Source organism: Uloborus diversus, chromosome 5 (assembly GCF_026930045.1).
Source record: "Uloborus diversus isolate 005 chromosome 5, Udiv.v.3.1, whole genome shotgun sequence".
In the NCBI taxonomy this organism is placed as follows: Eukaryota; Metazoa; Arthropoda; class Arachnida; order Araneae; family Uloboridae; genus Uloborus; species Uloborus diversus.
Window position 1 is genome coordinate 15,102,758 of NC_072735.1, and position 52,451 is coordinate 15,155,208.

The window sequence follows — 52,451 nt, forward strand, 5'->3', positions numbered from 1 at the left end:
AATCAGATAAAAAAACATGATCAAAGCACTTCAGAACACAATATATATAAAAAACAACATAAAAACCAAAACAAAAAACATCACGAATATACGCTTCAAAAATACCAGAAACTAGAAAGTTTTTGTACACAAAGAACAATTACTAGAAAGTATTTAAAATGCTTAAATTGACAAATTACTATAACAGCTCACCAATGAAATATGTACCAATAGAAATGAAAGCTATTTTCCAACATGCATTTCATCGAACAAAAACTTTTCTCATACTCTGCTAAAAAAGAGCAAAGCCAGTCAAATTGCGATGTTTAAAGCGGAAAACATCCCCAAAATCAATAACTATTTCAGCCAAAAAAGCGCTTAGTTACTCAAATTTCAATGTATGAAAAGTAGAAATGTCTCAACAGAACATCCTAAACATAAACAATACAAAAATACAATAATTTATTTGCTATCCAGACATGTTTTCAAAATACCTATTATATCTATACATATAATAAAATAAGATGTTTGTGTGTGTGTATGTGTGTGTGTGTGTGTGTGTGTGTGTGGCGCGCATCCCGGGAAAACGGTAAGGCCTAGAAAGATGAAATTTGGTATACAGGTGTAGTTTTTGCTGAAGTTGTGCACCTCAGGCTTCGATTTTTGATATTTTAATTAGAAAAAAAGTTATTTAATGTTTTATGTGATTTTTAGCACTTTTTAGTACTTTTAACCTCATAGGCCCCGAACCAATCGCGCCAGACAAATATTTTTGGTACTATAGTGTCGGAAATTTAATAATAAATATGATGAACAAAAAAATTTTGAAGATAGAGCAATTTTTGTATTTTTTATGAATTTTTGAAAAAACCTTTAATTTGCATGTTTTTCTAGGTTTTATTTTTTCTAATATCATCCTGCGAGAAGTATCAAAGCCTCATTTCTGAAATTTAAGTTGGTAATAGTAAAAACATTTCGCCCTCTTCAGAAGAAAAAAGTTCTTAAAAATATGCAATAGTTTTTTTTAAATAATTTTTTTAATGCTGAACACATCATGTCCTTTCACGCATCAGTCGAAAAAAGCGTTCTTCAATCTTTTATGCCTGTGACGTCACTACTTGGGTTTTGATTCGATATTTACGATGGAATCTTAATCGCAAGCAATGTTAATCTTTTTTTTTTACTATATAGCTTACTTCTACATTTTCTGACGTGATGACCACGTGTTTTTTCGGCAGCGCTTGCTTTTTTTCTTTCCTTTTTTTTTGTTTTATTTAGGGATTGCATTTATTTCTTTTTCCATCCCCCCCCCCCCAAGCTGGACCTTTCGCTGTATCTATATTACGTTACATTTCATAGTTGTGCGCATTAATTCAATAAAAACAGCGAGATTTTTTTTATCTTTGTCAAACGCTACTTTTTGCACACTATGGGGAATTTGAGCTTTTTTTTTTGCTCTACTTAAATAAAAAAAAAGCGGTTTTTTGAGTGTTCTTTGTTTTTATTAGGAAATGGGTGAGGAGGTCAAAATAAATAGAGATGGATAAGAAAATGTAGAGATAGATTGTAAAGGTAGATAGCCGCCGAAGACGGCAATCTTGGCGTAAAAATGTGAATGGCACAAAAAAAGATAGAGATGGATTGATTAATACTGCTGCCAAATTTATTTAAACAACCGCCGAAGGCGGCAAACTTGAAGTAAAAAGGTAAATGACAAGTTAGCCAAACAGCTGCCGTAGGTGGCTGCTTGCACAGTGGATGTCAATGCCCCCCTCCCTCCCCCACATACACCATGACTTTGAAAAAACAATGCTTTCACATAAAAGTGGAAGTGCTTTTTGTTATTTTTCGACAAAATTTGCATGAAGAGTACGTCGTTTGTGTCTCCCCTCCCCCTCCTTTAAAAATATTCCAAACGATGAAACTGGAGACAGATCTAGAAAATATTTTATTCAAATTATTAATGATATAGATAGATATAGATTGATTGACACCGCCACGAAATTTATTTAAGCAGCCGCCCAAGGCGGCAACATTGGCGTAAAAAAACGAATGATAATACTGATTTATAGAGAAAAACATTGATTAATGTCGTTGCTTAATTGTTTAAGCAGCCGCCGAAGGCGGCACCCCTGGCGTAAAAAGGCGAATGGCGTAAAAAGGCGGACCAGCTGGTCGCCGCAGGCGGCTAGTTTTACATAAAATAACACCTTTATATTTTTATAAAATACTGGAGTCAACTTATTTTTAGAAATTCAGTACCTAAAGGAGGAACGTTAATAGAATATGTCTAAATAATTTGTGGCATCGATAAGAATTAACTTTTAGAACAAAATAACCGAACTATTTTTGTAAAATTAATTTACATACAGTAAAAATAGAGTTAAAAACTACGAGAACCCATCAAGGATTTGTAAAAACAAAGAATTTCGGAAGTGAGAGTTTTTTTTTTAAATTCTAAAATAAAGAACTTACCATTTTATGGTATAAATCCTTACACTCAATCTAAAACAAAACATCATATGACAATGGCACGTTACAGATACACACCACGTTGGAGTTAACTTTTAATTAACGTTCAAGTTTGAAGAAACTGGCATTTTCTAATGTTTTTACTTCAAAACACAACTACTGAATTTAAACTAACACAAAATAAGCTTTCCTGTAAGGTATATTGCACGAAACAACACGTATCTCTCCTGCGTGAAACCGTGTAGACAACCCAAGTAAACAAGTTTGAACAGATCTAAGATTGCCTTCGGGTTGCCTAACACAGGTTAGTTTCGCCAGGGATGCCATGCTTAAAAAATTATTGCCTCATTGGCGAGAAAAATGTTTCAATTTTGTGCAAGAAATCGGATGTCGCCAAATGGGGGGGGGGGGGGGGGGGTATATCACATCTGTACCTTTTTCCTGATTTTAAGATCAGCTTGGGATTTGAAAAGCTTGAAGCAATGACCCACTGGTTTTGCCATGTGTGCAGAAATTTAGCACATTTTAATAATCTTAAATAACTGGATCATGTCCCCTCTTATTTCCCATTGCTCAAGAATGCCATATTAAGCATTCTAATCCTGGAATAAGTAGCTAAATTAGAAAGTTCATTTACGAATCTCCGTAGCCCTCCTTTGAACCCTTTCCAATAAATTGATATTTTTCTTAAGATAATCAGAACAAAACTAAACAGCGCATTCTAAATGAGGTCTTATCCAACATCTGTACAAATCTAAGGAACTTCTTTAGAATCTTGTTAAGTTAACCTTGTAAAAACCCACCTTTTTTTTTTGGCTTAGCTACTTGCTACATACATTGCACTGCTGATTCAACTTAAAATCCTGACTGATAAAGACACCCAGATCAACAACTGTTTCTTCTTTGCTTAAGATAGATCCTGGTAAATAATAGCTTGCATGCTAATTTCCAAGACCTAAATGAAGCACTTGACATTTTCAAACATTGAACCTCATGCCCCCACTTAGAAATTTGATCTAAATCCTGTTGAGAAGCTTTTTCACTTGTTCTTCATTGTCAACAACCCCTATAAATTTGACATCATTTGGCAAAAAATAAATATTACTCCAAAGCCCTACACTAATATCATTAATGAAAATAATAAAAAACAATAGCCCCCAAAACTGAACCTTGTTTAACCCCACTTAAAACAGCAGAGAAAAAGTTTCCCTAACACCTACTCTTTGTTTCCTCCCAATAAGCCAATTTCTAACCCAAACTCAAGTTTTCCCTTCAAATCCAATACATGCCAGTTTGCTTAGCAAAGCAACGTATGGCACTTTATTGAAAGCTTTTTGAAAATAAATTTAAACAGCATATAAACAATGTTTTGCTATCTGAAGCCCTGCTAATCTTGTCATAGAAGTGCAATAAATAAGTTACATAGGATCTCCCCTTTCTAAAACTATACAGTGAGCCTGACAACAGATTATCTTCCAGAAAGTTTGTTATCTTTATTTTTTATAGAGTTTCGAAAATTAGACTCACATGTCTATGGTTACTTGCTTTCTCTTTGATCCTTTCTTAAAGAGTAGCATGATGTTTACTAGCTTCTAGTCTTATGGCACTTTCCCCAAGCTATACGAAGCATTGAAAATTTTTAAGATAACCTCTTTTAATTCGTCTGCCCACTCAACTAAGATTTTTAGATAAATATCAGTTCTTGATAAGATCTCCCTAGAGCTTTAGATGTTTTAATGCGTTTCAAATAATATAATGCACCCTCCTCAGAAACCACAAAATCCTTAAGCTGTAAATTGGATTATGTCTTACTCACTGATGAAATAGTTTCTGTTAAAAACTTTAGTTATTAAGTTATCACGTAATTGAGAATATCATGTAAATGTTGATAAATACTGTTCTTATTTTGAAACATAATTGCAAAAAATAAATAAATAAATAAAATATATATATATATTACCACTTTGCGAAAAATAACTGTTAAAAAGGAGTTCTTGTAGGTTATCAGGTAAAGATTTTACATTTATTCCAGCTGCATCTGTAAAAGCCCCTCCAAATCCAAGAATGAACTGATATTGCTTAGAAGGATCAACTGTAATGTTAACAGTTTCTAGAAATAAATGAAAAAATAAAATTAAATAGATGAATGAATGATAAATCAAAATAAATAGATAATTGAAAAAACAATACAGTTAAACCTGTAAAGTTGACCACCCTTGTAAGTTGACCACCTGTCTAAGTTGACCGTTATTTTCAGGCATAGAATTAGATCTTATCATAGAAATCAACCTTTGTAAGTTGACCACTAAACTAGTGTACCCCAAGTGGTCAACTTACACAGGTTTCACTGTACCATTATAAGGGTTAAAAAATTAAAACACATCATACCTTAAGATATGAAAGAGAAAATGAACTAAGTAACAACAAACAAATAAAATAAAAAACACGTCAGTTCATTTTATTGTTACTATCAGTTTCTTAAATAATTGAAAGCAAAGCTAAAAGTAAATATTGCAATGGGAAGGTAAAAATGAGACATTTGAAGGAACGCATTTTGAATTCCATACTAACAGTTGGGAAATGGTTGGAATTTGACTTTTTTTGTGCTTTATTTTTAGCTAGAACCAAGTAAGAAAGCTTGTACAATAAAGCTAAATCACAATAGATGATAAAAGTGCAAAGAAAAAAAAAAGAGAGAAATTTGCAGTTACTGCCTCTTACCTTCCCATGGCAGAACACATTTGAAAACTTCAATTAGAAAATGATGGAATCTAACCAGTGGCAAATCCAGGAGGCGGCTATGAGGATGCAGCTGACCGCATACCAGAATTAAACTTTTTTTTTAGTCTTTTATTAAAATGTTTATCCGTCTTAATATAAAACAAATAATATAATTTCATTCACCCATCTTATCTTTATCTAAAACCGTTGGGGACTATGTTCCATTTAAGAGAAAAGGTGTTAGTACCAAAATTTGGCCCATGCGGTTCTCCAGGGAGACTAAAGAAGCTCTTAATTATAAGCAAGCCACTTTTCGTAAGTTTAAAGAAACTGGTCAGAGTGCGGAGAGGCTCCAGTATGGTAAGGCAAGGCGAAATTTTAAGTATTTGGTACGGATTCAGAAAAGGGAATTGGAGCAAAGGCTGGCAGATGACATTGATGGGAACCCTAAGAGGTTTTTTGCTTACGCTAATTCTGGGAAAGCTCGAAACAGTCAAATTGGGCCTTTGGTTGATGAGTATGGAAATTTAATCCAAAACGATAGGGATATTGCAAATGTTCTGAATAACTTTTTTTCCAGTGTGTTTAACGATAACTGTATCTCAACAGTTGACACTAACAAGACACAAGCTATTATACAGCTTGAGGATTTTGTATTTTCCAGGGAGGAGGTTTTATTTCATTTGAAAAAGATTAAAGCAACTAAAGCTCCGGGACCAGATAATATTTATCCAAAAATTTTAGTTGAATGTGCAGAGGAATTAGTGGATGTTATTTTGAATATTTTCAATGCTTCTTATAACTCGGGGACGGTGCCAGAGGACTGGAAGCTGGCTAACATAACGCCACTCTTCGCGAAGGGGTCTAAAGGTCTTGCTGGGAATTATAGACCTGTAAGTTTGACTTCGGTGATTTGTAAGACTTTCGAAACTTTGATCAAAATTAAGATCATGATGTTCTTAGAGACTAATTGTCTGTTGACTAGTTTGCAGTATGGTTTCAGGAAAGGTAAATCCTGTACTACTAATTTATTGCATTTCTACGACAAGGTTACCTCAGCTTTAGATAACAAAAAATGTGTGGATGTTGTTTATATTGACTTTCAAAAAGCTTTTGACAAGGTACCGCATGTTGCTCTTCTCAGCAAGTTAGCTGACATTGGAATAGGAGGAAAAACTTTACTTTGGGTTAGAAATTGGCTTACTGGTAGGAAGCAAAGAGTAGTTGTGAGAGGAAATCATTCTAATTGGAGTGATGTTTTAAGTGGGGTTCCTCAGGGATCAGTTTTAGGGCCTCTTTTGTTTATTATATTTATGAATGACATCAATGAAAATATTTCTGGAAGCATGAATTGTTTTGCTGACGATGTAAAAGTTATGGGGATTGTCGAAAATGAAGAACAAGTAAAACAGCTGCAAGAGGATTTAGATCATATTACTAAGTGGGCAGATAAATGGGGTATGGCAGTTAATGTAGGGAAATGTCAAGTGCTACACTTAGGTCATGGAAATAAGCGTATGAGATATCGTTTACAGGGTTCAGTGATAAATCAGGCAGAAAATGTTATGGATCTGGGTGTCTTTATAAATCAGGACTTCAAGTTTAGTCAACAGTGCAGTATTGCTAGTAACAAAGCCAACAAAATGCTTGGGTTCATCAATAGATCTATTTCAAACAAATCTAAGAAAGTTCTTCTGCCTTTATACAGGAGTTTAGTAAGACCTCATTTGGAGTATGCTGTTCAGTTTTGGTCGCCTTATCTGAAGAAAGATATTTTTGTATTGGAAAGGGTTCAAAGAAGGGTAACTAAATTAGTAAGGGGACTCTCAGATTTAGACTATGATACCAGACTTAATAGGCTTAATATGTATAGCCTGGAGCAAAGGAGAGTCAGAGGGGACATGATTCAATTATTTAAATTTATCAAAATGAAAGATGTAAATGGATTAAATTTTTGCGGGGAAAGCAGGACAAGGGGTCATTGTTTTAAGCTATTTAAATCTCAGGCTAACTTGGAAATCAGGAAAAACTACTACTTTAGCAGGGTCGTGGGCACTTGGAATAGCTTACCGGAAGAGGCGGTAATGAGCAAGGGAGTGGATAGCTTTAAGAGGGCCATTGATCTTCATTGGGGACTAATTAATTGACTAGGACCAGCCTAGCTGGGCCCAGAGCCTGTTGCTGGTCGTCACATTTGTATTTGTATTTGTATCATTTAATTCATTTTCACTCTTCGGTTGATATACGAATTTGCGATAGTAATGGGGATGTAAGTTTTCTGAAATTTCCCATTGAATTTCAGAAATTTTACCCTACCTGTTCCAAAAAGTTCTTTATTTACTCTCTAAAAGAAAGAAGCGCAAAAAAAAAAAAAAAGTGCAGACCTCATAATTATAGTACTTGTTTTCCTTTCTTTCTCTCTCTCTTTAAATGGCAGGTTTAGTATTAAATGTTAAACATTTTTGTCTCTTTTCTCGCTGTTTTTAACCTTACTTTACCAGTTTTCAGCATTTTTTTTCATCTATTTCGTTTACACCATCACCTACAATTACTATGTGCATTTTAGTTTTTTTTTCATCATCCTTAACAAGAATTGACAGTTTTGCCATCAAATTGCATATCAATGGTGTCTATAATGCAATATTTTGATTTTTAAAACACACCGACGTTAAAATTTGAACAGGAAATATCAAATGTAAGATAATTTCATGTGTGACTCAGAAAGTTTAATTAATTATTAACGCCCCTAGGTATCAGATAATGATGAAATACGCCTTCAGTTACGTTTACATTAATGAACTTTGGTGATGACAAGGAGACACAAAATTTTAATAACCTCAACCGCCCCCAGAACAAAATCCTGAATTCATCACTGAATCTAACAAACATAATTTAAAATTAGTATTTTAATTTAAATTCATCATGCAGTTAGCACAGCCATTTTGAACAAACATACATTTTTAAGGAAACTAATTTAATGATATTTACTCAATAATCAATGGAAGAATTTGGCTAAACTGTACGCCATCATTTAACTTTATGCTATATTGATTTACTGTCAACAAAGCCCTTAAATGTCCCAAGTAAGACTAAAAAGTATTTTTCTAGAACAGACCTGATCCAATATAGCTTACATAGGGACACTACTAACTTTACTTTAGAAAAGGTGGAGGGAGAATTCTCAATTTACTGAATGAAATTCCAAGTTTTACCAAGTGATGAAATACGAACTTACACATGGGCTATGCCGACAGCAGGGCCGGACTAATACTCCGTCAGTCCGTACTCCGGCACGGAGTTAAAAATTTGAGGGGCGCAAAATTGCCAAATCAAAATAAGAAAAAAATTTGCAACCGAGCGGCTAAAAAGAAAAACTAAGTTCTCTAGAAAAAAATTCTGGCGTAATCTACAAATGAAGAGGGCGCATCGCGGTATCTCTTCATCTATCTATTCTATAATCGCAGTCTGCACAAGTTTGAATTAAAAGGTGTTAGTTCTTGTCTAACTTAGGAGAAGGGGAGCGAGGCAAACATCCCAGTTTTTCAGAAAACGGGCCGAGAACATGTATACTATTAAGATAAACCAGTTAAGAGCCACTGAGATGAACTTTTCAAACTGGAAAAAAAAAAAAAAAAAAAACTGTTATAGAACTAATTATCGCGAAAATGACGATATCGGTGATTTCGCAAGCTGAAAATTTCACGAATTTTATGTAAACAGAACCGAAAGTTAAAAAATCCGACGCAAAAGATATTCCGCGAGGTTTAAATTTTTGATAACGACGGGGTTGCGAAAATTGCAAAATAATTAAAACCGCGCGAAAATAAGTGTTTTTGCAGTATTCAGAGCATTAGAGAAACTCATAGCAACCTTTAGATTAAAAAATATATAACTTTATAAATAAACAAGATAGTGTCTAGGAAGCTGATGTTCTTCTGTTTCTACTTTTCTTACTTTGATTTTTTTTTCTTACTATGACAATCTCACAGCTAATTGGTGAAAAATGTATGAACCACCGAAATATGGATCAAACAGATGAAAAGTCAAAGTAGAGAAAGAGAGTGGGATTTAAATGATAGTAATAAAAAGTTGCGTCAGAAGTTGTAAAATGGTTGAAGGAAAAAAAAAAGAGGGTAAAACAAGAAATCTGCAGGAGATTAAAGAGGTACGATAATTAAAATAAAACAAAGTAAAAAAAAAAAGTTATCACAAAAAAAGTCTAAAATAAAATGAAGTAAAACAAGAAATAAAGAAATAAACAAAAACACCTCAGACCAAAACAATGAAATATTTTATTGGGGTGTAGGCGTTTGAATTCAAACATGTTAAAATGTCAGGTAAGGGTGAAAATTAAAAATTTTAATAATTGCGTTTTTAGGACTCCAATTTTAAAAGGGTTGATAGGAAAAACCCTAAAATTCGATCCCTATAACATCACAGAAGATTGTCTACAATTGCGTTTTCAAAACCTCAATTTTGAAAAATTTTCGAGAAAGGATCCCTGAATCTCACCCCTTTCCATAACGTCATCAAAGATTGCTTATACTTGCGTTTTGAGTAGTTATGATTTCAATTTTGAAAAGTTTCCGCGGAAGCGCTTCCGAACCTTCCCTCATCATCATTAAAGATCAACTTTTGTTTAAACGATTTCAATTTCAAAAAATTCCGAGGGGAAAACCATTTAACTCTCTTCATCCTAAAAATCCCGAACATCGTCTAAAACTGCGATTTTCGAAATTAAACTTCCGACAATTTCCTATGGAGAATTCTCCAATCCTATTCCTTCTCTTAAGACGACCGACAATTACGTAATTTGAATGATAAAATGTATGTGGGAGGATCCCAGACCCCATCCCGTTCCCTTACTTTAACAAAGATTGCCTGCCAACCGAGTGGTGTAATGGTTAGGCGTAGGCATCTTACGCCTGAAGACGCAGATTCAAACCTGGCTCCAATCGGTGGATTTTCAAGATTGAGAAAATAGACAGTGCTCGGGTCGTATGATCTTGCGGCATGTAAACGATCCCTTGATCATTCGTTTGGCTTGAAGTACTCTTGGAAGAATTAAATTCCTTGCCCAGGTACCTCCATCTGATAAGGAAACTGGGAGTCGATCTTCTCGTGGCAATGGCATCTGCCGATAGCGGTGCCACATGAAAGAATGGATGCTATATCGGGGAATCGCACTAGCTCTAAAAAAGGTAAAGCTTCTAAAACAGCTCCATTAGAAAGGAATAAAAAAAGACAAAAGGTTGCTTATAACTGCAAGTTTTTTTTTCTTGGAAAATTTTCCTGTTTAGACCCTTAGACAACACATTCTTTCCTTCCCTTTTTCACATTTCGTTCCCAGAATTAAAATTTCGAATCGTTTAAAATTTCGTTTGAGCCTTCAATTTCCAAAAACTCTGAAGTAAGGTCACCTGAACATTCCTTCTCTCCTTCCCTCCTGGACCCCTTATTTACGCGCAAAATTTACCCATAACGCAATGTTCACATTGGTCTTTTTACTTTCTTGTATATCTAATATACAGAAGAAAGTATTGGATTCGTGCAAATTTTCGAATTTCAAATATTCACGGATTCTAATGTCTTGAGGTGTGCTGAGTCCATTTCGACCATTTTTGAAAATGACCAGAAAATCGCGATGATTTATACTTATTAACAGTTACCATCTTGTGTTTGTTTTCAAATAAATGTTTCAAAATTGAAAATTATTTTAAAAGCCTTGCTTAAAATAGTTACATTCTTTGCTTTGCTTTTGAGATAAATCGGGAATTCGGATGGTCGTCAAGTTTTGGCGTGTGTAATTTTGTTTTTGTTGGGAATATTGCTTCCTCATCAAGCATGGGGATTGATCAGAATTATAAGAAAGATATAGAAGAAAGTTTCGTGATGGCCACAACATACTAGTTTTTTTGAGCAGTCATGACTTGCTTATTGTTTTCACTTGATCGTTGAACAACGTCCTTCCTTTGATTTTATTTTTATATGTTTCTAATGCAGGCGTCCACGTGCCTCGAAATCAAATTATTTATAAACAACCTCCTCGACTTTACACAATCTTTTTTACGTGAAAACAGTATCGAGCCCCTGGCATTCTTTGAATTTAAACGTCTTGAATTCAAATTAATATTGCGATATGAGCCATTAGTAGAAACAAGAAACCCAGCGAGTAGTGTCCTACCACAATTTGTGATTGCGAAAACCATAATCTGATTTCAAGATCTCAAAATTCAAACTACTTTATTTATTTATTTCGCACATAGAAAAATGCTTAGTAGTAATAGGCATGGAGCACATAAGCATAATTCCACTAATTCCAGATTACACGTAGATAGCACAAATCTCCTAATTTATATACTCATATTCTAGTAAGGACTCCCTCTTAAACTAGATGTTAGATCCGCTCTCTCTCAAACTGCTGTCGTATGAAAACGAAGAATTAGCTTGGTAACTGTTTAGCTATTTTTGAAATCACTAGAATCAAATCTGTTAACCACTTTGAAAATTATTATTAATATTTATAATTTTTACCAATTTACTTTGACACATTTTGTGTGTTTGCTAAAAAATGTAAAAAAAAAAAAGAGCATGTATTTATTTATTTATTTATCTTTGTACATGCAGTTAAAAAGGGGCGCAATTTTTCACTTTTGCACGGATAGGTTGAAAATCTAAATCCGACCCTGCCGACAGTCTTTGGTCATCCTAAAAAATAATTAAAAAAAAGTAACAGCAATGTTGCAAAACTGTGTCTGAAATGTCACCTAAATTTGTTTAATAAGGAAATTTTTGGGAGGTCACAGTGGCATCTTATTGGGGAGCCCCCGAGTCTTCTGCTAGGACTTGATCCTTTGCATTAAAAAAACTGACAATTTTTCCAAACGATGAGAGAAGACATGGTAATTCTAGGACTTTATGATAAAAGTTTGGAACTTCAGGGCAGGGTCGGATTTAGGGGAGAGCAGGCAGGGCTACTGCCCCGGGGCCTCCACAACATAGGGGCCCCCACAATAAAATTTTTGCAAAGTATCCTAAATAAAGAAAATAAATAGCAGTAACTTCAGGATTTATTTACTATTAAAGTGCTGATCGAAAATATCGAATATATACATAAATGTCAAAATATTTGTACATATATCAAAGTATCGGATATTTTCGAAACTATGATGATCTTTTTGAACCCTGATTAGGGGCCTCCACACATCCAAATCCGGCCCTGGTTCGGGGGAAAAGTTAAACAGACCTCTATCATTATCAATGCAGTAATACTTTCTCAGTGCCTTTTTGGAAACCTAAGGTTATTAACGAAAACACATTCCACTCCTATATCAACTTTAACCCCATAAGAAAACACAGGGCACTATAAGATAAAAAATACCTTTGTGCTGAACAGTAAAGTAAGACAAACAACGTTAGAAAAAGCACAAATTTGCCAATTACAGCAGACACGTGTTTCGGCGTTACAGGGAACGCCTTTTTCAATGCAGAAAATAATGAGCTTATGGATGAAAAGACATCCGACAAAAAGTCCTTTTTGTCTTACTTTACAGGGCACCATAGTTACAAAATATATCTACAATAAAGAATTGTGCTCTGAAACTGATAGGAAATCAAAGCTAAAGATAACAGCATTTGAAAGGATCTACATAAGACCTTTGTCCAACAATAGATTGAAACTTATATGTGCAGGCACAGCATTTCAAAATGTTCCAGGGGCAAAGGGTTAAGACTCAATGCATATTACAGAGGGAAAAACCCCCATCAAAACATATGATGAATACGAGTGTGTGTATGTAAGAATAATTTTCCCTGGTATAAAATGATTTTATCCATATGAAGCAATCAGTCTGCACTGGACATATTTTGCACTATCAGAAATCAGCATACAAAATGTAAAACTAATTATTACCAGTCTCACTGTTGGGAGTAAAATACAGCAATGATGACTTAAAACGGTCACCATCTTCATTTGTTTCGTACAAAGCAACCTGGTTTCCGGAAATATTCAACAAACGCTGCAATTCATCACAATATGTCTCATTACAAACACATACAATGTTTTTGTCTCCATATTTACGAATAGAGCAAGAAGAGGCTTCAACTCCTAAAAAAAAGCATAATATACATTATAAAACATATAAGCCTGTATACTCTTAATTAAATGCATTACTAAGTAATTGAATATAGCTCTTTTTTTACCAAATAATATTACAAGTAAAAAAAATAACTGCAGCAGCAACATGATCAGGCGCAGTTCTTTAAAATTGCAAAAAGAGTCACATCATTTAGTTTTTATTGATAAAAAATGCAAGATAGTGATAATGAAATTGAATTGTGCAAACTTTGATCAACGAGTCTAATCGGTCTAATACCATTTCAATGTTTAGATTTGAGAACGCGCTGTTGTTGCTGTAAACGCCTAATGGCTGTCACAGGTTACTATGGTAACGAGATCAAAAGCGCGTTTTTAATTTAAGTTTCTTGTCAATGTAAAATAGAATGTTAATATCCAAAAAGTTTAGTATTTGATGAATCCGTATTTAACTTTCACCATAAGGATATAAACAACGAATTAAAAAATAATAATAACATTTATTTTTTTATTGGCAACGTCATTGCGTCATGTGCCCTTCGCATAAATAAAATGCAATACACATAAAAAAGTTTTCGTCATAATCATAAGTTCTTGGTTTGCTCATATTTAAATTTCTTATTCTTATCGTCATATGACAGTTTTCCGGGTTTTCTGCTATACCTTTGTATTTTTTAAAAATCATTTTCAGTGCTGTCACCATGAAGTTCTCCTTAAAGTTATGTTTTCTATTGTGTTCTGTGAGTGTCACTTTCGGCAAAAGATTATTTAGGTGAGCACAAAAAATTATTGTTTTTCTGCTAGACATTTTATCTAGTATAGCCACTTACACTTTTAAAATATAAATTTCTTAACATATGGTAACATTTTAATACGGAATGTAGCTCGAAAAAAGCTCCTTTGTGTAATTTTTAAGAGCTACGTTTTTCTTTTTCTTAGTTGTTCTTAAATATTATTGCACAAAAATTACTACCCTTTTGAAATAAATTTATGATTTTACACCACAACCAGAAATTAAAGGATTTAGCTCTTCTGCATATTTTCTTTGTTCGATGGAAAAAGTTTTAAAAATTCTTTTTGCCGATATCCGTAGCTTTAATTTTCTAAAAAATGTCGATGTCACTCAATTTTGTAGTAAAAGCATGATGGCAAATTGAAAAATAGAACTTTTCGAAGAAACATGTCTTAATTCCTTTGAAAGAAAATTTTAGATGTGAAAAATTTATACAGTTCTGAGATTTTTTAACTGAGAGATACAAAAAAACATATTTGAAAAAAAAAAAATTCAGTTTCAAAATTCTGCTTGTAGCTTTCTCTGTTCAAAACACCAAAATTTATCCACCTCTCCTTTTTTAATAAAATAATCACTCAAGTACTAAATTTGGACAGGATGTGACTTACCAATCTGTTCTAGACAGTTTGCAATTTTTAAAAAAATAATTTAAATTTTAAAACCAAGTTTTTTTTAATTTCTCAAGTTTGTTTCATGAATTTACATGATTTTATTAGGTCATTTCACAGTATTTTGTCAAAATGTAGAGTCTGCAACATGGCACTTTTTTGTCGTAACTATTTAATTTACTCATTAATTATCACATTTTTTTTATTTTGAGTTAGTGTGTTGCTAGAACTAATTCAAAATACATTTTTTGTGCTAATTAAACAGTAAATTAAATAGTTATAACAAAAAAAGTGTCATGCTGCGGACCAGGGTTTGCCAATATATATCACGATATATATCCAATATTTATTTTGAAAATATCATGATATTTTGATATTTTCGGTATTTATTTTTTCTTATACAGTTTCAACTGCGGGATATCAGCTTCTGTAGTATTGTATACTATTATTCTAGGTTTAAGAACTACAGGTCTTTTAATTTCAAAGATTTTATTTAATTCATCAACTTTCTTAAATTCTTCTATCAAGGCGTCTATATCCTCAGGAGTTTTCCCCTCTACGACAAGATTTTCTCCTACTCTTCCTTACGTTAGTTACCCTCAATTTCTTATCACTTAGATTAAGATGCCTTCTAAGGGATGTCTCAGCATGGTCTGCTCCCAGTACTCCCTGTTGATCTGCGATGACAGCCATTCTGTGCTTTATAGGGATTGGCCTACGATCTACCAGCTTTGTTACCTCTGAATAAGATCTTAAGGGGGGGGGGGTGGAGTAGGAGCCGAAGTAGGTAAGGGAGAGCCTTAAGCTTAACTAAATCTTCCCTACATTATTTCAATTCCCTCAAAGCCTGTTGGTATTTAGCCGCAAGAACAGTTACTTACGTGTGAACATCCCTTCAACACTATAGGTGACAAAATTAAAGGATTCCTTACTGATCTTATTTATCGTACTATTACTGATGTGGTCCAATGTTTCCCCCCTAAAAATTGATCCCCTAATTACCTCTTCACAATTAAGAAGATTAGTATTTGTTGGGGGACAATCTTTCAACACAGTCTGCACCCTTAATGCCTCTGCCAGTCTCAGGCCCGTAGCAAATGTCAAATCAAGGTCTGTGAAAGCATTTTCACTTTGACCCGAGGTCGAACTCACAAAATAGTAGGGTAGTTCTCAAAAGGTGGGAACAAAAAAGTTAATTCTGAACCAGTTTTAAAATTTTGAAATTTGACATCAATTTTGCTTTTATTGTATAGTATGTACACCTAGAACATAATATACAAACACAAAAAGACAGCAGGTATTTATAAAAATTAATAAATAGCAAATTTAATGATAGGTCTGTAGGTAACAGATTTTTGAACATCGTCATAATGAAAGTTTCAGTTTTTGAACTTTTCCAATGAAAATTTTATCTATTTTTAAATTCTGCAATGAAAAATAGAATATTTATGAAATACATGAATAACTTTATATGCCGGTCTTTAAATAATAAAATTTTCTTATGGTTTCGTAGAATCCGAAAAAAAACCCGGCATCCATTTTGCCAGCGCTGGTGATAAAGTCGCCAAAACCGACGTTGTTGGCGAAAACCAGAATTCCTCGCTGGTAACCCACTGCTTATCGTACGCTGTGAGTTGTCGCCAATTGGGGTTTGCTTGGCAATTTTTGCCGCCTTTTTGTTTACTTAAATGCGTTCGTTACGATCGAAACTTGTGTTTTTATTGTAATTTATGTAATGTTCAATGCATAACGTATTAATTGTGCAAAATACCAATGCATTAAAGAAATTAGCATTATAATAGCCTTTTTTATTAAGGTTACAAGACATAAGATCATTTATAATATTTGAATAAATGGACAGAATTATCAGCTTCTAGATCATAACACAATTTAGATATCTCACAAATATGTTTAAGAAAAATGATTGTGCTTCAAAGATACTGCATGAAAACACATTAAAATAATTAAAAATTGATGTTGAGGATCAAAAAATACCTTTAAACCATATAACTCGTGTAATTAGTTCTTAAATAATAGCATTGTCCAGATCGTAACTTTTGGACATTCATCAAACTTCCAACTTCCTTTTTTTCTAAAATTGTTTGCAAAACAAATGTCTTTAATTTTGTAATTTGTAGAAAATATTATCAAAAAATTATTCAGTTTGAAATTCATACCCTTAATTTTTTTTGAAATGTATGGAAATAATTAAAAATTTTTTTTTGATGGTTCATTTGCTCAGTTAACGTTTTGAATGTCCAAAGGTGTGCCTTTTAGCTGAGAAAATATTTTTTAAGGGTATTTGGAAGAGCATTTTTTCCATAATTTATGTCGATTCTTGTATCCATGCAGTATTATAGTTTAACTCAAAATTTTTTGAGTTAATTAAAATGATAGTTATTTGGTGTTAAAGCTTCAAAGTTGAGGTCTGTGTTTGCTCCCACCTTTTGAGAACTGCCCAGTAATGAATTGACTCTATTTATTACTACTTAAACTTATCGTTTTAAGTTTTCTTTTTCTGGTTACCCAGTGTCATATTTATATGAATTTGAAATCATTAGGCTATTGAAATGAATCATAAGATTTAGAAAAATTGAAAAGCAACAATATTTAAATTTAGCATCTGATTGCTTTCTGTTGCATTAAAAATTACTTTGAATGTGATAAAATTATAAAGGACTAATTTAAATTTTTGCATTGGTATTATATAGTTACTTTCATTCATATAAAAAAAATTACCAACTTTCGAACATTTAAAATTGTTTACTATTTGGTTGTTGAATATTAAAGTATTCGACCGAACTAAATATTGGGTTTATCTGCTGAATACACAGTATACCGAATACCAACCAAATGTGCCATGCATTGCTAATTTTAAGGAAAATTCTTCTATTGATTACTTAATTCATCTATAGAAAGAAAATAACCTTTAGACCCTATTTAGAATTTAAAAGTGTTTTCTCATAATCGTCATTTTAATTTCTTGTATATATTTTTTATTCCTAAATTTCATAACTATTTTCGGCTCTCCTCTGATATGCCCCCCTCTTGGCGAGATTTTAATTTTTCGCTCGATACGAAAATCGCCAATAAGGCGATAACTTGGCAACCCTGGTTTTGCAACTTGAATGCTGGAAAGTAGTTTCTCTAAGTCTGTTTTTGCACGTGTATGTGTTTTAGGAGGTAGGTGCTCATATGTTTCGCTCTTAGGGAGATTTTAAGTTGAATACTCTAAAATAAAGTTTCAATTCAAACTTTATTTTAGAGTATTCTTTTTCTTGTTGTTTTTTAATGTTAATTTAGTTGAATTTTCTATTTTAATTATGAGTTCGGTTTGTGATGTTGTCCAAATGTATCAATTGAAATTTTTGAATGAATCTTCTTTTTCTTTTTCGTCAGGTCGTCCAACGTTTGGACGTACCGGAGTCCTAAATAGATTTTTTATATTTAAACTAATTGAAAATAAAGAGGTTAGGTAAGTGAACATATTTTGAATTATTGTGTTTTTAGTGTGTTTCTGGTAGTTTGTATTTTGGTCTGGTTGGCATTTTTGTAGCACAAAAATGGTGTTAATTTCACATAAAATCTGTGACTTTATTGTATACTGAACGGAGGAGATCTGTGACTTATATCCGATTGTGATGTATATTAAAAGTCGGAGGGATAACGGATCGAGCGGCAGCGAGGTCCTGGCGAGCCCGAGGTGTCATAGTACTTTCGTAATGAGACCGAGGCAGGGCCGGCGAGCCGAGGTCTCATTACGAAAGTACTATGAGACCGAGGGCTCGTATCCCGGAGAAACAACGGAAAAAAATTAATGCATTATTTCATTAAATAATTAATGACATAATTTGAATTTTTCCTGTTGGCGCTAAAAAAGCATCGCTAAGAACGATGTATGACATATGACGTCATACATAGTTTTCTTGGCGACGCTTTTTTGGCGCCAACAGGAAAAAGTCGCCAAGAGGGGGGTATATCAGATTTGTTCCCTATTTTCTCTTTTAGAATTCCTCTTGTTCATGTTCAATCAGTTAGACAACATTTGCATGAGGTTGGAACTCCAATCAAAGTAGCACAACCGCGTAGTCATTTACTTGGACAAGGGCCATTTCCTGAGCCACTATCTAATTATTTGGATGTAAGTATAAATGTTTAAGTTGCTGGTTTGTATTTTGTAAATAATCTTTCCTGGTTATGCACTGCTATAGTTGAAAAACGAAAAAGTATATTTGGGGGAAATTGGGGGCATCCCCCCCCCCCCTGTGCATGCATGTCCCTGGGAGAATTCATTTCTTAAAAGGTTGGTATCATAACTGACAGATTTTTGTTTGTCTCCCTAAAAAAAGCTCAGTTTATATTACTTAGCTAGCTTTATTTAAAAATTGGATATTTATTATGAAACTAAATATTGTGCTTGAAACCAATTTATATTAAACTTGCATTCTTTAAATTAGTATAAACCAAAGATATGTTTAAATCCTATAGAATCTTTATCAAGTGTAAATTAAAGTGAGAAATTTTATGCTCTCTAAAGGTGTTCAGTATTATTGTTATTGAATGTGTTAACTTTTTCACAAAAGTTCGAGTATTTATGAAATTTTCAATAATTATTTTTCGATTCATCTATTTCATGAATGCACGGTTTAAAAAAGGCTTTTTTCCCCCTTTCCGTTAGTAGCAATCTTGTATTTTAACATTTAGTAATCAATAAGAAAAGATTAGGGCGAGTCATACATCTTTGTATCTAATTTCATAAAAAGAGATAAGAAACTGCATGTCAAAAGACTAGAGGGAATCTGAGTATGATAGTGTTACTTTTTGTTTTTATGCATAGGAGAAATTTTTTTAGGAAAGGGACATTGTTGATGAGAATCTCCTGTTTTAGGCTTTTGTAAGATTTCTTATGTCCATCAGCATATTGTTTACAAATTTAATAGTTATATCTAGTGATGTAAAATACCCGGGTATTTATTTTTAGGGGTAAATACCCAGGGTATATACCAACACCCACAATGGGTACTTACCCGGGTATTTATTTCAAAAATTTATATTCAACTAAAATACTTTTCTGTGTATGTATTCCACTATGTATATATGTAACCAACAATATAAAAAACAATAAATTTTTGCCCAAAAGTTGTATTTTGATCACATATTTAAAGAATTATTGTGTGAAACAACGTAGCAATCTAATATGATACTCACATTAAATGTGTTGGATATGCCTAATCAATGTTGATAGCCTAATTTCAGATATAAAAAGCCATTCTACAAAAAGTAAAAAGCTTAACTGGTTACAAAAAAGTAAACATCAACATTTTAAGGTCCTAGTCTTTTCTAACCCAGTAATATATCCCTGCATGATATCAAAATGTAACGAAATGTCAATAAAAATAATTTGATTAAATTTTCATCATGAAGTACCGGGGAGCAAATGCAAATGAGCAAGACAACCGAAAACAATATTTTGATTTGTTTTTTGTTTATTAATGTGAAAACTGTTTCTATATTTGCCACGTTATCATTTAAACAGCAATAAAATAAATAACATCATAGTGTCTTAATAACTTCTCAGTTTATTCTTCCAAACATCCCTCATGCTTCCTTTTTTTTTATTTTGGATATGACTAACATAGATTGTGATTTTGAAATCCTGAAGTTCATCATTGAATTACTTATACTTCCCCAATTATGACATTGAAAAGAAAGGTTCTTTGGTTCACACGATATGTTTCTGTCATAATTTCATAAAGTCTTTCAATAAAAAATATTATAAATTGTGTAATACATATGTATGTATCAGTTTTACCAGTTATTTCATATTTAGATTTAAAAAAAAAAATCCCATTCACTTTTTGCATTTTTTTTTATTTTGTAAAATACTCAGTTTTTGGGTATTTACCCAGGCCTTGGGTAAATACCCAAAAAATATTTACCTACCTACTGGGTTTTACCCGATCCACATCACTAGTTATATCCCTTCTCATATTTTATACCACCTCAAAGGCTTATTGAACATTTATGTTTAAATTTCTAAAGATGTTTCATGTGAAATATGCTCCAAAAATGGAATTTTGTGTGCATAATTCAATTTTTTTGTCAAGGAAAGTTGTACCTCTACTGTGAGATTTTCTTTTCATATTCCATTTCCCATATAAATCCTGGATTTTTAATTTGTTATACAGCCTATAATTTTCTATTTTTCAACTCTAATTTATTTAAATTATTACCCTTTATTTTTATTTTGTAGCAGATGTATCATTAAGATTATTTGAAATTAATTTGTTATGTTTTATTTTATCAGGCTCAGTATTATGGACCTATTACCATTGGCACCCCACCTCAAAATTTTAAAGTTGTGTTTGATACGGGATCTTCAAATTTATGGGTGCCCTCTAAGAAGTGTAAATTTACAAACATAGCATGCTGTAAGTATAAATAGTATGGAAGATTTTTTTTTGGTTCTTTTTTTGGGGGGGGGGGGGAGGAGGAAGGAAAAGGGGAAGTAATATTAACTTTAAAAATAAATAAATAAAAAGTTAGTCCTTTGTTTTTTTGCTCTAAATCAGAATTTAAAAAATTAAATGATTTTTTGATTTTTCAACTTTAGTTATTATTTAATTTGATTTTATAAGTATAATTATACTTAAAGTTTACTTTTTAAAATTAAAATGCCAATATATTTCAAGCATTACTTCACAAAAAGACTTTCATAATGTGATGTAAAACCAATTAAAATAGAAATGTATGTTATTCAAATAATCAAATTTAATATAGATGGCAGAGTAGTGCTCTATAAATACAGAAAATTAGGGATAATAAATAAACTGGGTAGTATTATGTTTGTTTTGGCTGTTTTTTTTTTTTTTTTAATTTTGTGTAGATACTTAACATTTTACAAAAATTCATGGTTGAAGCAATAATGTAAAGTTCTGTGTTTCATTTTGTACAAGGGTCATTCCGTGTCAAATCAACACGCTTTTAATTAAAATTTTACCTCACCCCCTCAGATTTTGATAAAATTTGGCACACATATAGTGGGCACTAAGAATAACAAAAATACAAAATTTCAAATTTTTATCTTGAATAGTTTTTTGTGTACAACCTTGTAAAGTTTTCAAAAAATCGTGAAAAAACTACAAGCAAGCAATTTTCAAATTGCTCTAAAAGCTGTCAAAATTGAGTTAGAGAGGTGGGACCGGTGTTATTTTATAGCTTTTTTAATGCTCTTTTAAGAGATATGCAACATGTCCTATGTAGTAGTAAAAAAAGTTTTTTTTGGTGCAAATCAATTTTTTGATTTTGATTTTTTTTCAAAAAGTACCACTTTTAAAATTTTCAAAAAAATTCTATAAATAGACAGTACTTTCATAAACTGCCATGCAAAGTTTTATGATGGGATGGTAATGGGAACTATGTCAAAAAAAAAATACTACTGACTCCTATTTTTCATAAATATCAGATTTTGACATAATTATTTTATTGTAGCAAAATATTTTGTAGTAAATGCTTTCATGACAAATATGAATGCATTGTACTTTAAATTCTTCTTATAAAAATATTTGTAAAAGTTAAGGCAAATAAAACACCAAAATTTAAATAAAATTATATCAATTTATGCTGTATGAAAAGTTGATAAATTTACAATAAATATTGTTGTGGCTAAATAGTTTGATAAGCAAGTATTATTTAAAAAAAACTTTTCCCTTCCATTCACTTGATCCAGTATCTGCAGATCTAGCAAGTTGGTACCTTTCTGTGCAAGTTAAAACAAACACCAGTCTGCCACATGGCCCCCATGTGGCAGTCTGGTATTTCTTCTAACTTGCTCAAGCCAGACTCTCCACAAGCATTCATTCAGTGACTAGAGACCTTGCTAACAAGTAGTGTTTTAAATTTTATTACTGTCTTAAGTTATCCATTCCATAATGTAAAATAGTTGTGATACCTCACATAAAAGAATTATTACTTTGAAATTCAGAATTTCTCATGTGTTAGCGAATTTAATCTATGATTAAAACTTGTAGTTAAAAGGCAAGTTTTAAGAATTTTTTAGAAAATATGGAAACTAGTGAAAAATGCAGTACTATGGTAAGAGTTCAGTGTTGTAATCCATTGAAGAAATCAAATCATTGTGTTCGAGATAGAAAAAAACTGAGAACTAAGTTTAAAAAATACAGTGCCCATTAGTGAAAAAAATTCTGAAAATGAAGATTCTCCTGAGTTGGAGGTGAATGTTCCAGACGAAGATCCAGACTTTGCAACAAGTTCAGTGACTGTTCAGACACTAAATACTTCACTTCAAGAATTAGGTGTGTCCCCGATTGATAAGAAGAAAATAACTTCCAAGCAGTATGCTTCGACTAAAGTAAAAAAAATCTCATCTATGAAACGTAAACTCTTTGTTGCTGCTGAAAATTCTTCATCAGATAATGATACTGAAATTGACCAATTGGTTCTTCAAAATCTGAAAACCAACTTTTTGAATTGTACAAGTAGATCAAAAAAAATTATGATTCTCACATGTTTACCCGAGAAATAGAGTGTTAGGAAGATAATACGTGAGTTTAATGCTCCAAACTACTTAGTTCGACAGTCAAAACAAATTTTGAAAGAAAAAGGGTTTATGGAAGGTCCTAATCCAAAGCCAGGGAAGTGTTTATCAACAGAAACAGTCGAAACTGTGCATTCTTTTTACGAAAACGATGAAATTAGCCGGGCGATGCCAGGAATGAAAGATTGTGTAACAGTTACTCTGCCAGATGGAGGCAAGAAAAAAATGTCAAAAAGACTCTTTTTGTGTAATCTAAAAGAAGCTAATAATCATTTCAAAGATAAGCACTTAAATATAAAAATTGGTTTTTCTAAATTCGCGAAATTAAAACCAAAACACTGTATATTAGCTGGGCAGAGCGGCACACACTCTGTATGTGTGTGCACAACTCATCAAAACATAAAGTTGATGATGGAAAATGCTAAGCTAAATTCACTTATAGATGGTAACTTGAAAACCTACAAGGATTGTATTGCAAAGATGCTTTGTAACCCATCAACAATAGATTGTAACATGGGGAACTGTGAGTATTGCCCTGGAGAAACTGCTTTACGGAAAATTTTAGAAACTTCTTTTGAAAAAAACTTAATTGAAAAAGTTCAGTTTCGCCAATGGGTGTCAGTCGATCGCTGCAGCCTAGAGATGTTTGAGAAAACCTCAGACGAATTTATAGATTTCTTTTGCAGCAACATGCCTTCTTTAGTCCGACATGATTTTATTGCAAAGCAACAAGCATCATTCCTCAACAACATTAAAGAAAACATCAGAGAGTCAGAATTTGTAATTACATGTGATTTCTCTGAAAATTACAGCATAGTTTTACAGGATGAAGCCCAGAGCTACCACTGGACTAGTCAGCAGGTCACTATTCATCCCTTTGTGATATACTTTAAGAATGGTAAAATTGAACACTTGAACTTCGTTGTCATTTCTGACTGCCTAGAACACAATACAATCGCAGTCTACACTTTTCTCAAGAAACTCATTCCTTATTTAACAAATAAGTTCCAAAAGCTTCCAAAAAAAAAAATCTATTACTTTTCAGACGGTTCTGGCGCACAATACAAAAATAAGAAATTTTTTTGAACCTTTGTCTTCATCAGAAAGATTTTGGTAGTGAAGCCGAGTGGCACTTTTCGGCCACGGCGCATGGAAAAGGGCCTTGTGATGGAGTAGGCGGTTCAATTAAGAGACTGGCAGCTCGAGCAAGTTTGCAGAGGCCATACGAAAACCAGATCCAAACACCAAGAGATCTTTTTGAGTGGGCAGTCGAAAATGTTCCAAAAGTAGATTTTGCCTTTTCCACACAAAAAGATTACATTGAAACTGATAAGATTTTACAGCCCCGATTTAAAGAAGCCTTAACAATCAAAGGTACACAGCAGTTCCATTCGTTCATCCCTAAAAGTGGTTCAAAATTATTAGTGAAGTACTTTTCAAATGATACTCGGGTGTGGGAAAAGGAGGTAACGAAATCTCCTGAGAAACTTACATTTGAAGATATAAGAGGCTACGTTACTGCCGTGTATGACAACAATTGGTGGCTTGGTTATGTATTAGAAAAAAACGAAGAACAAGATGAAGTTAAAATTGCTTTTCTTTATCCAAGTGGACCAACCAAATATTTTTCCTACCCCAGGCATTCAGATGTAATGTGGGTTTCTGTTGTGAGCATACTAACAAGAGTAGACCCTGTTACTCCAACAGGAAGAACTTACGCTCTTCTAGAAAATGATATAGACCAAACCCAATTGGCTTTTTCAAAATTTAAACTGAACTTCTGAACATGGACCTCCTTCTTTACATAAAATCTGATTTATACTCAACAATTTCACTTCTTTAACCTTTTTTAAGTTAGTGATTTCTTATTTGTTTAAAATTAATATTTTTAGTTCTGTGTAAATTTTCAATGAAGTTAAAATAATTCTCACCCTTCTATATCACTCATAAATGTAAAGGCTTATAAAATCTGTTAATTATTGTAAAGCTGTCGACTAATGATAACTATTCATGTATTCACCAAACAACAAAAGTATGTTCAACTTGCATTGTAGATTTCTAAAACATCATTATGTTATACAGAACTAGCAGTTTTGCCCCAAAACCAGTTTATATATAGCCTAGAAATATAGGTTTTATGAATTTATTATGAGCACAGAGTGTTTATTTCATAAACAATTTAATGTATATTATATATAGGGTATATATAGTTTTATGTCAAACCTCTCTTATGGTGTGTCAAACGTCCCTCAAGTGGGGAGGTTTGACCCAGTTTGAACACTCTTGAAAAATCTTTAATAAAGAAAATAATTTTTAACTTAAATAAATAACAGCAATGTAAAAAGTTGCTTGGATGTATTTCCTTTCGAAAAAAATCAACCAGGAATTTTTTTTTTATTCAAACTTAAAAAAAAAAAATACCTTAGTAAAAAGTGGGTCAAACCTCCCAGTTTCCCCTACTCAAGTGATTTTTCATAAAATCTTATATCACTACATTAAAATTATTATTATTTGGTCAAAACTGTTATGAAAATTTTATTGTAAATATTTATTGTATTTGTATTTCATACAGCATAAATTGATATAATTTTAAATTTTGGTATTTTATTTGCCTTAATTTTTACTAATAATTTTATAAGAAGAATTTAAAGTACAATACATTCATATCTGTCATGAAAGCATTTACTACAATATATTTTACTACAATAAAATAATTATTATTTGGTCAAAATCTGGTATTTAAGAAAAATAGGGGTCAGTAATATTTTTTTTGGCATAGATCCCATTACTATCCCATCACAAAACTTTGCATGGCAGTTTATGAAAGTACTGTCTATTTATAGAATTTTTTTGAAAATTTTAAAAGTGGTACTTTTTGAAAAAAAATCAAAATCAAAAATTTGATTTGCACCAAAAAAAAAAACTTTTTTTACTACTACATAGGACATGTTGCATATCTCTTAAAAGAGCATTAAAAAAGCTACAAAATAACACCGGTCCCACCTCTCTAACTCAATTTTGACAGCTTTTAGAGCAATTTGAAAATTGCTTGTTTGTAGTTTTTTCACGATTTTTTGAAAACTTTACAAGGCCGTACACAAACTATTCAAGATAACAATTTGAAATTTTGTATTTTTGTTATTCTTAGTGCCCACTATATGTGTGCCAAATTTTATCAAAATCTGAGGGGGTGAGGTAAAATGGGTGTGTTGAGTTGACATGGAATGACCCATAAATATGCATACAGCAGCAATCCTCGTTTGCGAAGACTTTACTTCATACCTCCTCATTGTTTTCATTTAAAAAAGGGGCTGCTTACAGTGGCTACTAATTAAAAGCAACTAATTTAAAATTGACCACTGATTACAAATTTGAATTCTCAGGTTAAATCTCCCAGTAAAAGAACAGAGTTTGAATCAATAAAAATGGTCAAGTGATTATAAAAACCTAAAAATCAGTATAGGGAAAAAAGAATGTACCGACTTAAAAAAGTTAAAAAGAAAGCAAAAATAATGAAATTTATAGGGGATTTTTAGAGTTCAAGTTAAGAAATAGTGTAAATCGTTGATTAAACAATTATCCTTTGAGGCAGTGAGAAGCAAAGGGATGCAAGTGGACATTTTCAAGTTTTGAGTAAAACGCGTTTAAAGATTAGCTCCCAGGTACGCTTTCATTGATTTTGTTTTTCTAAATCATTCTGTACAGCAGCAAATACCAGGGCTACTAGTACCATATCTTGCCCTAAGACAGAGAAGAGGTTCACTTACCATGTGTACTGGTTATCTCCAATTTTTTTAATTTTGTCACTTGCATCCCTTTACTTCTCACTGCCTCATTTGACTTACATCATGATTAAAATTATCGATTTAAATTGATTTTGATTGTTGACACTGAAATCAAGTTAAAGCAAACTAAACAAATGCATTTAAGATTCAGATGTTTGTAATTAATAGTCTTTGAATAACAAAAAATGACTGAATTTCAATTTGATTCTAGAATCATTTATTGTAGATTTAAAAAAGAATAAAACTGAATCATCTGAATCTTAATTAGTTCAAACTGGTATTCATTGCAGATTTTAATATCAACTATTTGTCTATATTCTCCTTGTACAAATAAATTTGCATTTGATTTGTTTAATTCTTGTCTCCAACATTTTTTAATGGAACAACAATAAACTCTTTCTAGTGCTTCATAATAAGTATGATAGCAGTGCTTCTAGTACCTACAAAGCTAATGGAACTGGAATAGAAATCAGATATGGAAGTGGCAGTATGACTGGCATTTTAAGTACTGATGTTGTAACAATTGGAGGATCTAAGGTATACTTTTTTTTTTTATTATTATTCAAGAGATACTGTAATGAGTCAAATACAAAGCTGTAGTTATATTCCCGACCCCCCTTTTCTTTCTGAAGCATCACTCTAAATTATGATCTGTCTTTATTGATTGTATTAAAATTATTTCTCTTAGGTCTACTATTATTGTAATTTGTACAATACTTTTAAAAGTTCGATTTTTTGTGATATTTTTTACAAACTTTTATTTTTAAAGGAACAATCCTTGTATGTATGTACAGTAGAGAACCATGTCTGTGATATTTGGTACCATTGCCATTCTAGATATCTAAATTCTACCTCTATAAAAGGCTTAAATTATGAAATCTTAATTTATGAAGAAAACAGAACAGAGGTGCTTATAAATTTCAAAACGGTGGAAAATATTAAATGAGGGAAAAATTCAAATGCCTAATCACAATTTTAAATGCTTAAGAACCAATGCGTAACGACCACGTACAGTTGGGGGGGGGGGGCTTTCTTTTTAATGGGAAATTTATTTGATTCATATTCTGCCATCCAATCAAAATTCTGCAAAAATTTACTTTTTCAAAAATAAATGAGTAAATTTAAAAAATTTGAACTTTTAACGCAATATATGTTATGCAGTTTAAACAGAACCGAGCTGCAGAGAGTAATGCGTACTTACATCCAGTCTACTCAGATTTAACCAGGCACTAATGAAGGGTACGGTGCCTTTGTTCATCTCTACCTTTGCTGCAACTTTTTAAAAAGAAGTCCTTGTTGTAAGGGGGAGTAAATTTAATTAGTTAACATTCTATTTCATACAAATTATACTTCAAATAGTAAAACGTATTTCAAAGAGTTTCATGAGTGTGGAAGAGATGGATATTGATTTCGGAGGAGGTTTTTTTTAGCTGAATATGTCCATATTAATGTTTATTGTTTAGAAAATAACAAGATAAATACTCCTAATGCAGCTGCTAAAAGATTGCTATCTGTTTGTAAGCGGTGCGCTAAAATTCCACTTTCCTTTTCCATAGGAGTAGCAAAAGAAATGCATGCAAATGTACTAAAAATACAACATTTATTACAAAAAAAAACCAAGTATGTAGGAATTAGAACATTCAAATTGGAAAATGTTCAATATTTGCATTTGGAAAATAATGCAATAACCAGACTTTTTTGAACTAAACAAGTTTATTACTTAATATTATTATAATATTTTCCTTTAGCAGTGACGGTACTAAGAACAGTGATTACATTTTGAAAAAGTGATATTTTATCCAAAAAAACTAAAAATATTTTCAGATTTTAAGTTTTCTCGAGCTTGGGAGCTTTGGGATTCTCCCGAATTTATCGGCTTGCAGGCTGCATATCATTTTTCACTCCAGGGTCCCCCTACCCTCCAGGGTTTGTGGGTTAACCAGTTGGATAGGACTCTGAAGATGGCTCTAATTTTTGATCTAGACCGGAAGCCGAGCAAGCTAGCTGTGTACCAGCACACTCTCTATTCGAGTCCAAAAATTGCATTTTTCCCTCCTTTCCAATAATGACTCTACCCAAAACCAAAGGTTGGATCCACCCTTGATGGGAACTGAACTCGGAATTTTGAAAATCCTTCCTGCACAGATTTATATTCATTATTTTTTATACGCAGGTTTGAAAAGCAGCTGCCCGAACGACATTGTACTCTATGAGGCAAATCTTCCACCACTTGGTCTTGAAAGAAACTCAAACTTGGTTAAATATTTTAACAAATTACGCAGCTATGGAAACGTAAATAGAACATCAGAATATTTGTGTAATTGGATAAATAATCAAAGATTAAAGAAATATAGCCCATTTAGTTTGGCTGATAATATGAAGATAATTTCTAAATCAGTAGAGCAGTCCTCTCTAAGACCTTGTGTGAGCCCGATTGTGGGCCTACCCGGAGTTCACTTCCATACTGAACTTATGTCCGTCACTAACAAAAACACAGATGCTCCAGATTATTTAAGACAGTTGGCTCTAGAAGTTATAGATGGCATCCCGAGTGATGCCATTTTGATTTACACAGATGGCAGTAAAGATGAATTGAATAACACTGGGAGTGGTGTCTTTATCGAAAGTCTTTCTGTTCAGCTTTCCAGACGCAACCCGGATAACTGTTCGGTATTCGGAAGTGAATTAATCGCCATAAATGAAGGATTAAATACCATCCTTCACGACACTAAATATGGTGACATTTGGATCCTTACTGACAGTCGGAGCTCGATTCAATACCTACAGAACTGGAGCAGTGTGTGCGACCTTGTGGGTATTCAGATTATCACCCATCTCAAAAATCTAACCAAGGGAAAGGAAGTCCACTTTCAGTGGATTCCCTCTCATGTAAACATCCATGGCAATGAAGCCGCAGACATCTTGGCTAAAAGAGGTTGTTCAGAGTTGCCCAACAACGACTTCACATTAACTTATAAGGAAATTTTCTCTATGAAGAAACAAGGAGACAGGCAAGTCTGGATCACCCCTCCCGCCCATCCCTGGTACTGCAGGAAGACCCCGGGAGGCTCGTTAGATTTCGAGGGTGACAGACATGATCAAACGGCCGTCTCGAGACTCATAAGTGGTCATCTGAAGAACATGATTTTCGACTCTGGGTGTAAGATCTTCTCTTTGTGCAGCAAATGCAATCTGAAACTGGCATCCCTCGACCACATGCTTGACTGTTTGGGGTTCACTCTGGCAGATGTCTGTGCTAGCCCACTACTGGCGCTTGACTTCGCTAGGGTTCATGGCATCATGAATCTGATCTAGCTGCCGCTGGATCAATGAAGGATTATAAACAACAACAACAATTTTTATATGCGTTATCTATTAAAAAATGCTCTTCTAAGAGATTAACTATTTTAGCTCTGATCTTTTGAGATAAAAATTAGATCAATATGGGCAAAAAGTCAAAAACTTAGAACATTACCAGGGGTCTGTCCAGGATTTTTCGCAGGGTCCGTTTTTTGTGAAAAATAAAATAATTTTGTGAAAAGTGAATTAATTTTGTGAAAAATCAAATAATTCAGCAAAAAAAAATGTTAAATCGAAATTTTAGAATTTAGAGCGGCTACAAACTGCATCATTTAAACTTAAAGTAGAGTGTTTTCCTCTTCAATGTTGAGAATATCATTCTGGTGTGTTTTTCTAGTATTTGGCGGGGGGGGGGGGAGGCATCGCTCCCTCAAGTAGCAATATTTATCTCCATTCTACATTATGTTAAATTATACTAGAAATATTTCTGTACAGCATTTAAAATAATTGTAACAAAAAAATAATAAATAAATAAAATTCAGACGAGGGTTCAGCATTTAACTTTTTGACCCAAGACACTCTTAAAAAGCACAGAATTTCCTTTAAAACTTATAAATTCCGTCATTTTAGCAAAAATAAAGAGATTTTATTTGTTTACTTCTTAACAATGTGTATTAAACATCAAAAATTCAAAAAATCGGATTCCCATAGCGGATGCAAAGAGATCGCAATTCTCAAAGTAAAGGCATCAAAGGTATAAAAACGGCTTGTAAAAGAAATATTTTTGATTAAATTATTTTTTTTTAAATTGCATTTTAGAGTCCTATGATAAAATATCATTAATATCTGTGGACACAGTTGAAGCAAAAATAAAATTAAACCATCGATTCAGCATTTTAATTTTTGACTTGGAAATGGAATTTTGCCTTTAAAAACTTGAAATGCATGGTCTAACAAAAATAGAGACTTTTCATTTATTTGCATCCTAATAAAGCGAAGTTAGCTTGAAAAAAGAACAAAATATGATTCTTATATCGGATGTTAAAAGATTGTATTTTTCAAAATGTAGACATCTAAAGAAAAAAAACGGCAAGTAAAACAGTTTATTTAAAGTTAATCATCCTTGTTAGCATTGAAAAATCAAACCCATATAATTTTCTCCCAAAATAACAGTTAAACATTGTACAGCACCATAAAAACGCAAATATTGACTAGCTGGTAAAATGAGGAGAATAATTTCTAATAAAGTCATTATAAAGGATTAACGCCAGATGCTAAATGGCGATTAATTTTGAAATTGGTAACCCTATCTGAAGCGATCATATTTTTTCCCCACCCTTACTATCTCTTTGCAGTTCTAAGTTCATTTCGCTGATATATATTATTATAGTTTATTAAATCATCAGCAGGGAGAAAAGTGCTTACCAACGCCTTTTCAGAAAAGTTTACAACAACACCGCTGCTAATTAGCTGTGATAAACAAGGCCGTATCCAGAAATTTTTTTCAGAAATTTTTTTCGGGAGGGGCCCGAATTAGCACATTGCCCTAACACACACACATATAGTATACATAGACACACCAAACTCATAAAAATGTTAACATAGAAGACTTTTTGTCTCGATTTTTAATGATTCCACTGTTTGGACTGTTATTTTATTTTAATTTTTTATTATTTTTCTTATTCACCTTGTAGTGGTAAGGATAACAGGAGAGTGTCCCTTTAAGTCGGATGTAGAACATCCATAATTTCAGGGGGTCCGGGAGTTTTTCCCCGGAGAAACAAAATAAAAATTGCTTGCTCGACAAATAAAGGAAATTAATGGACAGAGAGGAAAAACGAGAGAGGAGAAAAGAGAAGCACCCAGTCATCTGCTCATACCGGCTTTTAGTAAAGTTTGTTTTTGATCACTAACCCTACTCCCTTTTTTTTTTTTCATTTAATGCCCTACAGTATGAAAATTCTACAAAATAGTTTAAAAGAAATGGTGTAGACATTCAGAAAATAAGAACAGAAGAGTAATATTCTGGCCATTTGGACAATTCATACTTTATTTTCTTGATAAGATACAAAATTGAAGAACTTTTCGAGGAATTTGAAAAACTTAAATAATTTTCAAAGACTCTCGAACAGTTGAAATTATTTGAAGCTCTTTATTTACACTTTTCAGAAGTTTATTGTACAGTCTTACAAAATGATTATAACTTTGTAAGACACACCCGTTTTAAATTAAAAAATAAATGCAACGAAATATTTCTCGAAACAAACTTTTTTTTCAATCACAAGTAGTGCAGAAAATGAAAGAGAGTAGAGTAAGTGTTATTTTTTTTCTCATACTTAAGGTATTAACAGTATGCAGTAGAGGTAAGAAAAAAAAACAAGCAATAACAAAAGAACTTCCATGATACTGAATTCGGCACTAAATAAATGCAAGACATGAAACATATCAGTCACAAAAATGATCTTGAAAATTATGCTACAAAAACGCGAGAATCGTGATTTTTGCATTTTTTACTCAGGATGTATCAAGGAGCTGAATTTGGCACATCTTGGTAACAAGATACTCGCCTAATCGGAAAATAGGGGCCCAGCCTTTGGGGAGTCCCGGATCGAAATCAGTACAGTGTAAGTTTTATAAGAGTTATAGGGAGAGGAGGGCAGGATCGTGCACAGAGGGGAGAAAGGACACCTGTTGGCCCGGGCCCGAGCTTAAATGGGACCCAATATTTTTAAACCTAGGGTTAAAAATATGGGTAAACAATATGGAGGGGGCCCAAAAAAGACATTTGTGACAGCCCCAAAATTTCTGTGCACGCCCCTGGAGGAGGAAGTGCACAGAAGTCAGTTTGGTAGACTTGAAAAACAACGAACTGACAAAGAGCCTGCTTTAACGCTGGACTGCCCTGAATTGAATTGGGAAAGAGAGCAGGAAGTCCTAATTAAAGGTCTAAATTTCAAGTGTGCCTTGCGGCTTAATGAGCACTAGAACTGCTTTTTCGGTATTTCTTCAAAATATTATAAATTTTGAATAGTAGCAAAATTAAGAATAAAAAAAACTTTGTTATTTTCCTTTTTTGACATTAAAAATTTAAAAAAAAAAAATAAATAAATAAAAAAAAAACCTGTTTTACGGTACAAAACATTTTGAGTTTCGGGGGGGGGGGCCGTCAGGCCCCCCCCCCCCCTCTAGATACGGCCCTGGTGATAAAACAAACAAAATTATTTAAAACCAAACTTATTTTCAGCTGTTAATTTCTTTCCAAGAAGCAAACAACAAGCATTATATTTATTTGGCAGTAGCAATTTATCGCTTGCAAGACTGCGGATTTTTTTTTCTTTGCAAAATTAGCAGATTTTGTATAGCTGATCCCTCTAATTTGACTTCAAAAAGGTTTCAAAAATTATCCGTTTAATATGCCTTATTTTGCTTTCAGATTTGCTCTTTCAATAAACAATTTGTGAAAGATCAGTTCTTGTTTATCAGAATTTTGTGAAGGGTCCGTTTTGGTTGATCCGGATTTTGTGAAAGGTCCGTTTTGTTTGATCGGGATTTTGTGAAAGGTCCGTTTTGGTTGATCAGATTTTTGTGAAGGGTCCGTTAACGGACCCAAATATCCTCTGGCCAGACCTCTGATTACTACAATGTTTTCAGGGAGAGAAAAAAAGCATGTAAAACTAAAAGGATAAAATCAGCATCAAAAATAGAACTTGTGATCGTAAAAATCGTGTCTGAATACCAAACCTATAAGAATTACATTCTGTTATTAATTCTTTTTCCATTATTAAAATCGTTATTTGTCCTCAAATATTTCCATATATATCAAGCTACTTTAATATATCATTTAATTTAATAGTAATGTAAGAAAAACAAAAGAAATTATATTTTAATCACAAAAAATATGAAGTTTTCGCAGAAAATATGAATTAGCAATGCTATCTAATGTTAAAAATTTCATTCCAATGACACCATTCATCTATGTATTGATCGTTACGTAGAGAAAATAACTGTGTTGCAGGGAATGTAATGTTTGACCCTGAAGGAACTTCAATAAAAGTGTACACATTGGTTGTTTGTCCCAAATGGGTTAGTAAATGTCTTGTGTATAAGTTGTTGCAAAACAATCTTAAAATTAAAATTAAAAGTTATTATTTTTTGTTAATAATATTGTGTTAAATTGATTTTATGTTTAGATTAAGGATCAGACATTTGGAGAAGCTATAACAGAACCTGGACTTGCTTTTGTTGCTGCTAAGTTTGATGGAATTCTTGGATTAGGTTTTAGCAGTATTGCTGTTGATGGAGTTGTACCTGTTTTTGATAATATGATAAAACAAAAGCTTGTTGATCAACCAATTTTCTCATTTTACCTCAATCGGTAAGTTGTGAGAGTTGGTGAACAGTATTTTGAGTGAAATATTAAAAGCTAAAGATCTGTAAACATTTAATACTCAAGCTAATTTTAATGCTTGTAAACAGAAGTTTTAATGATATTTCAAAGCAGTATTTATAGTCTATCGTGCCTCAAATTTTCAATAAAAATTAATTTCATTAAACATGCATTCTTAACTTCTTGAGCTAATGTTTCACTTTATAAAGTAAATTTTAGGGTTGGCAAGTTTTTGACAGTTGTTGGTTTTATCCAGTTTTTACCGTGGTTTTTATAGCCATGTCAAAAACCTAACTTCTGTCTAAAACCTGTCTGAACAATATTACCTCAACAAGTGATCCTTAGTTTTTTAAATCTTGATCTCGTACACTAAAGGGAATTTTTTGACTTATAGATTTTTAAAATGATGTGAAAAAATCCCTAGCGTTATTTTGATTCAACAAGTTGTTTGTCTGAAGAATAAGAGAGTGTAGAAAAATAGAGCTATTATTAAAGAATAAAAAGTAGTATGAATGGCAGCATATTTAAAAATAAATAAAATAGACATCTTAAGTAAACATTTACATATTATATTTAGTCACATTATAAATCTTTTTTCCCCTCAAGGGATGCAGTAATAAAATACCAGTTTAAAAGCCTTTTGTACACCAAACTTATTTTATGGTTTGGAAAGGATAAATCCAAAACTGGAGAAAATCCTCTACATTGGTTCTGAAATATTGGTGTATTTATCATCCATTTGTTGAAACATCCTGAACTGAGACGTAACTTCCAGATTATGGTTCAGATTCGGCTTCAAAAGCTAATGAAAACTTAGATGAAGTTGGTCGCTTCCAGCAAATATTAGCTCATTTAGGAACAGAATATTGATATTAGTTTACAGAAAAAGTTAATAACAAAAGCTTAAAAAAAAAGAGCGTCATCAAAAATATGTAGATATTTCATAATTAATCATTGAGTGTTGATTAACTTTGTTTTAGTTTTACTCAAAAGAGAAAGATTACATAAATCCCGACAAAGAATTTTTAGATTGACAAAATACTTGTAACTAATTGTTTTAGTGATTAAATAATTTAAAAAGAACCATTTTGAAAACTAGATTTAACAGTTTTAATATTCATAACTATTTTTACAGCATAACAAATGAATTGAAATTAAAATTTCTAAACTTATTACAATTAAATGTATTTAATTTTTAAGTATAACTTGATTGATATAATATGCAAATTATAGTTAAATAATTTTTCAGCATGAGGAAATCTTATGCATTATTTAAAAATGTCAATAATGACTAATATACCAGACAGCACAATTACCACATCCAGAGACTGCTGTTTTGTTTTGGATGTAATAACCAGGCTGTCTAGTATATTGCATGTGGTTCTGCTTTAGCCCTGCTTAAGGGCGGTAACTTAGTGCTAAAAAATGACTGTATTTGACAATAATGTCGGTACATCGGTTTTCGAAAGGTTTTTGACTTTTTCATCAGGTTTTTGAGTTTTTAACATGTCACGTCAAAAGCCCAACCCTGCTAAATTTGTGTTCAAATTTTCAAATATCGGCAACTGTTCTTTAACATTGTTACATTTTAATCAAATAATTTTTGACATCTCCAATTTTGTAACTACAAGTTTATGCTTACACTGTACAAAATGCAGCTTTGAACACACTGTAACTTCAAATACTAACAAAACAAGGCCCAAAAATCGTAGAAATGATTTTTTTCATTTGTACATAATTGCATCTCAACAAGTTGATTACAGTTGTGTGTTTAGTTGTGTCTTCACTGCCACAAATAAGTTTAGTAAAGTAGTACATAATATCACTGATCATGATTGTGATGTTACTCTGACAGTTGAAAAATTATTAGGAACCACATAAATGTAGCAACAATTTTTTTTCCCCATGATTGTCTATGAGAACATTTCTCTTAAAAATGACTGATAGAGCATTTAAATCAACATTTTTTCAAACAAACTTTTTTTCAAAATGATGCTGTTTTATAAGTAAAATAATATAAAATTGTTACTTATGGGGAAAATACTTTCCACGAAAAAATGTTTTGCCAATTATTTTCTTCTGTTTTTTGAGATTTGAGCTTGTTATTTTTTAATTGGAGAAGTTAGCACGTATACAGAAATTGTGTGCGAATCATTCTTCACTTTTTGTGATGAAATATTTATGGTTGAGATTAACCTTATTTACCTTTGGATAAGTAATACTCAATAATGATCAGAAAAAAGCAATTGATTTTTTTCAATGTAAACTGATGTGCTCAAATTCTTGGAACACTTAATTTTGCTATCAAAAACTGAAAATTTGTTTTTGTGAAAGCAATATTTAGCTATTTTTAATATCCCCTAAGAATGATTGCCGCTCGTTATAATTCATTTAGAATTTTCTACATTTTAATAAAGTATACGGTAGAATCCATGTCAATTCAACAAGGAGTATAACATGATGGTCTCAGATTTTTTTTCAGAAGTTTCATTTTTTATGAAAACAAGAACATGGCCTCCAGCCGATTTGCTGCATTTCCCCATGCAACCTTTCAGCATAGAGCCAAAAGAATCGTTAAGCGCTATGCCATCATTTTCTCACAAAATTCAATATCCTATTTAAAATGGCGACTCAGAATAAAAGTTTTGCTACATGACTGAGTTAAGTGTTCTCTAGCCACTTGTTGCGAATTTTTTTTTTGAATATTCAGGTCTACCATTACGTAAAGAGTTCCTTAAAAACCCTCATCTTTTCAAATGCCTTTAAAATCTGTTAAAACAGTGGAAGCTCTCCTTTTCAGGGAACGTAGTTCTCAGTGGTACTAATAAACTATAAAAAAATTAAAAATTTTGAAATTGGCGTTTTTGAGAAAAATCAAATTATTTTAAACTTTTTTTTTCAAAAGACTGTGGAAAAAAAACTAAATTACATATTTCAATATGTTGCATATGTTTTTAAACAAGAATAAATATTCTTTCAAATAAAACAAACTGCAATAAAATATGTTCTACCGTTCCTGAGATAATGGACTTTAAAAATTTTGACGAAAATCCCAAGTGAGAAATCATGACAGGACCGCCATCTTTGGCGGCTTGCATATCGGCCCAGGAATTTTTTTTGGGCGAAACAAAAAAAAAAAGCCTATTCCTTAATTTTTTATGAATTTTAACATGTTAAATTCAAAAAAATCCGAGACCATCATGTTACACCCCTCATTGAATCAACATGGATTCTACCATTTTTTTTTTTTGTCTGCCATTTTGGGTGATTTTTTAAATATATATTCCCTGTTGTAATATCTGTATATCATTGAATTTATTGTATAAAAAATAAGTGTCTTTAAATTGTACTTTAATATTCTAATTAATGTTAATTAAAAAAATTCTTTTAGTGATCCAAGTGCTACAGTTGGAGGAGAAATAATCTTTGGTGGTAGTGACTCTGCTCATTATAAAGGCAATTTTACTTACGTGCCTGTTGACCGTAAAGGATATTGGCAATTTCCAATGGATGGGTAAATAATTCACCCGATTTTTAAATATGACTAATCTATAACAACAGAGCTTTTTCATGCATGACATGTGAACTGCCATATATGAGATATTTTCAACTTATCTATTTGTTTCTTTGAACCTGATTCATAATTATAAAACTCATGGTGCATTTCCTAAAAATGCAATACCTAGATGCTAACTCGGTTGCGTTGAATTAGATATGAAATATTTTATTAGGAGGAGAATACTTGAAGGTACTTAAGAATCAAGGTTGGCAAGTTTCTGCGGAGGTAGTTAAAACCACTGGTAGAAACCGGTTGAAACCGGCATGGCAAAAACGACTTTCTGCCACATTTACAGCAGAAACTGTCGAAAATTCACAAAAGAAAAAAAATTAATTATTGACATAGTACACTAGAAAATGCATACAGAAAATAAGCACTATTTAATTTCAATATTATCACAAGTCAAAATCAAATGTTATTGTTTTGATCCTGCAGTTGCTCCTTAGAAAAGGTGGTTTCTAAAATTTAAACAGTTTCTCAATTTAATATGCACAAATGAGAAACTTTAGAATATTCTTCGAACTTTCATCTATTGTATATTTTTTTAAACTGGTTCACCATATGTAGTAGCTGGGGTAGTGGTAAAAATTTGACTGGAAAAATAAGTTTCGAGAAATGGGGTCAATTTGGTTTGCAAAGCTGTGACATTAGGTACAAAATCTACATTAATATTGGCAAGTAAAATTCTGGCACTTTCTTCTTGAAGCACATAATTTCAATCACAAGCAATTTAGATGAAGCATATAAGCGAGCAAATTACAATCAGTAATGCCTGTTTACTTCTGTATGTCACTCTTCTTTCCTAAGCACTCAGATGATTTTTTGTCCTTTGTTAGATTAATCCAAATGTTATACCAGCATCTGCAATTAAAAAGTTCCCTTTCCGAACTAAATCAAAGGCACTAGCATATAATTTTATTTTTTAAAATAATGAAACAAAATTTTTGTTTTGTTTAAACTAATAATCATTTAGTAATTACTTGAGTTATTAAAGACCCTTTTAAGTGTTTGCCAGTTTCTGCTGGTTATAACCAGTTTCTGCCGGCAAAAAGCCTAACCTGTTGAGAATACTTGAGGAGAAGCTAGCATACATCCACTTAAATTTTATCCATATTTGTTTACTAAGTATTCCATTCTAATCTAATTTTTTCATTCATGTGTAAGGAGAAGGCATAGTTAAAGAGCAACTTTTGTTTTATTTGTTCAGATGTTAAGTTTACTTTAATGTAAATTTTTATCTGTGTTTATATACAGTCGGATGCGAGGGATCCGTTCCAAGACTTCTCGCGTAAGTCGAAATTTCACGCTGTGGAAAAGTGTTGTGTATATATGAATTTTTTAGTAACATACCCAATCATTTTAGACATTTAAACACCTTTTAAACTGATTTGACCATTTTTTAACAATATATTACAGTTTCTTACATAAAGAGCTGAATTTTTACCGTACTTTTAAAAAAGTTGCATAATTCGACATAAAATACTGTTACGATCATTGAGAAGAGATAAAATGGTGAGAGTGAAGACTTTTTCATTCGTGAATCAAAGACCCCAAGTCACATGACAGGTTTTAAAGCAAAGCATTGAAAGAAATCATGTTTCTTTCGCTAGTTTACTCAAAACATGTCAACCATTCATCATTGTTGAGTTGGGCTCTTGGCTTCAGCTTTTGCTAAGCCAATGATTGGACTTGCTCCCTCCATTTACTAATTCTTACTCTAAGATTACGTTGCACAAAATCAATGATAGGGAGAGACATAAAAATAACACAGTATGGTAAATACAGTATGTAGGAATAATAATGCCCTGCACTGTAAGAGTACTATACAGTAAATACAATAAGTTATATTTATAACTTAAAAATTGAAGATGATGATTTATCCTGCACATCTGATTGTCATTCTAATATATTTTTAAATACAGTAGCTTTGCATTTACTTTTATAACATTTACATCTATGGTAACATCCCTCTGGGACCCCCTGGACTTATATGGATTGCCTTCTCTTGACTTTTAATTATACATATAAAAGATTCACTCGTACCTAATTATCGTGCTACCTTTGACCCACTTTCTAGTTCAAGCGTATCAAGAATCTTTACCTTTTCTTCACTTGTCAAAAGCTTTCGCTTTTCGTTTCCATCTTCAAACTTTAGATGAAACAGCGTCCTTAGATACCACAATTTTTCATCACCTTTCATATTTAGAATAAATAAATGAAAAATGAGAAGTTTTTTGATACATACACACTAACAATGCTATGTTTATAGTGCTGTATGTGGGAACTTGTGCAGTCAGTGATGCTGAAAGGATGAAAGTACATTCACGAATTAATATTTTATAGTCAACTAGAGGACCTGACAGACATTGTTTTGTACAAACTTTGTCAATTGAAAAGTTGAAAAATTTCAATAAACTATCGAGTGTTTCAACCGTTTTGTTGAAAAAAATAAGTAAATAGAAAATGTTTTAAGCTGCTTGGTGTCAAAATGCACATATTTATTACAACTTGATTTATCTAGTGCCCACTGAGCAGTTTTATCAACTATTTTTTCTCGCATACTTCAAAGATCTTCAGAGATTGTATGGTTTGTTCCTATAGCCATACTCAAAGGATAAAAATAATCCTCAGATATTAAGTATAAAAAAATAACTTTCCCATTTAGTAAAAACGGGAAATCCCGCTGCAACGTCCCCAATATGAAAAAAAAAATAAAACAATCAAATGGATATCGTTTAGAAAATGATAAATGTAAAAACAGTTCCCTGAATAAGTGAAAATCACTCCCCTCCCCCCTCCCGATGTAAAATAAACACTTTCTTCAATTAAATAGACTAAACACTCTTTAAAAACCAAAAACATTTCTTTGCAATTTAAAATATTTCACCAAATGAACAAAAGATACAATAAATTACATTAACAGTAGTAAACAAATAATCACCCAACCGTATTGTTATGGCCAAGGTCGCCAAGCCACCAAGTTCCTGTAATCCAGCCAATCAGTGAGCGAAGCGAACTCTGACCGATTAGCGGTCCCATCTTTGGAATGAAATCTTCATATATTTGCCTAATTTGTTCTTTCCACCAAAAATAAAAAATCTTCCACTGCCCTGATCTTGTGTGTACAGAACTACCCTGTTGTAATTTATCTGGACGAAAATAAAACTTATTTCATCTTCAAATTCCACCATATTTAGCACGCTTTTATAAGTTTCACTTGTATGTATGTATGTATCTTGTAACGAAATCTTGCAACTCAAATTTCGCTCACTTCCTGCGATCGGATTCTTTTGAAACTTGGCACGCGACCTCAGACCCGATGACAATGCAATATTCTATAATCAAATTAATCAATTAAGTCTTTTAATTGTTAGTTTCCTCCAATTTTATTCAATATTTTGGCATAAATCCAACAATGTAAAAAAGGAAAAAAAAATACATTAAAAAATGCTCGCAAAAATTATTTAAAAATATCTACAAAAACCTTTAATTTTTCTGCATCAGACAAAATTTGTTCCAATGTTCCAAGGTAATTAGAACATGAAATATAATTGTTTTTAACTAATTTCATGCCAAAATTTAGGTGAGCCTTCAATTGGAAATTCATTGCTGATCAGACCATTGTTGAACAAAACTTTTATTCAAATGCATCTCAAATTTTCAAAGTAATATAAATATGATTTCCGCAAACATACATCGATGACTCACAGCAGCTTCCCATCAGGGTGCCCTTGTCTTAACTTTAAGATATTACCTCGCTCTCGTTTTATAAATAATTCCGTCAATTAAGTCCCAATCTGATTCAAATTTTCATATACCGCACCAAAAAAAAAAAAAAACTTTTCCTGATAATTCTTCAACATAAGACTAAAAAACAGAAAAATAAAATAATAGTTTAAAGCTAAAAAACACGCTTTCGTAGCAAAATGAACTAAAAAGTGAAAAATAATCTTTGGATGATAGTAGTTGAACAATCACTTAATTTTAATGTAATACAAAAAAGCATGGGGGGCTTCTTATCAGTTGTCTTGAATTTCTTCCATTTGTTGTCCAAGCAAAAATGTAAATAGACAGCACCCCACGCTTTTTTGTATTACATTAAAATTAAGTGATTGGTCAACTGCTATCATCCAAAGATTATTTTTCACTTTTTAGTTCATTTTGCTACGAAAGCGTGTTTTTTAGCTTTTTAAACTATTATTTTATTTCCTTTAATAATGTACTGATTAGTTTGATAATCCTTAAAGTATTTTTGCCATTGGTGCCAAAACTCAGATGGATTTGAGCCGAGAAACAAATGTTATGTACGGTACTATCCGATCATTTGGTTAGGAAAACCTAAAGCACCGACCCGGTCAAATAGTTTAACTACAACGAAAAATACTCGTTTTGAGTGAACCTAATGAAAGAAATCTGATTTCTTCCAGTACTTTACTTTAAAATATATCTCTGTACCTAAAATCGTTGCTTTCAAGAAATGAAGGCTTCACTCACTCTCTCTACGTTTTATCTATTCTCAATTGACATGTCACAGTAGGAAATTTCATTACAAAAAGCAGAACTGTATTTCTTATTGTCTTTTGGCAACGGATTAAATATTTATTTCAATTCTCGCTCAACAATAGGTTAAAATAAATATTAATCATTTGGGAGATATAACCATCCAATGTTTAAATTAATTAATTAATTAACAAAAACGATTCCGATTCGATCCATCACGCTTCAAAACCATGCTTGCCACAACTTAATTACACACAAAAAATTTGATCAAAATCGGTCCAGCCGTTTAAAAGCCTTATGGTGACAAACGTCCGCACAGAAGATTTTTATATATTTAAGATAACAAAGTCGAAACTTAGCATCATGGTTCCTTTCCAAATATTTTCATGTTGAGAGCGAGAAATTCGCTTTAGCTCTAAAATTTGTTGCTCCTGAAAAACTCACGCTATAGCCATTTTGCGTCAGTCAGATTGCATTGTAGCGGGAGTCGACTGTACTCAGAATCAAATTTTAATTATTCTTTATTAAAGAAACTCATGCTTTTAACTTGTCATAATCCATGGCTAAATTGTACAAACACAACTGTAAATACAGTGAAGCACTGTTTATAAGTTTCTTGTTTATACGTTTTTATCAATTACACGTTTTTTAAACTGGTCCCTTGCCGAGTCTAATACACATTAACGTATACTTATTGTACGTTTTTTTATTTATAATGCTTTTTTCATACAGTCCCTTCAAAAACGTATAAATGGTGCTTCACTGTATTTCGTTTTCAACAATATAGGAAATCATTCATGGCAAGTAGGAATTAGTATTTTTAATTTTCATATTTTTTGAAGAAAAAAAAAACTAAAAAAACCTCTTTAATTTAGTAAGAAAGAAAAAATTTTGTTTACATTTATTTGGTTTGAAATAAATCAGGTAGTTTAAATTAGTAGTAAAGATATTTTTCGCTGCTATTAATTAATGTATACTATTAACTGACAACCCATTATAGAACAATAACATGACTATGAGTTTAAGGCTAATTTTATTTAAAATGCCCTTTAAATATCAGGATGAATTTAAAAAATGTATTTTTTTCATAGTATTTGGCCGAGGCCAAATAGTAAGCTAGGTATTCGGCAGACAGGCCTAGTATTCATTGCATCTTTATTCCTTAGTCCTCATCATGAACAAAACTTGTGAAGTTAATATAGTTTTTTCTCTGGTATCTCTTCATCCAGAAGATTGCCTCTTTTGTACTGAGAAAGGAGTTCCTGTATAATTCTGAAACACTTTGATACTGTAGTCGCAATAGTAGCCCTTGTTTTTTTCACCCCAGAATTGCACATATTTCTCTTCTTTCAGCAATCTTATACATTTACATTTCAGTTCAACTTGTTTTACTTTTCTCTCCTGTAGATTGTCAATTGGTGGAAAAACTGGTGTTTATTGTGCTGGTGGTTGTGAGGCTATTGCCGATACTGGAACTTCTTTGATTGCAGGACCTGTAGCTGAAATTGAGAAATTGAATAAAGAAATAGGAGCAACTCCTTTAGCTATGGGAGAGGTTAGCCTCACTTTCTTGATATTCTCTCTTAAAAATATATATATATATATATATATATATATAGGGTCATGTGGAGTAAGGTAATCATAGGTCAAATAAAAGATTTTGCCTTTTGAAAAACTTTTTTACAATTTTGACTGTGATAAGTTATAATTAAAGCAAACTAATATTTTTTTGATTTAAAACTTAGACCAGCAGTGCATTTTAAAGTTTCATTAATTTTGAAAAAAAAAAAAAAAAACCCTAATAATCACTAATGGCAACATTCATGTTTTGGTTTTAAATTAACTTATTCAAACAAAACTTAATCATAATCTAGTTTTTTTAACCTTTTAGTTTATACCTTTGTCCAAGTTTCATGTAATAATAAAATAATTTAGTTTCACATATTTCAAATGCATTACTTTTTTATTTAATTGATGAGTTATATTGAATAAGGAACCAATTTTTTCAAATTTCATACTTATTTTAACCCATTCCATGATCAGCCCGAAACCCCTTAACGCGCATGCCGCAGATAACGAACGGAGTTGCTTTTTGCTACGTTGTAATAGCGCTTTTCTCCCCATTTTGCTCTCGGGATTTTAATGTTGTTTTTGCTGTTCAGCTTGCATTCGAAAATCGCTTCGCTTTATTAGTTTTTTGGCACTGAATTAAATAGTGCAATAAAATATAAGGTTGCCAATATGTACTGAAATATTCATTAAATTTACACAGTACATAACGGGAAAATAATAAACAATAGAGGATAGGACGAAAAGCAATTATTTTTATAACACTAATTATTTTATTGATTTATTTTTCTTTTATCTCAGTATATCATTTTTTTCTTTTTATACACTTAAGAAATCAAAACTGTTAAATGTAAGATGATCTACCTTTCAAAAGGGCTCAACAAAACATTCTTCAAACAATTGACTGATCGATCCAACCTGTGAGCAAGGGATAATGGACAAAAATTGAATGGACAATTTGAATGGACAAAAACGCTTTAACTGTGGGAATGATTTTCTAAGCGGATAAAAAGTATTTTTCGGTGCCTTTTGATACATTGTGACCTTTCAAAACGACCAATAAACACAGAGACATCTCTTTGCTTTTTGGTTCTTTTATCGTAATTGCGATGACTTTTAAATCCCTTCTGAGTGTCCAGATATCAGTTGCTCAAGCGTGGGAAGTATTTTAAAGATAAATGATTACAAAAGATCAAAACTTGCGGCTAATCCCCTATTTCCCTAAAGGATACTTTTGTGCATGCAACTAAAAGCCCCCAGCTGAGAGAGGAATAACAGAGACTGCCTGGGCGGATTCCCTAAGGAGATGTCCCCCTTGGTGTCTTGTAGTCAACCCTTCCACATTATTTTCTTACAACAAAACAGTTTGATTCAGAAAGGAATTTCAAAGCAAGCTTTACTGCTTGTATTTGAGAACATGTCTTCAGAAGAAAAAAAAAGAAAATCTTGCTTGAAATCGAGTCGGATTGTTTTTCTTATTTTGAAACATATTTGGATAAATTTTAGTTAGTTTCATAGGATTATTTACTAATTAAGGCAACTTGATAATTGAAAAGAAACCAAATATTTTATTTCTATTTTAAAATCTCATAAAAGAAGGTGCAATTGGAGCTATTTTAAAACAATAAATAAAATCTGAAAAAGGAAGGGAGAAAAGGAATGTTTCGTATGAGTAAAGCGAAAAGAACTCAAGATATTATCATTTCATTTGTACTGTAGTATATATTTTATGCTTTGCATGGTCAACTATTACGTATAATCAATGCGGTCGTCATGATTTTTGTTTGTGAAATTAAAAATATTCAAAACTGTATCACTAAAAATCCATCAAAGGATGCCGCGAATATAAAAAGTTAAAATTTAAGTTTGAAAATATCACGATTTAAAAAAAAAAAATAAATAATAAAAAATAATAATAGTATACAAATAAATAAAAAGCGTAGTAAAACACATTATAATTAAAAAAAAAACATACTCGTACAAAATTAAGATGTGTAAGATAATTTTTAAAAAATGTTGTGTAAAATAAATTATAAAATTTGAGGATTATGAACAATTTAGTGAAGGTTGCTGGTGTAAAAAGGTGGATTTTTGATAACAAGAAAAAAAAAATCTGTTTATTTGCTTTATTCAGGCATAGAAATATTGTTAAATGTGTAAGGAATTATTTTCACGCTTGTTCATCAGGAGTTCAAATGCCAGAATGCTAAGAAACAAAGCTTCCACGAAAAGATAAAAATATAATGCCTGATTATTTGAAGCATTATACGTGTCCCATCCAGGAGTACTTGAAAGGTTAATATCTTAGTAAAATAAAATAAATTACAACAAGTTTCGTGAAATACTATAAGTTACATCCCTTTTGTCTAAGGAAAAGAGCTTGATTACCGCTCCCGTAAAAGCACCAGAACCAAACAGAGAAGCGCAATAACAGGGTTCTGCCCCTGGAAGGACCGCCGACTCATGTTCGGCCGAGGCAAAAACTGCTAGAAACGCCGTGACGACACAGGTTCGTCAAAGGCAGTTAGGAACCATTTTCTTGCGACGAGCCTGAATCGGCCGGGGCAGTATTGACACAAACTGCGCGGCCCATACTGTATCGGCCGGGGCAAAGAATGGGTTAATGAAAAAAAGTAAACTGAATTATGATTAAAACAAAATTTTAAAAAAAAATCAGAGTGCATAAATTTTCTACGGTTTTATTCAATTCTCTTGCTCTATGAAATGTTTATAAAGTTGCTACTTGTTAATTAATTATAAGAAAATTGCATTGCCTGCAAATACTCATTATAATTTTTAAACATTTTTTTAGTATATGGTGGACTGCGACTTGGTGCCAAAACTACCAAAGATAACTCTTACGTTTGGAGGCAGAAATTTCGATCTTCAAGGATCAGACTATATTCTTAAAGTAAGTATCGTAATTCTTCTCTAAATTCTAAAATCTGGGATGCGGATGATATGAAATGTTTATTTTTGTAATTGTAAATTAAAGTTATGTAACAATTTAGCATAAATTTGATTTGATTAAAAATATTAATACTTCGAGAATTGTAAAAAGAGAAGAAAAAGAAATATACTTCTCTATATATGCATTGTGTTGTAATCTTTGTTTTAAAAGATTTGTTTTTCCGATAATTCCAAGAAAAGTTGTTACAGTTTTCTTTTTTTCCAGGTTTCACAATTAGGACAAACTGTTTGCTTGAGTGGATTTTTAGGTATGGATATTCCTAAACCAATGGGACCTCTTTGGATACTTGGGGATGTCTTCATTGGACGTTATTATACTGAATTTGATTATGGCAATGCCAGAGTTGGCTTTGCGGATTCTGCTTAGAATTTGCTCCCTAAGCTTCACCAAAATGTTCTTTTTAATGCATTTCATTTTAAAAGATTTAGGTTTTCCTGCAAAATGAACGAATTTTTTTTTAGTAAAATGTTAGAATTTTCAAAACTTGCATGTTCTTACAAAGCATTTGTTTAAACGAGTGACTTTTTCAGTGATATTACTTTTACTTAATGTTATTGGTTTATTATGTATGTTCTTTTAAATAAAGTTTCTTTTCCAATTTTAATTTGTATCTTATGAATTTAAAATTGTCATTAACATGTCACAATTGTTATTCAAATTTTGCAAATTCTTTTAAATTTCTATATTTTTAATGTCATACCTCCCCCAAGAGGTTTGTGAAATGTTACCCTACACCCTCCTCTCTTTGGGGAAGGGATTTGTCAAAATAGTATTACATTTTTTATTCTTTGAAAAATTTAATTTCCTTGCTATATTAGCTTCACAAAGGGAAACTTGGACTGTGATCTATCGTAAAAAAAAATTTAATAATTACTAAATTTTCTTTTTGAAGCGAAACATCTCCATGTACTTGAAATCAGTACTTCCTAATTTCTCGTCTTTGCCCTGGGGCAGATACAGATTTTCTTTTTTTTTTTTTGAAGGGAGCCCCGGAAATTGAAAAGCACCCCCCCCCCTCCCCCATACAATGCTTCCTAAACTAATTTTCATGGCTTAATTTTTAGCCTACTTTTCCGGTAAAAGTCTTTATTTCTTTTTTGGAATCAACAAAGGCCATAGAGTCTGTAAGGGGGATCTTTGTTTTTAACCAATTACAGGCAGTGTTTGCTTATCTAAAATGTTTCTCTTTTTTCTCCCTATCTCCCCCTGCCAACGCAAGGCAATACTATTTCTAGGAATTCGTTTGAACACCAGTGTACAGGATAGGACTACTTGACCTTTACCTGTAGAGTACATTTTTCTCCCAATACAATGAAAGGAGTAAAAGAGCGATCCAGAGGAAATTTTGGGGACCCCGGCTTGACCAAGAATGGAGTCTCGGATGCTTCTTGATACCATACAGTGGCGCATCCAGTATTTTTTCCTGGGAGAGGCTTGAAGTTTCGTAAGGAACTCTCATTCCTAAAATGAGGGGCATATTTCGGGAAGTCCCCCCCCCCCCCCCAATTGATGCCGATTTTTTTTTAATTTTCATTTTAGTGTAGTTTATATTTGATGTCGACTTTTACAAACTTTAAAAGAACAAAATAGTTTTATTTCCTCTTCTCAGACCTTTTTTTATCCATCTGACTACAAAATTATTTTTATTTTTCAAATGGTAATAAGAAACGCAGTAACCTTATCACTCTCAAACTAAGAAAAAATTTTGAATAAAGAAAACTGCAATAATATTATCTAGAAAAAGTGGTGTGTTCCACAGTTGTGAAGAAGCCTTTTTTTTTTCCTTTTTTTAAATTAAATAAGTTCCATACTTTTTCCCCGATGAAATCAATTTTAGGTTAACTTTGATGAATTTAAGGGGTTGAGGGTTCTCCTGGGAAATTTTCCGAAATTGAAGCTTTAAAAACGCAATTTTACGCTATCTTTGGTGATGTGGAAGAAATAGAGAAAATTCTGGGGTTCTCTCCAGAAAATTTTCAACGCTGAATTCTAAAAAGTGCAATTGTAGGCTCTCTTTGGAGACATAAGAGGGAGCAATAAAGGATCTGCTCTGAATTTGTTAAAATCGGTTTTCTTTATAATAAGATACAACATTAGACAAATAAAACATCGCCTCCAGGAAATTTTCGCCATTTAACTGTGACTTTATTTTACTGAAATTTACGATTTTGGGCTTCGTTTGGAACGAGGATGCAGGATATTCAAGGTTTCCTCCCGAAATTTTTTTTGCAGTTTTTGGCGAGAAAAAGTGTAGTACTAACTAAAGCAGCGGAAATGCGGAGAACAGAATTTAGCCCCCTCCGTGGGTGCGCCACTGATATCATACAATGTCGAAAAATGAAATATGCTGAATAAGAAGTTTGTGGGCCATCAGTTGGACAGCCCTGATCTAGAGTATGGTTTTGGCAGGACTATAAGAAAGAATGAAAAAAAAACTGAAAAGACATGTGAAATCCATTTTAAATTATTACAGATCAAAGGAGACAGGATAACCTAGCTAAGCAAAATTTCAGTTGAAGCAAAGAATGAAACTGGCAAAAATGCTTTTTAGAATTTCATTAAACAATTGAGAAAAGAATGGATCCAAAAACAGCTTGTTTTTGCCCTCTTTTTACTATCTGTTAAAATCAAGCTCTTAACATAGTTTTTTTTTTCTTTTTTACCCAATTCAATTTATAAGCAGACATAAAAAGTAAATAATTTAGACTTTTATGTAGACATTCATATTTTTTTTCCTTTGAAATATTAATGAAAAAAAAGTTGTTAGAGGTAACTTAATACTTCTATTTTTAACTAAGTATTTCTTATTTTAATTGAGGCCCCTAGTTTCAAAACCGGATACTTGCAAAAAATTCGATTTTCTTTTTTTTTTTTGTTAATCTTGTAGAGAATCATAAGGCCTATTTGTCTGCTCAATATTAGGTTCAAAAACCGCTTCTTTCCCCCTTGAAATGGGGCGGGAAGGTCTGCCTCAGTTTCAAAACCGGACTTTTACGTCTCCTGTAAAATTTGGTTTTCTACAAGTATCCGGTTTTGAAACTAGGGGCCTCAATTATGTTGATGTTGAATATCCATTCCACTGTTTCAATTACTTTTTATGTCTGTGTATGTACATTGCATCATATCAGTCAAATTTATTTTATAATAGTCCATTGATTCCAACTGATGTAAACTTTTATGAGAATTTTATTATTGTAAAAATATTTTATAAACAAATCATCATACAATACCCACCGTACAGAAAGCTTGTAAAACTGGAATCTATATAATAGTCATTGCTGTAAAAAAAAATATATGCAAAGATTTATTTCCTTTTCCGCACAGAACTAGACTTCTCTGACGAGTCTTCCTCCTAAAAAAAAAAAAAAAAGATTTTAAAATTTTACAGATAACAAATTCAGAAGTAGAAACAGTACATGATTGTTATTAAGTGAAACTTCTCTGTGGCGATGACTCTCTGTTCTTCAAAAAAGTTGTCGTTAATGGAAGAAGTTGGTTTTGAAAATGCAAAAAACAATAACCAGCATTAAAAGAAATCGATGTTCTGTTAACAGTAGACAAAGAATGTAATGATCAGAATATAATTGAATAGAGAAATTAAAGTTTTTCTTCTATAAAATATACTTCTTACATCAGTTTTCCATTTAGTAACTGATTAGCTTAAAAGACGAGAAAAGATTTGTATGCTTCAGATTTTTTGTTTTTCTGAAAAAACTTAGCTTTTAGCCTCAAAAATGAATTATTTGTATTGTTACCATTGGTGTCATCTGAGCACAACATGAGCCTTATCTATTAATCATTAGTTAAACTGAGCAAAAAATAGATTCTGGCCACCAAAATGATCTAGGAATGCTTGTATTTCATTTGTAAGCAACATCTGAATTCCGAGAACAACCTTTTGAGAAACTTCTTGTCCTTATCAACCTCTAACAATACCATGTTGAAATTAATGCCTTGATTTCTGAATTTAATAACAGAACTTTGGTTCAGAATTCTACAAGTTTAGATTACATATTTCTTAAAATTTGGATCATAATTTTGCTGAAGAAAATAAGTCACTAAAACGATACTTTTCGGCTTATGGGGATTAGACCTCACGACCTTTGCACTACTAATATGAGGCTCTAATCAAATGAGACGATGGGTTTCCAATTTAGGATGCTATGAGTGGAAGCAGTGCATACTAAAAACAGAACAAATAACAGGGTTCATACTCAATTTGGATAAAAAAATTCCATGACTTTTCCAAAACTTTTTCATTACTTCATAAAAATTTTCATGACCTTGTTATACGAAGAGAATAGTACTATTTAATGCAAAACTTGCCAACTTTTGGAAATGGGCATTAGAAAAAACTTTTACATGAGAGCCACTACCTCATTGGAGCACTTAATTGTGATTCAAAAATATCAGTGCACACTCCAGAAACTTATAAATTATTCTTATTTGTCTTTATCATATAAATTCAAGTAAAGTAAAAATATAGTGAATGCAAAACACTGTTGTTTAAATGTTAACAAATATTTAATAAATAGGGAAGAATAGCAATGAATTGATAAAAAATTGAATGAGTCATTACTAAGTTTCTAATAATAAATTCACTTCATAAAATCATTGCCCTTTGGTGTCAATAGTGCATCCAATTACCAATGTAACTTGACAGTATATATTTGTTTCATTAAAGTAAAGCCACGTTTTTCAGTAAATTCAGCCACAACAATCAGTTTTGCGAGTTGTATGTTGGGTACCACTGTTTTAAGAGTATTAGAATTCCACTTTTTCTATGTTCCTGACTTAAGTCTTCATTTTCTAAACCCTTCAACAAAAAACTCTAATAAATTTAATAATGAATTTTTTTACAAGTAGTTGAAATGAACTCGGGTGCTTAATCGGGTGCTCTTGAATTACTTTTTGAGGGGGCGTGGCAAAATCAATAACTGTGCAAGTCCGCTACTACAGAATATAAAATGCTGAAAATAATGGTGAATTCAAAATTAGTGATGCCCCAGTAGTAAAATCACCTTACAAGAAAAGGCGAGCGACTGTTACAGAAGCGGATGAAATTGGATTCCAAAACTCAAATTTGTTTTTGAGATTGTTCAAGTTATATGCAATGTTACTAAACCACTCAACATTTCTAGCCCTCTTTTAGCTA

General features: G+C 32.1%; 1 protein-coding gene across 1 annotated transcript; it reads left to right on the forward strand.

Annotated features, from left to right (window-relative positions):
- Nucleotides 1-13,807: 13,807 nt before the first annotated feature.
- On the forward strand, nt 13,808-47,894 carry LOC129222705 (lysosomal aspartic protease-like). Its single transcript, XM_054857236.1, has 9 exons — nt 13,808-14,039; nt 18,677-18,809; nt 20,976-21,099; nt 27,414-27,547; nt 34,501-34,685; nt 38,089-38,211; nt 44,164-44,311; nt 47,138-47,236; nt 47,501-47,894. Exons 1-9 carry the CDS (start codon nt 13,969-13,971, stop codon nt 47,660-47,662), a joined length of 1,179 nt encoding a protein of 392 aa, XP_054713211.1. The 5' UTR covers nt 13,808-13,968; the 3' UTR covers nt 47,663-47,894.
- The last annotated feature ends 4,557 nt before the right edge of the window (nt 47,895-52,451 follow it).

What these genes read in the sequence shown, in the direction of transcription:
- LOC129222705 (XM_054857236.1), top strand. Translation starts at nt 13,969, where the DNA reads ATGAAGTTCTCCTTAAAGTTATGTTTTCTATTGTGTTCTGTGAGTGTC. An exon ending in ATTTACAAACATAGCATGCT is followed by an intron (nt 21,100 to 27,413) that starts GTAAGTATAAAT and finishes AACTCTTTCTAG; the next exon opens with TGCTTCATAATAAGTATGAT. An exon ending in GATCAGACTATATTCTTAAA is followed by an intron (nt 47,237 to 47,500) that starts GTAAGTATCGTA and finishes CTTTTTTTCCAG; the next exon opens with GTTTCACAATTAGGACAAAC.